The following is a 72,089-nucleotide window of genomic DNA, read 5'->3' on the forward strand; positions in this document are numbered from 1 at the left end:
TGCCCACCTCTCCAGGTGCCCAGTTATCTCCACCCCTAAGTGCCCACTCGTCCAGGTGCCCACATATCCCTAGTGCCCAGATGGTTTTGGTGCCCAGTTGTCCTGGTGCCCGCCTCTCAAGGTGCCCACTCATCCAGGTGCCCAGTCACTCCAAAAATATGGTGCCCAGATGTCCCTAGTGCCCACCTGTCTTGTATTTGTTTACATCCTATCCACGAGTTTCCTAGTGCGTTGTGGGCATCACTTCCTGTTGATTTGATCCAATGAAATCCAATGATATCCAGTGAAATCGACAGGAAGTGATGCCCACAACGCCCTAGGAAACTTGTGGATGCAACCTAAATTAATTTGGCTATCTTTACTTCTAATCTAAATCATGGCCGAGTGCCGCGCTATGAGCTTGTAGATCTGATATTTATTGAAAAATCGCACCCTGTGTGAAGGAAGCGGTGCCTTTGATGAGTGGCCTTCATGGCGCTATAATAGGGCGGGGCGGGGCTTCAGCAATTAATGCTCGTCCCTATTGGTGGTGTAAGTCCACATACCAAAGTTGGACTTGGTGGCATGCTGCAAACTGGAGTTATAGCTGTTTAAAGCCAGTGGCCTCCTGGTGGCGCTATAATAGGGTGGGGCGGGGCTTCAGCAGTCAATGCTCGTCCCTATTGGTGGTGTAAGTCCACATACCAAATTTGGACTTGCTGGTATGCTGCGATCTGGAGTTATAGCTGTTTAAAGCCCGTGCTCAAACGGACATAACGGACAAACGGACAAACGGACAAACGGACATACGGACGGACATAGTCAAGTGTAGAGTAATCTCTCAAGAACAGATTCAGAAAAGCAGAGGTCGCTGTTTTTCATTTTCTGTGGGGTCTGGCTACGCGAGACTAAGTGTAGAGCGGCTGGCACCGCTAAAAATCGGGAAAAAGGTTCTCCTTGGTCTCTCTGGCTTCTCTGGTTACCACAACATGCCGAGCTGGTTGCCTAGCAACCCCGGGCCTATAAAGGTGCTCCATGCACTTTTTACCTGACACAACAAAGGTCCCAGAGCCAGGCACATCACAGCTTAGCGAGAGACTACTTTGAAGCAATCAAACATGGTGAGGCCTTTTTCATTTCATGGTCAAATGTTAATACAAATGCTAAATGATAATGTTAGAATGCATGTTGATATTTGTGATGCAACAAGAGGATAGGCCTAAATGTTTCTATATTCTGTGAAAATGAAGTTGTCAATTTCTTAATGGGCAGCTTGTAGATCTGCTATTTTTGAAAATTTGTGAAAAAATATGTTTTATATGTTTTTCAAAAAACTGTTACCCTAATCCTAACCTTAACATTTTAAGAATCGGACTCAGGCCTTTATAGACGCCTTAACAGACGACGTCACACTGATACGAAACAGTATGCGCACGCAGGTCGGCAGCAAAAGAACCCCACCACTCATAAGATGCAATGTAAAAGTGGTCACAGTCTCACGTGTAAAAATGCATCCCATCACACTTTCAGATGCTGTTTTTCTCCCAGTGTGGAGGAAGAATGCTTAGGATTTTTACTGTGATCTCTCGCTCTTGAAATATATAATCCTTGGTTTCTGTTGTGTGTAAACAATAATAACAATTCAAAGCAGTTGTCCTCAAAACTCCACCTCCAGTGGCTGTCATAGGAACGGAAGGAGCGCTCTATGACTATGATCATGGCATCAGAACCTGCTTGGCTCGCGCAGCTGCAGCCCGTCAAGACTAATTTATGCTCCGTCCCGCGAAGGTGTCGCGCGCAGAGAACGGCCGAGAATAGCAGATCTCCAAGCTCACAGCGGTCGCATCCGTGACGCGGTTGTGAGCTTGTATGTCAGCTGCTATACCGTTGCGCGATGAAGTATATATATGTGTCGCCAGGGCGCACCCCACTAGCCTACACACAGAGGAGGTTGAATGAACTGAAACAAGCTCACCCCAAAACAGCAGGTTTGGGGATCTGTTGGGAATTGATTACATGAAGCAGTCACCTGTGCGTCCAGTCTCAATGTTTGTAAACAAATAATTGGTCTCATATGCACTTCAACTTTGTGTACCTGTAGTATGTCCACTTCAAAATGAGCCGGCCACCATTGGAGAAAGTGTCATCTTATGTTAGAAAACGATTGTTTGGGTAAAAAGCACAATTCATGTTAGACTGCTAACATGAATTTGTCCTTTTTTGTTACCTATTAGAAACCTCTAATTATAAACAATGCTATTTTGATGATGAAGTAACATGTTCAGTAATACATTATAAAGTAGGTCTAGCAACTATTTCTTAAAACTGACACCTTACCTTGGAAGCTACTGTAGGCCTACAACTCAACTCATGATGGACTACCATAATTATTTGCTATAGCCTAAGAACTTTGCTCACTAAGAGGAAACGCATACAAGTATAAAACTATACTTGTGAAATATTTATTCATGAATATACTGTATACTGTATACTGTATACTGTGTGTGTGTGTGTGTGTGTGTGTGTGTGTGTGTGTGTGTGTGTGTGTGTGTGTGTGTGTGTGTGTGTGTGTGTGTGTGTATAATATATATATATATATATAGGCCTATATATTAATGCATTTTTGTATGTAAACACTTTTCCCGTAGCGTGAATGTATCTCTGTCCATGTGGGCCAAGCCGGAGTTCAGATTGGCAATGCATGCTGGGAACTGTTTTGTCTGGAGCACGGCATCCAGCCCGACGGTCAGATGCCCAGTGACAAGACCATCGGAGGCGGAGACGACTCCTTCAACACCTTCTTCAGCGAGACCGGAGCAGGGAAGCACGTTCCCAGGGCTGTGTTTGTAGACCTGGAGCCAACAGTCATAGGTAAATCAGTTGTTTTCAAAGTGAAAGTGATCTGGTAACAAAAAAGCATTCATTCATTATCCTGTCCATTGAACAGAACAATCAATGTTTTGGATTAACCCATTTAGACCGGGGAAGCATCTGTGTCATTTTACATTTCTTTGGGCTGTTCAAAAATAGCAGATCTACAAGCTCATAGCACGGCACAGAGTGCCACGCTATGAGCTTGTAGATCTGCTGTTTTCTTTTGAAACCGTGAAAGTTTGTTTAAAGCGATTGCTTCTGGGGATTCTACAAAATGTCTTCTAAATCCTAACAGTTTTTCTTTAAAAAAAAACGTATGTGGTTCTTAAACTTGTTCATGTCAAGGACCCCCAAAATTATTTGTATTTGGCCGCGGACCCCCATCTCAAATATGTTGTTCCAGGGACCCCCAGAAGCGAAGATTTGAGTTAAAAATGAAAATATATTCAAAGATTTGCACACATTTTCACGATTAAAAATAAAATAATAGCAGATCTACAAGCTCATAGCGCGGCACTCTGTGCTCTGTGAGCTATGAGCTTGTAGATCTGCTATTTTTGAATAGCCCAAAGAAATCTAAAAATGACACACAGATGCGTTCCAGGTCTTAATGGGTCAAAACTGAAGCCTCAGAGTTTGCACTCAAAATATACTTCTGTAAGAATGAAAACAGAATGTTTATTGTAACATCAGAATGGTCATATTATAAACCAGGAAAGATCATGTTTTCTTGGTGATTGGGTGGAGGGACATACAGTATATGGACAACTGGAGCCAGTAACTATCACATAATCACTCAGTAGGTATGAGTGATTATCAAGTATCCAGTTTCATAAAAAAACACCCACTCATTCTCAATTTTGACCATGGTGTTCGATATTTTCGACCCAAAAGTTAGCCATCTCTTCGAGACATCCTTGGAATCTACCTACTTTAAAGACGGGGTGCCGTGATTTTCAGTGACCCCCCCCCCCCTAAAACATAATCTTCAGGTATTATGGTTATACTAGGAGGAAGATTTTTTTCAAAAAAGTGTACAGAAAGTGTTAAAATTATGTTTTTATGTGGACACGCCTCCAGTTCATTAAGAATACCTGGTTCTCACCTTAGCACCTCCTCCACCACCTTAGCACCACCCACCTGTGCTAGTCCCTCCTCCTCCTCATGCCCACACCTGTTGTGTTATGATAATGAGGGGGAGGGTATAATTTTACTGTGTCATTAAAGTGCTGTTTTTCTATTGGCACGTTTGACCCTCAAGGTTTCAGCCTCCAAGAAGAAACTCAAAATAGTCAGAGAAGACATAAAACACCACAGAAACACCACCAGGGGGCTTAATGAAGTTCTATCAACCTCATAGACACATGAAAAACAGAAAAAGTGCAAAACCATGGCACCACCTTGTAGCAACCACTAATGTAATAACGGCTCATAATGTAATAAGGGCTCATACAATGAATATAGTGGAGGCTCTCTGCACAGTTAAGTGATCTCCATATGTATCCATTTGCTGCATCCTTAGCAGATAGTTGGTCCATTCTTCATCAACAAAATTGTTGAGGTGTGTTCCATCTACTGCATAGGGGTGACGTAGCAGGTCAGAGACAATTTCAAGCCTTAAATTGGCTGAAGACCGGTAGATGCCAATCCTGGCTAGTTGATCGACCATTGCAGAAAATTGGCAGCTGCCATCTGGGTCTGGGTCCAGACGAGTCCTGTAACCCATTGATTCAAAGTACTGCAGCCGCTCGTCATGAGTTATGTGCTGACCATTATATAGTTATGTGCTGACCATCTGACCATTATACTAACCATGATATTACTGACCATGATACTATAACAGTACTGACCATCACACTGACAATGAGACTGACATAATACTGACATAATACTAACCATACTACTCACATGATACTAACTATGATACTGACCGTGACACTGACATGATACTGACTATGATACTGACCATGACACTGACATGATACTGACCATATGATACTGACCATGATACTGACATGATATTCGCAGGGGTAACCGGTCAGGTGGGCACAAAAACCAACTGGGCACACCGGACAACTGGGCACACAGCCGTCTGGGCACACAGGTCAACTGGGCACACAGTCAATTGGGCACACAAGACAGCTGGGCACACAGTCAACTGGGCACACTGTCAACTGGGCACACAAGACAACTGGGCACACAGTCAACTGGGCACACAAGACAGCTGGGCACTCTGCTTTGATGTGCCCCCCCCCCCCTTTCTATGAAATCCAGAGATTAGTGAACCCCTGCTGTGAATTGTCTGCTCCTGAGTTCCTGAGCAGACGCTCCTGAGTTCCCCCCCTCAGACAGCCGCATAATCACCCCCCTAGGGTTAGGATGAGAGTTAGGTATAGGCCTAGGGTGTGACAGTTTCCACTGATTCAACCTACAGTAGTGGTCCCTGCCCACTGCTTACACCTAATGGCCCTCCTCCACTGAGTTCACCCGCATAATCACCCTCCACCCAGGTTAGGGTTAGGGTTAGGGTTTAGGGTTAGGGTTAGAATGTAAGTCTCCAACGATTCAACCTACACACACACACACACACACACACACACACACACACACACACACACACACACACACACACACACACACACACACACACACACACACACACACACACACACACACACACACGGGAGAGGCAATACACAGCTCACAACAAATTGATGAGGATGCTGTCAGAACTGCAAGGACACACTGCAATACACTATCTCAGTAACAGACATTACACAATGTCTCCCACCGTCTCTCTCTCACAGTGGGGGGGCGGGGGGTACCTAAATATCAAAGGAACACAAAATTCCTTGGTAGTCATACGGTGTGCCCAGATGTCCATGTGCCCAGTCATCTCGTGTGCCCAGATGTCCGTGTGCCCAGTCATCTCGTGTGCCCATATGTCCATGTGCCCATTCATCTCGTGTGCCCAGATGTCCGTATGCCCACTTATCCGGTGTGCCCAGTTGTCTAGAAACTCGTGTGCCCAGATGTCCAGTGTGCCCACCTGACCGGTATTCCTGGCAGGATACCGCCAATGATACTGACCATGATACTGATATGATACTGACCATGATACTGACATACTGACCATGATACTGATATGATACTGACCATGATACTGACCATGATACTGATATACTGACCATGATACTGATATGACACTGACTATGGTACTGGCATGATACTGACCATGATACTGATTATGATACTTACCCAAAATATGAAACATTATTACGTTATGAGGTTTTATTACATTATGAGCCTCCTATGTGGAGGTTGTTAATGTAACAAATTATTACATTATTACATTATTGAAAAATCCGTTATTACGTTATGCGCTCGTTTTTTTTTATTACATTATGAGCTGATTATTACATTATGAGCTGTTATTACATTTTTTTTATTACATTATGAGCCCTTATTACATTATGAGCCGTTATTACATTAGTGGTTGCTACAGACCTCTTTAAGTTTAATAAAAATACGCCTCAAGTCATTTTGTTGACAGACAGACAAACACATAAACAACTCAGCTGGTGGAGGTAACAGGCATGTTAAATATAATGGATGTTTTCCCATTACAGATGAGGTCCGTACAGGTACCTACCGCCAGCTGTTCCACCCTGAGCAGCTGATCACCGGCAAGGAGGACGCGGCCAACAACTACGCCCGTGGTCACTACACCATCGGCAAGGAGATCATTGACCTGGTTCTGGACAGGACTCGTAAGCTGGTAAGCTTTTATACAATAGTATGAAATAGATTTTTGATATTGTAATTAACTTTGAACAAAATATGAAATGTTATTCCCTGTTTCATTTATTCAGGCGGACCAGTGCACTGGGCTCCAAGGTTTCCTCATCTTCCACTCCTTCGGTGGAGGAACCGGCTCCGGTTTCACCTCCCTGCTGATGGAGCGTCTCTCCGTCGACTACGGGAAGAAATCCAAGCTGGAGTTCGCCATCTACCCCGCCCCTCAGGTGTCCACGGCCGTGGTGGAGCCCTACAACTCCATCCTGACCACGCACACCACCCTGGAACACTCTGACTGTGCCTTCATGGTGGACAACGAGGCCATCTACGACATCTGCCGCAGGAACCTGGACATTGAGCGTCCCACCTACACCAACCTCAACCGGCTGATTGGCCAGACTGTGTCCTCTATCACCGCCTCTCTGCGCTTTGATGGCGCCTTGAACGTGGACCTCACGGAGTTCCAGACCAACCTGGTGCCGTACCCTCGTATCCACTTCCCTCTGGCCACCTACGCCCCGGTCATCTCCGCCGAGAAGGCCTACCACGAGCAGCTCTCCGTGGCCGAGATAACAAACGCCTGCTTCGAGCCAGCCAACCAGATGGTGAAGTGCGACCCCCGCCACGGCAAGTACATGGCCTGCTGTCTGCTGTACCGAGGCGACGTCGTGCCCAAGGACGTCAATTCGGCCATCGCCACCATCAAGACCAAGCGCACGATCCAGTTCGTGGACTGGTGTCCCACGGGCTTCAAGGTGGGCATCAACTACCAGCCTCCCACCGTGGTTCCCGGAGGAGACCTGGCCAAGGTGCAGAGGGCCGTGTGCATGCTGAGCAACACCACGGCCATCGCCGAGGCCTGGGCCCGCCTGGACCACAAGTTTGACCTCATGTACGCCAAGAGGGCCTTCGTCCACTGGTACGTTGGCGAGGGCATGGAGGAGGGAGAGTTCTCTGAGGCCAGAGAGGACATGGCCGCCCTGGAGAAGGATTACGAAGAGGTGGGCACCGACACCCTCGCGGACGAGGGAGAGGAGGGGGAAGAATATTAGGCTTTAGAAGCAAACGTCACAAAATCAATGACTGTAAGGTTATTTTTTTTCTCTGCCAGTTATGTAACAGTAATTCATATGAAAATGTATGAAATAAACCTTTAATATTTCACATCAACTTTGTGACAGAGTAATGTCCCATTAAATCAAACATGATTTGACATGGAGAATCAAACAGCCAGACTCATTGTGCCGTGACTTTCTGAAATTGGTTGAATTCAAGAAAAAAATGTCGTGTCAAATCTCAAGTCTTATTATTGTTTCCAAGTTTAAATGACAATCAACATTATACTCTCTATAGAATGCTAACTTAAAGCTAAAAGTGTTTTAAAATAATCCAGTCACTCAGTGATTGCCTGCATTATATCGCCTGAGCAGTATACTATTCAGACCTTTCATAATCTGCTTAGTGTATTTTGGTGCACAAATATGTCCTTTCTGTGTGAATAAATTAAGCCAACTAACAACAAAACGAAGATAGTTCATCTAACACTCACTGCTTAGATTAGTTTTCTCTTATCAGGGTCAGTCGCTTAATGCAATTTAAATGTCTTGTGCACAAGCAGTGGTGGAAAGTATTCAAATTATTTACTTAAGTAAAAGTACCAATACTGCTCTTTTTTCCATCTACAACACCAAACCTCTTTGCCAAAAATAGCCGATCTCACAGCGGAGGCGTTGTAGATCTGCTATTGTTGGCTTAAGTTCTCCTCAGAATAGGTCATGCTAGGGTTCAAGTGGTTAATGTCAAAAAATGATCCTATCACACAAAGATTTGGCGACCCCCCCTGTAGTAACTCTGAGGATCCCCTAGGGCAGTGGTTCTCAAACCTTTTCATGCCAAGGACCCCCAAAATGATATGTATTTGGCCACGGACCCCCATCTAAAAATATTTTGTTCCAGGGACCCCCCAGAAGAAAAGATTTGAGTTACAAATGTTAAAAATATATATTTTCAAAGATTTGCACAAATTCTCAAGATTTTTGAATAGCCAAAGTATAAAAGGTCATAATTATTCTGATGCTATATTTACACATTTTTCTGGGTACCCCCTGGAACACCCTTAAGTACCCCCCGGGGGTCCCCGAACCCAACTTTGAGAACCAATGCCCTAGGGGTCCCGGACCCCCTGTTGAAGATCCCTGTTTATATAGGCTTTGTTCAGACTGCAGGCAAATCTTATAGGACAGACTGTGCACATTGGATTTGTGTATCCTGACATGATCTGCATTGGTTGCTCTATAGTGGTAACACTGTATAATGACACAGTGCTTAACTTAAACTCCGTCGTAGGACGGTGTCGCTCGCTGAAAATAGCAGATCTACAAGCTCACAGTGCGTCGTGATGTGACACGTTGTGAGCTTGCAGATCGGCTATTTATAGATCGTCTATTAACCAAATATATTTCAGACTTCAGTGTCCGAGTGGAGTGGACTGTCTGAGACTCTTTGGAAATCAGAATTGAATCCCATTTCAAACCATCTAGGAATGTGGTTCAAATCTGATTAGCAAAAATATGTTTTTGTGTGTTTTTTTGCTGTTCAGACTTGATAAAAACCAGTCTGATTCCAGTCGGGACAGGCCAAGAATCGGCTTTGGGCTGCAAGTCTGAACATCACAGCCTAACATTGATAATCTACATTGAATACACTCTAAAGCTGAGCTCTGATCCAGTGTTGAACAAGACAGCTGTCTATACAGCTAAAAACTATACCGGTCCAGAAATCCATTAAAATGACATATAGTCCAGTCCCAGAGAGCATAATGGGAACCTTGTGTCACATCTTGTTAGGAACATTTTTGTATTTTTTATTATTGCTAAAAAAGATACACCATATCTCTACTTTGGTGCATACAGAGTGTTATCTACTGTAGAACAGTGGTTTTCAACCGTTTTCATATCAAGGTCCATTATTTATTCACCATTTGAGCCACGGAACCACCGTTTGATGAGACCCAAGACTTAGAATATTTTGTTATCGTTGGACATGATTTTGTCGACAATTCCATGCTGTATTGATGTACTTGGTACCATAGGAGACAACAGGCAAAATCAAAATCAATCAAAATAACAATTCTTTAATTAAGTAATGCAGATGTTTAACAATCATTTAACTCTTGAGAGCGTAAAATGAAACCAAATGGACCCTTACGAGTCCATTTGGTTTCATTTCACACTCTCAAGAGTTAAAGATCTATAAGGGTCCCAACTCTCTATCATTTAGCTGGGGACCACCTGGAACCCCCTCAAGGACCACTGGTGGTCCCCGGACCACTGGTTTGAGAACCGCCGATCTATATCAAAGTTATAGTTACAGTGTGGGAGTCAAGAAGTCTCTGCTTCGTCCCGTTTGATGATAGAGTTGAACAAAACAAAGCAAAGTTAACATGACTCACATTTAGTTCAAATGACAAACTCCAAATGGCCACTGAGATAAAGATAAAGAAATGTTCCCTCTGGCAGGTTTAAGCCCAGCCAACAGCCATTGATGAGGAAGATGACCACGCTGTCCAAACCAGGTGACATATTTGTATTAGGGATGGGACGACATGAAAATGACAAACAATTACGATTAACGATTATCGCGATCATCCAAATATGCTTAAAACTCAAAATGGCACTTTTGTTTACCACTTGAACCCCCAGCTTCCCTATTCTTGGGGGGATCGATGTGTGTAGTGTGAACTAAGAGCGTACTAAATGCACTCCTTACAAGTCTTATCAAGTATAGAGGGTTTAAGTGGTACTGAATTTTCAGCTCAACAAAAGCTAATTCATCCTACAGTAGTGTATGACGGAGGACAATTTCACGATAAATTTAAATCTCCGCGAAAAGATTATTGTGAGCTTGTAGGCCGGCTATGTTCGGCACGGCCGTGATCGTACGGCCGAGTACAAATCAGGCTACAGCTGTGTGTCATTTTTATATTTCTTTGGCTATTCAAAAATAGCAGATATACAAGCTCAAAGCGCGGCACCGAGTCCCGCGCTATGAGCTTGTAGATCTGCTATTTTTTGAAAAATCGTGAACATTTTTGCAAATCTTTAAAGCAAACATTTGTAACTCAAATCTTTGCTTCAGGGGATTCTATATGTTTTCTAAATTCTAACAGTTTTCTGAAAAACCTATGTTGCTATAACAGTGGTTCTTAAAATATTTTCATGTGAAGGACTCCCAAAATTATATGTATTTGGCCGTAGACCCCCATCTCAAAATGTTTTGTTCCAGGGATCCCCCCAGAAGCAAAGATTTGAGTTGAAAATGTTCGCTTTAAAAAATGTATAATGATTTGCAAAATTGTTCAAGATTTTTCAGAAATAGCAGATCTACAAGCTCGTATATGTGCTATTTTTGAATAGCCAATGACATCTTAAAATGACACAGATGCGTTCCCGGTCTTAATGTATTCAAAAGTAACAACTCACAATAACAAGTCAAATGTGTGTCATGCAAGGAACTGTGAAAGAGGTGTCAACTGTCAAAAATCCTGTGACATTACATAACATGTTTTAAAGTAGCACAGTACATTCATGAGTTCCTTATTCCCCTTTTATTGCTAATAACATATTTGGTTTCTGATGAGAAAACGTATAATTAAGTTGTGACTCGCGTAACATAACAGAAACATGCTGATGATTTGGGTCATACATTTTTTTTTACATCCCATCACCTCTTAACTAAAATGCTTTGATATTGTATAGCTGTATGTGTGTGCGTGTGCGTGTGCATGTGCGTGTATGTCTGTGTGTCCAGTGGTGTAAAGTAACTAAGTACATTTACTCAAGTACTGTACTTAAGTACAATTTTGAGGTATTTTTTACTTTACTGGAGTATTTTCAGTACTTTTACTTCTACTCCACTACATCTCAAAGATGAATATTGTACTTTTAATCCACTACAATTATTTGAAAACTTTAGTTACTATTATACATTTCAGCCATTTGAAAATAGCCGATCTACAAGCTCACAGCTTGTAGATCGGCTATTTTCAAAAGATTGAAATGGGACATTCTGCATGATGAGCACTTTTACTTTTGGTATTTTAAGTACATTTTGATACCAATACTTTTGTACTTTTACGCGAGTACATTTTGAATTCTGGTCTTTTACTTGTAACAGAGTATTTCAACATTGCAGTATTGATACTTTTACTTAAGTAAAAAAAAAAAGTAGTACTTTTTCCACCACTGTGTGTGTGTGTGAGTGTGAGTGTGTGTGTGTGTGTGTGTGTGTGTGTGTGTGTGTGTGTGTGTGTGTGTGTGTGTGTGTGTGTGTGTGTGCGTGTGCGTGTGCGTGTGCGTGTGTGTGTGCGTGCACGTGTGTGTACAGAACTGGCACTGTGTTTTCTAACCCCACTCCACGAGAACAATGTAAACCTCAAACATAAATCAATCAATAATAACGTAATAACGTGTATTTCAACGTACAAGTCTAATCCCACTCCGTACCGGTTAACATTTCAATTCAGAGAGCCACATGTATGTGCCGATTTGACCGTTGTCTTTCCAAGACAAGATGTTCCAAGAATTTTTGGGGACAGAGAAATGAAGGGGGGGGGGGGGGGGGGGGGGTTTGGGGGCTCGTCTCAAATCCTCTGAGTAAAGTTTTCGGGGAACACGCCCTTGATCGACAGATCTTTATGTTCCAACCAGTGAGACTCCTTCACTCCCATGAGCCAGCCATCATCCTGCGAATACACAGTAAAACAAATATAATATATGTATGTGGCGTAAGTAACCCAGTACATTTACTCAAGTACGGTACTTACAGTAAGTACAATTTTGCTGTACTTTTCCAATTGTCTATACTTTTATTTCTACTCCACTACATCTCAGAGGCAAATATTGTACTTTTACTCCACTACAATTATTTGAAAACTTTAGTTACTAGGTACTTTGCAGATATAAATCATTACATTATAAAAACACACATTAACCACTTTAACCCTATTTTATACCGTGGCTATTTGAAAATAGCCGATCTCAGTGGCGGAGCGTCCGGGGAGGCAAGGGAGGCGGCCGCCTCCCGGCCCGCGACCCTGGAGGGCCCGGCCGCCGGGCCCTCCAGGGTCGCGGCCCCGACCCGGTCGCCGCGACCGGGCCGGGGCCGCGACCTCTCCGCGGCGCCTCTCCGCCTCTCATTTAATTAAAGCATTATTATCATCATTAAAATAATATTGAAATGTTATGTTGCGTGTTGTTGGTTTATTTTCACTCACAGTGATGCAAATATACAAAATTATCTTATCTTATATCTCCAAATGTATTTTGGTTAAAATCGTCATCAACATCTGCCAAAAAAGACGCATTGACACCTGAATGTACGCATTGAATGTACATTTTTGGAAATTGTATTTTTTTATAATTCATTTTTTGATAATAAATCGGTAAAATCAGGCAAAAATAAGAAATAAGAATTAAACAACATAACCCTAACCTAACCCTATCCTAACCCTAAAACCGAAATAAAGTGACAAAAAGCCCCCCAAAAGGTGACCCGACCCGACCCAAACCCGCAAAATTTTCCGCGCGCTTTGCGCGCGGGATGTGCACCCACGCACGCGCGTGGGTGCACACAATTTCCAAAAATGGCACGGGGGGGGCCTGATCACTGTGCTCTGCCTCCCGGCCCGGCTTTCAGTTGTTCCGCCACTGGCCGATCTACAAGCTCTCAGATACTTTTTAAAACATTTGAGCATTTCTTCCATCACTGGTCAGTTGGCTTCTGTGAATGTGATGCACCACACACACACTGACCTGTTCGTCAGGAGTGTCGAAGGCCATAACCAGCACGACATCGCCAGCCTTCAACTCCAGCTCATCGCCGTCTGTCGCCGCGTAGTCGTGCACCGCCTTTGCCTGGACAAACGATACACAGAACGTATAGCTTTTAGATTAGGGTTTGTTTTTAGATATTAACCCATTGAGACCTGAAGCCGATTCTACATGTCTCCTAAATCTCAACAGTATTCTGAAAAACTTATGTTTCTATATCAGTGGTTCTCAATCCTTTTCATGTCAAGGACCCCCAAAATTATGTGTTTTTGGCCACGGACCCCCATCAACATATTTTGTTCCAGGGACCCCCAGAAGCAAAGATTTGAGTTAAAAATGTTCGCTTTAAAAATATATATGTATTCAGAACATTTGCACACATTTTCACGATTTTTCCGAAATAGCAGATCTACAAGCTCGTAGCGCGGCACTCGGTGCCGCGCTATGAGCTTGTAGATCTGCTATTTTTGAATAGCCCAAAGTGTAAAATAATGCTTTTTAGCTCACATCTAAAAATGACACAGTTCCAGGTCTTAATGGGTTAAGGACTTGGAAATGTCTTTATTATTCAAAACATTGGACCATATTTAACCCATTTAGACCGGGAACGCATCTGTGCAATCTTAAGATTTCTTTGGCTATTCAAAAATGCCAGATCTGCAGGCTCACAGAGTGCAAAGCTATGAGCTTGTAGATCTGCAAAAAAAATAATAATCGTGGAAGATTTGTGCAAATCTTTGAATATACATATATGTGTTTTAAAGGGATTTTTTTTAAATTCCGATCTGTGCCTCTGGGGGTCCCTGGAACAACATATTTTCAGGTGGGGGACCGCGGCCAAATACATCATGGGGTCGTTGACATGGAAAAGTTGGAGCACCACTGATATAGCAACATACGGTTAGAATTTTTAGATATGCATCTGGCCGCGGACCCCAATCTCAAAATATTTTGTTCAAGGGACCCCCCCCCCCCCCCCCCCAGAAGCAAAGATTTGAGTTACAAATAGCAGATAAGAATCCGACCTTAAAGACGAATCCTGGTGGTAATTCTCCGTCGGAACCGTTGGTCACCACCTCCTACACCAGGAGAGAACGAGAAGACATCTGGTTAAAATGTGGAAGGAAATCCCAGAAATGGTAATATTATTATATAATATAATATATATATATAATTAAAAAAAGAAAGTGCGTTTCCCACATTTGCTTAAAGGACAACTTTGTTTTTTTACAACCAAGGTTTATGGTTTAGATTATAATTACAGTAAATAAAAGTGAGTGTTATCATTTTTAAATGTACTGCTTTCTTTAGTTTTAGCAATTTCCGTGATCTTTTTTACAGTGGGCGGGGGCATTCTGTCAGGTGGCTAAATATGTATTTTTTTACACAATAACCCTGCGTTTCCTTTTTATTATTTACAGTAGCTCTTCTAGCCCCCAATAACTCACATCTGGCCATCAAAGACCACAGGACGTTTTTTATTGTGTAAAAAAGGCATACCCTAGGTGGGGTTGGCGAAAGGGCCTACTCTGTGTGGAGTTTGCATGTTCTCCCCGTGTCTCCTAGGGTAGTTAATACCCTCACAAAAACATGTAGTAATCCTGGTCACTATACTGCCTCCCCCTGGTCAGCCGGGGCGCCTGATGGAGGAGAAGGGAACTGGTTGGAATAACGTGTTCCTTCCACGCGCTATGTCCAACCAGGGAAACTCCCCCTGTCGGGTGATAAGAAGCGGCCTGCTTGCTCCTCATGCATTGAAGGAGGCATGAGCTTCAGCTTGGGCTCTCCCTAGGCTGGCAGAGGGTAGGTAGTGCCCAGGATTACATAGGCAATTGGCACTGGGTGAAAAAATGTGGGTTACAAAATCGTGGGCTAAAAATTATAGTAAAAAAAAAAAAAAAAAGGCATATTTAGCCACCGGACAGAATGCCCCCGCTCACTGTAAAAAATATCGCGAAAATTGCTAAAACTATAGAAAGCAGTAAATGAAAAAATCAGAATCAGAATCAGGTTTATTGTCACATCACAGGTTTACAAGTTTAAAAAAAAGAACACTCATCTTTTATTTACTTTAATTACAAGCTAAAATATAAACCTTGGTTGTAAAAAGACAAAGTTGTCCTTTAAAATTAATATTTCAAAGGATTTTCAAGATTAACGATTAAAAAAATGCAAACATTTTGTAAAACAATTCTTTGATTCATAATGTATTTTTGTAAGTTTGTGTGACAGGGAGACACCAAATGTACGTATGTTTTGGGTCTCGAGCTGAAAAGGTTTGGGAAACCCTGTCAGTGGTGTAAATTAACTAAGTACGTGTACTCAAGAACTGTACAATTTTGAGGTCTTTTTTACTTTCTTCAGTGTTTACAATTTTCAATACTTTTAATTCTACTCCACTACAGTAAATCTCAGAGGCAAATATTATACTTTTTTACTCTACTACAATTATTTGACAACTTTACTGTAATGTTTTCTGCTCCACTGGTTCTCAACGCGGGGTCCGGCGACCATAGGCGGCGGGTACAGGGTTGCCAGACCTGCTTATTATAATTTCCCCGCAAGATTTTATTTGAAAATAGCCGATCTACAAGCTTGAGCTTGTAGATCGGCTATTTTCAAATAGCTGATGTATATGTTAAAGTGCTCATGTGGACCATAGTCGCTTCTTTTGGGCTGGTTTTCCTAGACCTGGTTGCTCGTTTCTCTCGCAGAATCTGGCAACACTGGGCGTGGTAATGAAGGCTAGGGTAGGCTAAGCCTTCCCAAATGTTATGCTGGGAAATTCTGGGAATTGTGCAAATTATATATATAATATATTTGCGCAGCATTATCATACTATAATTCTAGTAACCTCTGTAGTGGTGGTGAGTACGTGAGTGAAGATACCCGGTTCTCCTCACTGGCTGGACCAATTGCTCTGATTTTGCACACAGCCATTGACCATTACGATCTGAACGCAACTGTGAAGCCCGTTTTTCAATTTCATCAAATCTTAGCTTCTTATTAGCGTTTTTGTGTCAAACACTGTCGCCATGGTTACGGGGCTGCCCAGCTATGGGACGAACTGCCTCCCGGGTTGCCAGATCATGTGCGCATATCCCCCCACGGATGCGCTGCGCCGACCGGGTATGGTCTAGTTTTGTTAATTCTTTTGATAATAAATCAGTAAAATCAGGCAAAAATAAGAATTAAATAACCTAACCCTAACCCTAACCCTATAACCGAAATAAAGTAACCAAAGTTTGGTCCTTAAATTAAAAAAAGGTTGAGAACCAGTGTTCTACTTCTACTCTATTCAGACCCCAGCCTTCCCGCCCTGCCTCATCATCCCAGTTGGCCTGTGCGTAGGATTCAGGCGGAGCGCCACCCTCGTTCCAGGCTTCCCTGGGCTCGCCAGGGGGCGTCTCTTCTTCATCGTCCCAGCCAGACCCTGCCTGGGGGGCTGCTGCTGCTGACGACGACGTGCCCTCGTCGTCCCAGCCGCCTTGAGCTTCCTGAGGGGGGTACTGGTACTCATCGTCATCCTGCCCCGCGGAGGAGGGCTGCTCCGGCTGGGAGGTCTGGGTTTTTGGGGTATTTTTTTGGTGGACGAGGCATAATAATAGGGAAGGATGGGGTTTGGATGGAATGGAAGGCGCAGGTGGGTGTGGGATAAGGTTGACATGATGGGGGGGGCAATTGCGGCGCCCCGCCCAGCCCCCAAAGGAGAATTTAGGTTTAAAGGGTATAATGGGAGACGCAGATCAGGGTTTGCGTAGGGTGTCACAAAACCAAGAGAGGGAGGGTGACAAAAGACGTTTATTACTATAGGAAAAGAGCTTTCTTTCATACATACGGTTTTATCACCAGAGGCATTTTTTTAATTTGCCCCTCGGAAATGCAGGTTCCACACAGAGATTCCAGGCTAATATCAACGCAGTGATATTAGTCTGGCCATGCTAGGCTAGTGGATGAATTCCACATGATACAAGATGTTTATTGTTTACAGCAGGACATGCTTACCTCCCATGAATCCCAAGACGGCGCCTTTTCCGTGCAGCGGTAACAAATAGAAACAGAGATGAGGGTGCGGTTCAAAAAGAAAAGTCTCAGTGAGAGAGACCTGTGCCACGCCTGATATTTGAACCCGTGTCTCCCGCATGGAAAGGTTCACTGAAGCCAAACGTCTTATCCACTAGCCTAGGGGGTCTTCAATGTTTTTCAGGCCAAGGACCCCTTAGCTGAGAGCAGGGACCCGATCGTCACAAGCCACACAAGATTCCCAAGATTTTCATACTAAAATGCCCTTTTCAGGGAGACAAATCAGGAGAAAATCTACTTTAAGCCATTAAGACCTTTACATTTCTTTGGCTATTCAAAAATAGCAGATATACAAGCTCATAGCGTGGCACCGAGTTCCGCGCTATGAGCTTGTAGATCTGCTATTTTTGAAAAATTGTGAAAATCATTTTTTAATATATTTTTTTAATATCTTTTTTAGGATTTAGGCCTCAGGTCTTAATGGGTTAATATCAACATTTCTCTGTCCCAGCAACACACTCTCGCGGGATCTAGCAGGTAAACATAGGCCGTTTGCGAGATTTGTCGCCAGACGCCGGCGCCTACTTAGGAGACCATTTGTAGGATTTGTGTACCAAACGGTTTGCGGCCAGGTTTCCGTGAAAGCGCCACGGTTCTAGAACGGAACCAGTTCTGAGGAGAACCAACGTTCTTTTGGTGGTAAATGGGCCTCTAGAGAGGGGCTGTGTGCGACCCTGACAGGAGAGAGGTGACCTGCTGACCTGCGGCGCCGCCGCCGCCGCCGCGGCGACAGGGTGCGTGTACGCGTCGGGCGGCGAAGAAGCCTCGTCGCCAGAAAGGTCGTCTTCATCCTGGTTGGGGGGGGCGGAGGTCGGACGTGGAGGCGGCCGGTTTGGAGGCGGACCGGGCCTCAGACTGGGCTGACGGGGCCTCTGAGGGGGTACACATGCACGCGCACGCACATACACACACACACATACACAGACGCATGCATGCAGACAGACACCCATGCACACACATCCACATGCGTGCATGCACAAGAAGTGAGGTTCCCACGCACGGACGCACACTCACACACACACGCACACACGCACGCACACTCACACTCACACACACACGCACACGGACACACGCACACACACCATGCAGTTAGTAACCACAACTTGATAGTTGTAAGTGTTGACGTTTTGTATTGTTATTACTGTTATTATTATTATTATTATTAGTAGTAGAAGTAATAGTAGTAGTAGTAGTGGGGACTACATAGTATCAAAATGAGTACTATAGAGTACAGAAGTCCTGACGTCACTCGTTCATCCCCTGGTTCGTGAAGTAATTTCTCTATGGAGAATAACATTGGGTCATCTTAGAATCGTCCCATATAAGAATTGTGGTCCAAAAATAAACAAACCGTCTCGCCGATATTGTCAGGGAGGAGGTTCTGTATCGTTTATGATAGTCAGTCACTCATATTTGATACAGTCTGTTTCTGGCGAAAATGTAACTAATTCGTCAGAAGTAACATTAGCGTTTTCTCACCGTCAGTTGATGGTTCATATCCATAAGAGTAAAAATGCCGGGGTCATTTGTTTATTTTTAGAACACAGTTCTTATTTGACGCGATGTTAAACACGTCTATGGGAATTCAGAACGGGGGGGAAAAACGCGACCCAGGTAGGATGTGTAAATTACGTCAGACTTCGGTGCTCTATAGTATAAATCAATAGCAGCATTACAGTAGTATTATCCAAACAGTAGTACTCAAGCACACAATACTGATCGCCTACAGGTTAGTTAAGCAAACTTGAGGAGATGGACAAGAGGGATTGCCAGTTTGAATCCCCTGCTCAGAAACCCCAGCTGTGCAGGGGAGAGAATCACACCCACTCTCCCCTTCCCTTAATATCTACTGTCAAGATGCCCTTGTGCAAGAACCCCCATTTTACTCCAATGAAGCGACTGGCTGGTCAGCACAGCAGCAGAACACTGTGACTGTACTGCTGGATAGCAGCTAAACTCTATATTTGATCTTTTGTATCAGGTGTTTCCAAACGTTTTCAGCTGAGACCCAAAAGATCATTTTGTTGTCTTCACGGAACCCAAACTTACAAAAGTATTATTTAAATTAATAACTTGTTTTTGTTTTTGTTTTTTTCGTTTTCGTTTTTTAAGGGAAAAATGTGTATACATTATTTTGAATAACATTTTTTTTTATGAAAGCAAAGCTAGATATTCTTATTTGTGAAAATCTTTTAAAATAATAATGAAAACAAATATATATAGGAAACGTAAAAAAAAAGGAAAACAAAAGGGATACACTCTCACAACCCATAAAAATATGGTTGCATGACGAAATGGTTGCACGACCCATTCTTGGGGCAACACTGTTTATGACTTTGTTATAACAACAACGTCCCACAGACAGTGACAGTTACAAGAGGCTTTCATTTGATCATACTGTACCTTTGGTGGTGAGTCAGCAGACTCTCTGTGATTGGCTCCCTCACTGACAGAGAGACAGAAGGGGGAGGGGACAATTACTGACCGACATTGCATGACAAGTTAAGTACATCATTAATACCACAAGATGGCACCAGAGAGCTACAAACACAGTGCACAGGCGACTTCAGTCTCACACAGCAGCAACAACAACAACAGTGTTTAGCTGTGTTTGGGCACAGCGTGGCACCCAAACTGCACAGGACAAAGTACTCACAAAGTACTCACATGTTTCACTTAAGTAAAAGTATCATTACTGCAATGTAGAAATACCCTGTTAACAAGTTAAAATCCGGAATTCAAAATTGACTTGAGTAAAAGGACTGTATTGGCATCACAATATACTAAAAGTACCAAAAGTACTCATTATGCATAAGGTTCCATTTCACAAATTTTCAAATGTATACACATATTTTGAAAATAGCAGATCTACAAGCTCACAATGCGTCGCGGTGAAAATAACAATGAAATAACTTGACACAGACAAAGACAAAAAATAATAAATTAGTTTAGTTTCTATGAGTCTAGTTTGTTGCGGTTAGTTTTGCAAACACGTACAGTTTCAGCCTCATTTGTATTAGTTAGTTAACTACCAATGCTATCTTTTCACATCTAGTTTTTGTTATCGTTTTAGTTATAACCGTGGCACTTTGTTAATCATTTAATGCAGGGTTGTTGCCACACTATGTCAGTTCTTTGAAGGAACCTCATAGCCTATAGCCTACTTCATATCAAGCGATATCAAATCATCACCCAATGATGATGCAGAGCAAATTAACTCCTGTGAAATGTTTTGATGTGCCAATCAGTTTTTCTGAACGGATTCAGGATACAGACAACCACATGTACAGAGCATGTTAGTAACTATGGAAGCCAAGTGGTCCAAAAATGTGATACTTACAAATTACAATGACATAAATAAAAACGTCAAAGGGGAAGGATATAAACCACACACACAATGAAATAGATACATTATTGTGTCTATGGTTACCCAATTGACCTATGGTTGCCTAATTGCTCGACGCAATTTTTATTTATTCATTCATTTCAATGTGGTATTTATTATTACAAATTTGGACAAATGCACTTCCATAATGTCCTCTCTGGGTGACATTGTGTTAATTAGGAAATTCTGCAGGACAACACTGATTATCAACATGTGGCTCATGTCAAGCATGCTGGGCCACTTCAAAACACAACCCCTGGCCCCTGCAGTGAGACTTGCGAGGACCAATCGGAAGCGAGGAGTCAAGACACACGGCAACTAACCAGGACGCATGGTTAATAATAAGACGCATGAGTCTCATTGGCTGTTCGGGGGCGGGGCGGTTCAATTACCTCTTCCCAGAATCTTCTGTTATTTCTGCTGCCTTACCAGCCTTTCTGCAGAGGGGTTGGTATGAGCACATTACTGACTGCACTGTGTCATTCTAGGGTTTAAACCCATTAAGACCTGGAACGCATCTGTGTCACTTTTTCATTTGAGCAAAAAAAAAGCATTATTTTACACTTTGGCTATTCAAAAATAGCAGATATACAAGCTCATAGCGTGGCACTCGGTGCCGCGCTATTCGAGCTAGTCGACTACATCAACTGCAGATTTAGTCGACTAAAATCTTATATTTAGTTGACTAAAACTAGACAAAAACTAAAACATTTCTGGTGACTAAAATATGACTAAAACTAAATGGAATTTTATTGAAAAGACTGTGACTAAAACTAAATCAAAATTTGGTGTCAAAATCAAACACTAATGCCCGACAGCAGTTACATGTGACTTTACAAGAGGACGGCTGTTACGTACTTTGCATCTCTCTGTTCCTCCAGTTTGGTCATGATGTCATTCAGGTTCTGGCTCAGCTGGAGACACACAGGGAGGAGCAGAGATTACACATGGCCGCACACGCACACGCACACACACAAACACGCGCACAGTCGCACACGCACAAAGCAGAAAACATTCTGTCTCACCTTCCCCATTTCTTTGTGGAACATCTCCTGATATCCTGCCATGCTCTGGAATGTGTTAACATACAAGCCAACACGACTGGACACAAACACACACACACACACACACACACACACACACACACACACACACACACACACACACACACACACACACACACACACACACACACACACACACACACACACACACACACACACAAAATGAGAATAATAATAATAATAATAATAAATAATAATGTTGCATGGTGATATGAAATATTACGTAAAATACTCCCAAGAATAGAATATGATTCCGAGGACAATGAAACGATTGGTATGATTAAAATGTACGTGTTTGGAAACATGTTGGAAAGGCAAAGCCGCGCGGCAGAATTATTTTTGTTGGGGGGTCAAACGCCGCAAAACCCCCGAAATGCATAGAAAGCGATGCATTATAACTATGACACAATACAAACACAATGGTCTTACACCTGCATTAGGCTACTATTCATGATTTATTTGGGGTTAGGTATGGCAACGTATGGCACCTGCCATACCTTACCATACCCAATTGACGCCCCTGCTCGGGATGGTTATTCTTATTCTTTGTGCAAAATCATTATCATTTAGTATCAAACCTCAAATCAACAACAAAATGTTTTGGTACATTTAAGCGTGCGTGTGTTTCATGGTGTTGTCAGGGCATGTCTACCTGAGCAAGCATCCAATTTAAGCAGTCTAATTGGCATTCATCATCCGGCAGACGTGGGGTGCTAAATTACGGGGAGTTGGTTTTTCATAATCCTCTGCTCCTCTCAAGAACAAAAAGCCAGAAGAGTCTAAGAAGCGTTTTGTGAATGAATGTCTCTTGTAGTAGTACCTGTCATACAGGGTGGGGAGCTCGTCTTGCAACTCCACGTTCAGCTCCTCAAACACCTTCTGAGCTCTTCCCAGCTCCTCCTCCGCCTACACACACACGCACACACACGCACACGCACACGCACACACGCACACGCACACGCACACGCACACGCACACGCGCACACGCACACGCACACGCACACGCACACGCACACACCCAGAAGAAGTGTGAAAACAACAACCATCATTATAAGTATTTATCAACGATTAGATGCAGAACCAGAACAGAGTGAATCCTATCATATCAAACGTTACTACATGTCTCTTGTTTCAAACATAAACAAGGAAATTGAAATAAGTAAAGCACACAGCTAAGTTATGCTGATAAAAGTTATGTGGTTAAAAGTACTATAAGAATTATTTTAAAGGGATATTTCACCCCAAAAGAAAAGTTTTTTTCTATTGATTAGTCACCCCATGGAGACTTGAATTCATAGATATATAAGCATTCCTAAGCCAATAATTTGATGACCAGCGGACCGGTAGGCAGCGGTTCCGGTAGGAGACACAAAGGAGACTCTTTGTGTCTCCTACCGGAACCGATGCCGGTCATCAAATCATTGGCTTAGGAATGCAACAAAAACCTAAAAAATTGCCTGAAATGAATTCAAGTCTCCATGGGGTGACTAATCGATAGAAAAAGTCATTTTGGGGGTGAACTATCCCTTTAATGCACTTTTTTTCTACCAGACATTACGTGGTGTCACTGTCAACGGGGGGAGACAGTTATTAAGTCAGAAACAGAAACGGGGGGAGATTGATTAGCAGGAGCATGCATGTAACATTAATGTTGGTGTAAGTGATATGTTTCTGTTAAAATAAGTGTTAAATAGCTTTATATTCCGATAGTAATCGTTCATCGTCTCCCCATCTCTTCAGCTCTATAGTAGAAAATATATTTTTCAGATCGGGATACCAATTTTATCCAATCAGGAGAGAGACCACCTCATACAGGAGACAGGATAAACTAGTGAAATTGGAAGTGATGTAACAAGAAATATGAGCAGACACAATTGGAACTGAACACTATAGAATTTAAGCTGATGAATGGGTTCTCTCTCCTGATTGGATGAAAATGTATTTAGTCTATATCCAAACTTTTTTGTGTTAACCAAAAGATATAACTTACACCACCTTCAAGTCATTTCTTTTTTAGTAAGTATTAATTTCACCTGGTTTCTTGACAAGTTAGTCTGAGCCACGGCGTGGGCTGAGATTAAACCCTGGGCCCAGCTCGGAGCGGCCATTTCCAACAGGGCAGTCGGCTAGACATGCAGCATGCAGGAAGGACAATGAGAAGAAAGCAAGGAGAACAGAGCAGAGCAGAGAGAGAGAGAGAAGGAGAGAAAAGTAAAAGTAGAAAGAGAGAGAACGAGGGAAAATAAGCATGGGAGCGGAAAGAGAAAAGATAAGAGAAGTGAGAACGCCACCTACAGTACACCAACCAGCCAGTAGGTGTCAGTGCAGCAGAGTGGCTCACAGCCTCAGCCTGATGACCTAGAAGCCTAATATCTATACCTCCCCCCGGGCTACAGGGAATTTCCTCTAGTCTAGCGGTTAAGCCGTTGCCTGCGGGAGACCCGGGTTCGATCCCGGGCGTTACATTAGCACCACCCAAGGAGACCAACACCAACCTGCCAGTGTCAGCGCCCCGCGCACCAGCTTTTGCCACTACGGGTCGTAGTAGTATCTCGGCGACTCCCCCTTCTGCGGAACTTCCTCTCACATGGGCCGACCGCTTTAAATTACTCCCAAAACCCCCGAAATACCAGGTGGCACCGTGGCGTCAACGTGTCAAAGTGTTAGCCTATTAATCCATGTGCCTTGGGATCGAATCCTTCACATCGCGCAGTTTATTTTTCATACAATAATTGTAAAAAAAATCGCCCCCAGCAAGGCGGACCACTCGGCCTGTTTGGTGAAAACAGACTTCAGCCCCTATTATTAAGTTAGGAAGTAGTTGGCCAAAAAACTGTTACAACGTCGGAGGCGCGCCGTTAGTGGCGGACTAGAGCAACGAGAGGCACCTTCGAGCGAGACGTTAGGCGAGCGAGTCGCCGTGCCAAACGTTGCGAAGACCGCCAGAACCGACTCAGCGCCGTTCGAGTTATGTACGTACCAATAGGGACAGAATCGTAAATTACCCCAAAGTATTTCCGCATTCTCAAAGTATGTATACGGACCACCTGGCAGGAGTTTTTTTGTGGATATTTTCAACCTCTCCCTCTGCCCTCAGGCTGTGGTCCCCGCCGCAGGCTTCAAAATGGCCGCCACTGCGCCCGTGTCCCCAAAGCACTCCCAAGGTAACATGACTGAATGACTGGAGACCTGCCGCCCTCGCCACTATTGTCAGCAAAAGCTTTGAGAGGCTGGTGAGAGATTCCATCTCTTCCCATGCCTCGTTGGACTCGTCTTAACAGATCCACCGACAATGCCAGGGCCGTTCACATCGCCCTTTCTCGCCTGTATGAGCGAGGGGGGGAGAACAAAAACTGTACGTACTGTATATGCTTTTCGTGGACTACAGCTCAGCATTCAACAAAAATAGTCCCTGCCAAGTTTAACACAAGAGAGATACCTAGGCCTGCATGCCAGCATGTGCAACCGGATACCTGGAACCTCCAGACAAAACCGCCACCAAGTGGTGAGAATAGGCAACGTCACTTCAGAGCCCCTGACCCTCAACACAGGAGCCGATGAGACTGGGTCAGATCAGTGACACTTTGGTGTCAGGAGTACAATCTCACTCTCAGTGTCAACAATCACCCATGGATCCCAACCTCAGTGTTTGGGAAACAGTGCTTTAAACCAGTGGTTCTCAACCAGTGGTCCGGGGGCCACCAGTGGTCCTTAATGGGGTACCAGGGGGTCCCCAGCAAAGTTAGTTAACATAGCGTCACAATCATTTTAACCACTTAGCTTTGGCTATTCAAAAAATAGCAGATATACAAGCTCATAGTGCGGCACCGAGTGCCGCGCTATGAGCTTGTAGATCTGCTATTTTTGAAAAATCTTGAAAATGTGTGCATATCTTTGAATATATATATATTTTAAAGCGAACATTTTTAGCTCAAATCTTTGCTTCTGGTGGTCCCTGGCACAACAGTTTCAGATGGGGGTCAAATGTATTTCAATTTAGGGGTCCTTGGCATGAAAAAGGTTGAAACCCACTGCTTTAAACTATATGCACCTTGTGTATATATCAGTTACTGTGTCTGCTGCTATTTGAACTGCCTCATTCCAGTTCTTATAACCATGCACCTTATGTACGGATACATTTACTCTACTCCTATTAGGAATATTTGACACCTCTCATCTATGTTCCTTATTTTTCTTTCAATCTCGATTCTCTTCCCTCTTTCCTGAAAACCGCTAATGGGAACGTGTACGGCAAAAGAGTTTCACGCACTTTTTTACACCTGTAAAACTGTGATGTGACAATAGGGTTGAAGAGATAGGAGAGAGAGAGAGGCATAGAAGAACAAAGGTAAAAAGTGGAACAGAGAGACGACAATGCAAGACCAACAGGCATGTTAATAATAAGCTACTAGATTAGTAATCGAGAAGAACGCCAGACAAGCGCCAGCTTTCAATTATAAAAGGTAAATTATGTCATGTATTATGCAAGGGAACACAAAGTCCATCACCACACACACATTCATGTAAACAGTCACTCGAATTCCTGTTCACACACTTATGTTCTTTTTTTTTAATACATTTTTTATCCCACGATTTTGTAGCCCTTTTTTCACCCGGTGCCAATTTTCTAAGTGATCCTGGGCGCTACACTCCCCCCACCAGCCTAGGGAGCCCAGGGCCGAGCTCACGCCTCCTTCAATGCATGAGAGCCAACTGGCCTTCTTGTCACCTGACAGGGGGGAGTTTCCCCGGTAGGACGTAGCGCGTGGAAGGGACACGTTATTCCAACCAGTTCCTTTCCCCTCCATCAGGCGCCCCGGCTGTCATGGGGGAGGCGGTATAGCGACCAGGATTACTGCATGTTTTTGTGAGGTTATTAGCTACCCTAGGAGACACAGGGAGAACATACTCCACACAGAGTAGGCCCTTTCGCCAACCCCACCTAGGGTATGGGCGCTGATGACGCGGAGGAGAAGACACGCCCCCCAGCGCCGACAGCGTCCCCGGCGGGAATGGAACCCAGGACCTTCTAGCTGTGAGGCGACAGCGCTACCGACTGCGCCACCGTGCCCCTACACTTATGTTCTTTATACATAAAGAAAATGCATAGCAGTCAATATACAAACACCAGTGTTCTCACACACTGTCACTGTACCTTGGCGATCTTGGCTTCGTCCTTCTTCTTCCCTTTCTGTACTGAAGCAAAGTGATGTCTGGCGCTGTCAAAGTCTGTCATCTTCCTCTCACGCTTTGCTATACGGGCCTGCGGGGGCACAGAGACATGTTTTAAACAGTGGATTTAAAGTACATGTACTCAAGTACTGTACTGTAATTTATTTATTTATTTTTTTACTTTACTAGAGTATTTCCAATTGTGTATACTTTTACTTCTACTCCACTACATCTCAGAGGCAAATATTGTACTTTTACTCCACTACAATTATCTGAAAACTTTAGTTACTAGTTACTTTGTAGATATAAATTATTACATTACATTAACCACTTTAGCCCTAATTTATACCTAGGCTATTTGAAAATAGCCTAGAAAAAAATGCTTTAGATTTCTTTCCAAAAACTGTTAGGATTTAGATTTTTTTAAAGAATCGCGTCAGGTCTTAATGGGTTAAACCAGAGGCATTTAAAAAAAAAAAGATAAACCCGCCATATATTTAAATAATGGGCCCTGATTGGTGCCCCACAACTTCAGGGGCAGCGAAATCCAATCCAAACAACCGATCGGGGCCAGACAAATCTGCTGTGAATTATATAGTGATAGCATGGCAGAGATAGACACACAATACATGACACATTGGTCATGAGCTGCATTCCAGATCAAAACTAGAACACACACACACACACACACACACACACACACACACACACACACACACACACACACACACACACACACACACACACACACACACACACCTTAATTTCAGGGAACTGGGTGAGGTAAGTGTCCATCGAGATCACAGGGTTGTCTGTGATCTTGTCGTGATAGTCTGTCCATAGCACATCTGTCTCCTGCAAGACAAACACACACATACACACACACAGAGTTTCAAAAGGCATGTACACCTAAGTCTAACTAGCAAAGATCTGAGTGGGTTTGTAAATCTACTGGGTGTTAGTAGCCGAACAGCTCATTAGAACAATTAACCACCGAAGAAGGCGTAGGGAAAGAGCCGCTGAAGAAGAAATCTGTCGGGCAGCCAAAACGCATTGTAATTAGCCACCGGAAGAAGAATATGGGTAGGGCAGCTACAGCTACAACTCGTAATTAACCACAGAAGAAGAAGGGGTAGGGCAGCTGCAACTTGTAATTAACCACAGAAGAAGAAGGGCAGGGGTAGGGCAGCTGTCTTTTACCTCCAAGTTATAATCCATCTCTTTCTCTATCATCTCCTGTGGATGCATGGAGGGCGTTGGAAGGAAGGTGAGAAACATGCAGTGATGAAAACAGAAAAGATAAGCCACTGAAGATGTGAGTGAGTTATAGAACTGGAATGAGATGGAGAGGAGAGGAGAGGAGAAGAGAATTGTTGTGATTTGCTGTCGTTCTCCAAGAGGGATCAGAAAGTGGGGTTGACTTAGGAGATCCTTAGACATAAAATACCCTCATGAATTATTGTACATTCATTTGAGCCCCGTGACTCTCTCTCTCTCTCGCTCTCTCTGTGTCTCGGTGTCTCTCTCTCCGTCTCTATCGAACACTCAAACAGGAAGACCCACTCATAAGCGTCATGGCTCAAGCCCATGATTTATACTTCGTCGTACAATTGTGTTGTGTTCTCCTGCTTGAAAACGTGTTATTTTTGCTGAACACACACACACACACACACACACACACACACACACACACACACACACACACACACACACACACACACACACACACACACACACACACACACACACACACAGCGAGAGAGAGAGACAGAGCGAGAGAGAGTAACATTGCCTTTCATCTCACCTCTGCCATGGAATCCATCTCCTCCTTGCCAAACCATTCAGGTTCGTACATATCTGCCAGACAATCCTGTAGTCTTCGCGATGCCTCGTGCATGGCTGACAGAGACAGAGACAGAGACAGAGAGAGAGAGAAAGAGAAAGAGAGAGAGAGAGAGAGTTCAGTTTATAATTCGATCAAAGTGAGAGTGCATTCTTTGCCGCTAATCATGCATACCAAAATGGAAAAATGATTCCACATTAATACAATAAACTACTGCCTCAGTACGCGGACACTATTACTTAAAGGTCTCTGTGGCACTAGGCCTGTCACAATTATTACATAATCGTCTAATCGCAATTATTTGAGATAATCGCAATTCATTTTTGCATAATCGTCATAGTCGTCTACATGTTGAAATTTTGTCACATATTTTCAAATATTAAAATAGCAGAAATAGATGATCTACAAGCTTAATTACAACGCGTAACGTTGTAAGCTTAAAGAGCAGCTATTTCTGCTATTTTAACATGCATAAAATGATTAAATATGTCAATAATTTCTTTGCATATTTCTTTGCATAGTTATTGGTCATATCTGCCCTGTGCAATTTTTGATTACGAAGCCTAAAAGGCTTCATAATGTTCCAGCGTTCAATGGCCAAACACACAATTAAATCGTTTATCACAATTATTTGAGTGACAATTAATCGTCAACTTAAAGACGCACTGAAGTGACATTTTCGGTCATTTTATTTTGAAGGTTCAGCCCGAAACGTCGGCTCAACGACTCTAAACCAATCAGAAGGTCCCATCCCTTCAGGCTATGGGACGTTGGATTTCAATCACTTCAGCCGTGCTGGCACACGGCTAGTGTTTGTTTACAAGTGAGAGAGAGACGGCCAGTGAAGCACGTTTGCAACTACCTGGCTTATTTCTAACCTATAATGTTTTCAGATACATATTTTAGTGTGCATATGAAGTTTAAAATGAGTAATACACTCCTCTTCAATGAGATTCAAAACGGAGTATCTCTGTAATTAAAATCAGCTGTGTTTGAAGAACGTGCAGCTATGGGAATCTAACAGGTGCATGTAATCAAGATTCATTTATATTCGTGAAGGCTGTATTATGTCATCACGCAGCACGTTTTCGTTTACAGGAAGTAATTAAGATTGGCTTTTTAGGGACTTTAGATGTAAAAATACACGAAAATGTTTTTTTTTCTTTTTTTTTGGCATCTATTGTTAGGTATGCCCATATGATGACCACGGATATGCTCTAAAAGTGTGAAAAACATATTTTTCATTTCACTACACCTTTAACCCATTAAGACCTGAGGTTCCGATTCAACAAAATGTCTTCTAAATACTAACAGTTTTTGAAAAAAAAACATGTTGCTATGTCAGTGGTGCTCAAACCTTTTCACGTCAAAGAGCCCAAAATGTATATGTATTTGGCCACGGACCCCCATCTCAAAATATGTTGTTCCAGGGCCCCACCAGAAGAAAAGATTTGAGTTACAAATGTTCGCTTTAAAAATATATATATTCAAAGATTAGCAAATTTGTTCTCGTTTTTTCTAAAATAGCAGATCTACAAGCTCATAGCGCGGCACTCGGTGCCGTGCTATGAGCTTGTATATCTGCTATTTTTGAATAGCCAAAGTGTAAAATAATGCTTTTTTAGCTCAAATCAAAAAATGACACAGATGCGTTCCAGGTCTTAATGGGTTGAATTTGTAATCGTGACAGCCCTACGTGGCACACAGACACATGGCAAAATAGCCCATAAGACTGTTAGGCAACATACTTATCACAAAACACTCTCACAGACCAGATAGATTCTTACTTTTAACTGCTACGAGGTAAGCCTTCAAGTCCTTCTGCAATTTAGTGCCCTCCATCTGGACACGCAAACACACATGTGTGAGCAAGAGTCATGTTGTTAATTCCTGTCAGGGGTTCTCAAACATTTTCATGTCAAAGACCCTCAAATGAATAGGTATGTGTGCTAGGGACCCCCCATAAGACATTTGTGTTGTTAAAACAGTTTTTCAAAACGTATTCAAAAATAGCTGATCTACGAGCTCACAATGCGCCCGCCTCAAGACGAGTTGTGAACTTCTAGATCCTATTCACCTGTTTCCTAGGCTGTGTGTTTTCCACTTCCTGTCGATTTCATTGGATATCATTGGTCATCTGACCAGTTTCATTGGATTTCATTGGATCAAATCGACAGGAAGTGGAAAACACACAAACTAGGAAACAGGTGAATATTGAACTATGAATAGTTGAAAGTATGAAATAGGGTTAAAGTGGTTGAAGGGATAGTTCACCCAAAAGATGACTTATTTTCTATCAATTTGCACACCCCATGAAGCCTTGAATTCATGGAGTTTTTTTTGTTGTTTTTGTTGCATTCCTGAGCCAATAATTTGATGACGGGCAGAAAGATGCTAATGTCTTCGGTAGGAGACTCAAAGTTGACACTTTGAGTCTCCTACCGGAGCTACTGCCGGTCATCAAATGATTGCTTAGGAATGCGACAAAAAAAAAAAAAAATCTCCATGAATTCATGTCTCCATGGGGTGTGTAATCGATAGAAAAAGTGTCTTATTGTGGGTGAACTATCCCTTTAAACCTGGGGGTCCCGGACCCCTACTTGCCCCCATCATTTCCCAAACATGTAAACTCAATGTGCTTCACAGGAAATGCATGCAGCCATGCATATTACATTATGATCAAAAAATAGCATACTGTACATTTCCGTAAAGAGGAAGAAGGGGAACCAAAAAAAAGGCAACAACAACAAAAAACATGTCTAGTATTAAGCAGTGGTGGTAAAAGTACTCAGATATTTTACTTAAGTAAAAGTAGCAATGCACATTTAAAAAGGCCTGTGTTCAAAATATTACTTGAGTAAAAGTAAAAGTATTGGTATCAAAATATACTTAAAGTACCAACAGTAAAGCTGATCTAGCCAGTAAAGTCAGTATAGCTGATCTACAAGCTCACAACGCGTCGCAATGCGACGCGTTGTGAGCTTGTAGATCGGCTATTTTCAAATAGCCTCTGTATAAACTAGGGCTGAAGTGGTTAATGTATGTTTCATAATATAATAATGTATCTGCAAAGTAACTAGTAACTAAAGTTGTCAAATAATTGTAGTGGAGTAAAAGTACAATATTTGCCTCTGAGATGTAAGCGGAGTAACTAGGGGTGTGCCGATACACTAATTTCACGAAACGATACGATACGATATTTGGCTCACAACTTCGATACGATTTCGATACGATACGATACGCACTTTTTTTATTATGAAAATATATGGAGGAGAAAAAAAGAAAATGCAAACAAATAATTCTGTTTTTGCATTATTCAGACATGCAAACTTGTAGCTTTTCAGCTACAATAGCCGTTTTGAATCCAAATAGTATGACACCTGACCCGAAAAAAAAACGTGTTGTCACTCTTTTCACTTCGGGGCCGTTTGCATGTCTGATTATTATGATTGTAAAAAAAAAAAAAAAAAAAAAAAAAAAAAAAAAATTTCAAAAACGATATTTTTTTCCCCCAAAACGATACATATCGTCGCGAAAACGTATCGCGATATATCGCGGGACGATATATCGGCACACCCCTAGGAGTAACACTTGGAAATCCACTGAACTAAAAAATACCTCAAAATTGTACTTAAGTACAGTACTTGAGTAAATGTACTTAGTTACTTTACACCACTGGTACTGAGTTCATAGAAAGTGAGAGTTAAGACGTTCTGACCATCTGTTTGTTGAAGTTAGCCACCAGCTCTTCAAAGGCCGTGTCTCTGGTCTCGTCTGCTTTGCCCAGCTTCTGCATAACCTGAGAAAGACACAACACACACTTCAAATACACCACAAAACTGCTGGAATTTCATTCAAACTTCTATATGTATTATAGATTTTTTTTACTTTCTTTCTTAACCGCTTAAAAGGGATAGTTCACCGGAAAAAAAATGTTGTTCCTATCCATTAGTCACCCCATGGAGACTTGAATTCATCGATATCTTTTAGTTTTTGACGCATTCCTACGCCAATAATTTGTTTGATGACCAGCGAACCTGTAAGCAGCGGTTCCGGTAGGACACACAAAGGAGACTCCTTGTGTCTCTTACGGAACGGCTGCCGGTCATCAAACTATTGGCTTAGGAATGCGACAAAAACTAAAACAATATCCATGAATTCAAGTCTCCATGGGGTGACTAATCGATAGGAAAAAAAGTCATTTTGAGGGTGAACTGTCCCTTCAATCCATAAGGTTACTTTCGTAACCCCAGTTCTCTGATATTTTATAGTTTGCACTGTGTCACGTGACAAAAATAGCCGATCTACAAGCTCACTAGATCTTGTAGTGACCATCCATCTCTTTGTTACTGTAAGCTGTATATATATCTGAAAATAGACCTGTGTATTTTTAGAAGGCCACAGTGGAGCCATGTGTCTCCCCTCTCTGCTTTATGGCTGCTCACCTGTCCAGCACATGCAAGCAGGGTTGCCAGATCTGCTTATTATAATTTCCCCGCAAGATATTATTTGAAAATAGCCGATCTACAAGCTCACAACGCGTCACATCGCGACGCGTTGTGAGCTTGTAGATCTGCTATTTTCAATTAGCTGATGTATATGTTAAAGTGCTCATGTGGAACCATAGTCGCTTCTTTTGGGCTCGTTTTCTTAGACCTGGTTGCTTGTTTCTCTCACAGAATCTGGCAACGCTGCATGCGAGCCCTTTGTGAGTGTTCCAGCCATGGGAACATCACCACTAGCAACAATTTGAATGTTTATTTGAACATTTGCGCCTCTTCACTGTCCAGTGCATTGTTATCCTGCTAGTATACAATGCAGGCAGTGGTGGAAAAAAGTACTAAAATGTTTTACTTAAGTAAAAGTATCAATACTGCAATGTAGAAATATTCTGTTACAAGTAAAAGTCCGGAATAAAACATTTACTTGAGTAAAAGTACAAACGTATTGGTATCAAAATGTACTTAAAGTACCAAAAGTAGAAAGTACTCATTAGGCAGAATGTATCATTTCATAAGTTTTCAAATATATGAATTGTTAAAAAATATTTTGAAAATAGCTGATCTACAAGCTCACAATGCGTCGCGAGCTTGTAGATCGGCTATTTTCAAAGGGCCGAAATGTATATAGGATGGAAGTAGTTAATATATGTTTTGTAATAATAATCAAAATAATATAATAAAAAAAACAAGCAACTAAAGTTTTCAAATAATTGTAATGGAGTAAAAGTATAATATTTGCCTCTGAGACGTAGTGGAGTAGAAGTAAAAGTAATGAAAACTCCAGTAAAGTAAAAATACATGGGAACCACCACTAGCAACAATTTGAATGTTTATTTGAACATTTGTGCCTCTTCACTGTCCTGTCCTGTCCTGTACAGTATACAGTATATATAGTACAGTACGCTGTTATCCTGTTGGTATACAATGCAGGATGCTGTACTGTCACTGTCTGGACTACAGACAATAGGACATTGTTAGTCCGGCGGTCATTGTCTGACGTTACAGTTGAAACTGCACCATGTGACTGAAAGAAATACACAAGACAAAACACTATAGAGTCCATGTATAATAATAATCTACACCAGGGGTGTAGATTAAACCAGCTGTTTATGAACCAGGGACCACCACCCTGGCTGAGAATCAACCCGGGTACCACTGTTGTGTAGGGAGGGGGGATATGGGCCTCGAGTGCCGCGCAATGAGCTTGTAGATCTGCTATTTTTGAAAAATCGTGAAAGGGCTTAATTGAATTTGTTAATTCGAGGTGAATTAAATCAAGCCCTTAAAAGCCATTATTTAAATGAGATATGCTAGTGGTCCAGAGCTCAAAAAAGATTGAGAACCACTGATCTATTCCTTTCCCATGGTTTCCCTTATTCTGTTCTCTTAACCTTCCATATTAAACTCATGTAAACTGATGCATTGCAGCTGTATGAGCAAGCAGACACTTGCAATTGATTACGGGGACATTTCCTAATAACCTAATAACCATTTTCCCTTGAGATTCTAACTCTCATTTCTGTGGAAGTTCTTGACACCCGACTTCCCAGTAACTGACAACACTGAGGCGTCATCATGCGTCACCAGGTCATTTAAAGGAGCTACACCATGAATTTAAAAAATAATAATAATATTTGATATCATATTGTTTATGTCCCTCAAACGTTTTTCAAAAGGTTTGAGCCTAAATCAAGCCTCAGATATACTCATTCCAACTAACTTCTCTCTGGCTTATAAAGCACTTTCACCTGCAATACCACATTGTCCTGTTTGGCACGGGGCGCTATTGAGCCAGTTTGTATGCATGTCATGTCCTGGTTCTGTGTGGAAAAAGTAAAAAAAAAAAAATAAGAAAAAATGTAAAAAAAAAAAAAAAAAATGAATTTTTTTTTTTTTTTTTTTTTTTTAAATTTTTTTTTTGGTTAGAACTGAAAAACGGGAGGAATTGTTCCCAGACGTGACGTAGGGTGGGGGAACAAATCTGACGGACTGTTTTCAGACCAATTTACATGAAAACCACAGATAGCCTATGAAAGCCTGCATGCTCGAAGTTGGGTATTTGTTGGAACAGAAGAGAGGTGGGGGAGACCAAAAACACACAAAAATGAAGAAAAAGTTAAAATTCATGGTGTAGACCCTTTAATGCACGGTTTCTCAACTAGTGGTCGATTAAATACAAATCTTCACTTTCCTACATGAAATGCATGGTCAGGGACCACATGCAATACCTTCACGGACCACCAGTGGTCCACGGACCACCAGTTGAAAAAACCCATGATCATGTCGAGGAATTATATGTATTTGGCTGTGGACCCCCGCCCCCATCTAAAAAATATGTTGTTCCAGGGACCCCCGGAAGCAAAGATTTGAGTTAAAATGTTTCGCTTCAAAAAATATATCTTTTTTTTTCTCTTCACCACACTGAGGTGTTGTATGCCATTGTATATTGTATGTTGGTAGTCATGCATTACTAATATACTCTGCTGTCTGATCTATCATCCATGTTGATGAATCAAATCTGATTATGTTATGTCAATGTGCTTTGTTGTCCTGTGTGAATTCCTTGTACGGCTGAAGTTTTAATACTGAGTCTGACTGAGTGCTAGTGTGTGCGTGTGCGTGTGTGTGTGCGTGCATGCTAGTGTGCTAGTGCAGTGGTTCTCAACCTGTGTGGACCCAGGGGGGTCGCCACATGATTTTTTTGGGGGGTCCCAAGATGACAGTGAAGTGAACAATGTAAGGAATTTAAATATATTAAATCTGGTCAAACAATTGCCAAATTGTCAAATAATATAAGAAAGATAATATAAAAATGTAAATAAAAATAGCAGATCTACAAGCTCACAACGCCTCGCATACTGAGGCGTTGTGAGCTTGTAGATTGGCTATTTTCACAATATATATCTGTGGAACAGAGTCAAAATGCCTCAACTCCTACATTTCCAAGTACTTGTCAGGGTGGGGGGTCCTCAGTTAAAAAATATTATTTTGGGGGGGGTCACGGCCTGAAAAGGTTGAGAACCACGGTGCTAGTGTGTGTGTGTGTGTGTGTGTGCGTGTGTGCGTGCGTGCGTGCGTGCGTGCGTGCGTGCGTGCGTGCGTGCGTGCGTGCGTGCGTGCGTGCGTGCACGCGTGTCCACTGTACAGCATTGTTGTGGTTCTCCCTCCTTCACTGACTTCTGCATTCTGTTAAGCTGCCAAACTCCCTGACTCGACAAAAAGACAAACCAGTTTCTAGAGGTCAGGAAAAGGCCTCTAAACTACGACCAAACAGGAAGTGGCAACAGGGTTTACGGGGAAAGAGGAAGACGGTCATAAAAAAAAAAGGAAGAATAGTGCTACATCGGAAAAGAAAGACATTAGAGGCATTACATTACATGATGGCACCAATGCCATGAATGAAGTACAACTCAAAGCTGGAATCAGCATGTATAGTCAAACATTCCACATGATATTCCATTTCCTTTTTTGCCCAAGACCCAGACGTAAATAGACAAAAGGTATCCTGCCACAGCACATGATGTCCTCTCCCTCTGTCCATGAAAGCATTCAAAAATGATGTCTCTACATCAGTGGTTCTCAAACCTTTTCATGTCAAGGACCCCCAAAATGATATGTATTTGGCTGCGGACCCCCCATCTCAAAACATTTAGTTCCAGGAACCCCCAGAAGCAAAAGTGTTGAGTTTATATATATATATATATATTCGGGGACTGTTATGCCTCATTTATACTTGATTTTATTATTGGTGAGCTTGTGGGTCGACTATTTTCAATGCATGACACCGGTGTGCATCTACTGCAAGAACAAATCAGGCTTCATGGTTATTGTACAGGTTATTGGTGTTTACTGCTGCAGAATGGAAGTGGGGTCATGGAACACAGACTGATTAAAAACAAGCACATTCTTCTGTCTAAGAGCTGAACAGACAAAATGTCTGTGAACTGGATATTGAACCATAATTCTACTTTTGCCCTAACTTACAAGACTGGTACCTGCACGCGGTGGCCCTGCTACGGATTCTGACGACCCTGACGATCCCGATCTGAAGATCCCGAAGAATCCAAGAAAACCAGTCATACTAGTACTACACAGAATTTACACCAGCAGCTCTCCGTTCCCAACAGTTCAGTACCCACTAGGCGTCACGCGTCTGTCAAGACGAGCCTTATGGCTAAAACCGAAGTGTGTTTACTGCAGCTGAACGTCGAGGGCCTGACACGGCCAAAGCGTGATCTCATCCAGCACATTGCCAACCAACATCAGGCGAACATACTGCTGCTACAAGAGACCCACTGTGTCACCGAAGATAAGCTACTCATCGATGGTTTCACCACGAGCCCTCCACACCCTGGATGGATCCTTGACTGCTGGAACAAGCAATGGTCCAAGTCAAGATCCACGTTGAGGAAGTTCATCAACTCTCCTTCAACCAACCCACCTGGGTGTGACCTACCACGGAATGCCTGGGTCAACCTCAACAGACTTCGGTCTGGAGTAGCAAAGACCCAAATCTACCTGCATATGATTGGAGTGTCTGTCACTGATCTCTGTGAATGCGGAAAACCACAGACTGTTGAACATATTATCGATGAATGCCCAATCTTTAAATCACCACATGGAGTCAGCGGCCTCATTGAACTGGATGATGATACCACTTCTTGGCTGATGTCCCAATTGCCTGTGTAGCCCTACACGAACGAACGAACGAACGAACAAACTTACAATTAACCACATGAACCCTGTGCATGCATCCATGTCATAATAGGGATAGTGAATAGGCAAACATTCACTGAAAATAGCAGATAGATCATCTGCTATTTGTTTTGCGGGTGAAAAAAGGGACGGGGACCAGGTAAAGACCCCTGGTGGACCCCATGTCAACCAGTAGCGTATGGTGGGTTCTAACGTGGACCGGGCCAGATTCTTAAACCCCCCCCCCCCCCCCGCGGGCCGGCGGGGGGGGGGGGGGGGGGGGGGGGCTCGCGCAACGATGGTTTGACGGGGAAACCGGTTTTTAATGGCCACCCATTAACAATCCGGCCGAATGCAAATAAGCCCGATTTGAAAACAAAGGCGAATTTCTGTGGTTGGCTACAACAGAATGGGTGATGGGGTGCTAATGTTGTTATGTTGATTTTTAGTTTTTTTCCCATGGGGGAGCAGAGTTTTCCAGACCGGGCCATGGCCCCATTGGCCTCTATGACGATACGCCCTTGATGTCAACTGAAGCATATAATAAGGTTTTAAGTGGTTATAAGCTTCTTGTAATAAATGTAATACAAGTAATGAACTTCTTGGGGTAGATAGATGACGAGAGAGAAGAGGAGAAATGTACGAGAGAGAGAGAGAGAGGAGGATGTGTTGGTTTTGTCAGCCTTCAGGATGTTGTTGTGGTGGTGGTGGGACAAGGTCGCTGTGCTATAATCTGATCAGATGACTAACTTGGAACACATATGTCCGGGGCTCCGGCTCCACAGCGGGCCACCTGCCACCGCCTTAATCCCCCCACCCCCATGGTCAACGCAGGGACCAGGGGGACTTCCCTTACTGCCGTGAACCCCCCCCCACACACACACACACACAAACACACACTGGCATGGCATCCATGCACTCTCTGTCCCCCTTTTCTCAGGCTGGCCGCAGACCCTACAAAGGGACGAAGGGTCCAGTTCCATACAGTGTCTCAACGTTAAGGCCACAAAGAATACTCTACAAGTGGAACATTTTCATAGACAAGGAAAACGTAAACCACTTGAACCGCAGCATCCATATTCTGTGGGTGTGTGTGTGTGTGTGTGTGTGTGTGTGTGTGTGTGTGTGTGTGTGTGTGTGTGTGTGTGTGTGTGTGTGTGTGTGTGTGTGTGGCTGTGGGGAGTGGACATAAGCCAAAAATAGCAGATCTACAATCCTCGTAGATCGGCTATTTTTGGCAAAGAGATTTAGTGTAGACAACAGTTGCAACGGTTAAAGGAGCAGTCTGTAATGCTCATGTCCTATCTGGCATTCAAACCCAGGTCCTCTATGCCAGTGGTTCTCAAACTTTTTCATGTCAAGGACCCCCAAAATGATATGTATTTGGCCGCGGACCCCCATCTAAAAATATTTTGTTCCAGGGACCCCCAGAAGCAAAGATTTGAGTTACAAATGTTCGCTTAAAAAAATATATATTCAAAGATTTGCACACATTTTCAAGATTTTTCAAAAATAGCAGATCTACAAGCTCATAGCGCGGCCAAAGTATAAAAGGTCATAATTATTCATATGCTATATTTACACATTTTTCTGGGTACCCCCTGGAACACCCTCAAGTACCCCTGGGGGTCCCCGGACCCCACTTTGAGAACCAATGCTCTATGCGAGTGTTAAATGGTTACAGTTGAGCAAGGAGCACGTTTGGGAAGACCAGTTATTTCCATTTCAGTTTCACGCCTAATACCTCTTGTCAACCAGTAGTGGTCATACCAGGGACGTGCTGGCCACTGGGAAATGTGAGACAACTCCCGAACGGCCGGTCCATTCCAGGCCGAACCTGGCTGGCCGTTAAAAAAAACATGTGGTTTTTTCATGCCGCGCCGGCCACTGGTAATTACGGTAATCGGCTTCGTTCCAGTTTTTGAGGCTGGGCGGCCCACAAAGTCAGGGACGTGCACAGATAGACTCTAGGTGGTGCTAGAGCACCTGCCCTTTGCCCTCTTGACCAGAAGTGCCCTTTTGAAAAAAAGGGGGAAAAAAGTTTTTTTTTTCCAGTTTAGAGCAGGGGTCTTCAACAGGGGATCTGGGACCCCTAGGGGGTCCTCAGAGTTACTACAGGGGGTCCGCCAAATTTTTATGTGATATGATTTTTATTTTTACCATAACCACTCAAAACCTAGCATCCCTTTTCTGAGGAGAACTTTAGCCAAAAATAGCAGATCTACAAGCCGCGAGGCGTTGTGGGCTTGTAGATCGGCTATTTTTGGCAAAAAGGTATAGGTGTAAAGGGAAAAAAGAGCGGACCAACTAAACAAAAAAAGTATAATTTACTTGAGCACCTGCCCCTCAAAATGTCTGTGCACGCCACTGCACAAAGTAAATATAACACACACACACACACACACACACACACACACACACACACACACACACACACACACACACACACACACACACACACACACACACACACACACACACACACACACACACACACACACACACACACACACACATATATATATAACTAATGTAATTGGCCCACTGGCTTGTCTCATCTGAAATGGCCAATCCTTGAATAGCACCCGGCCCACAAGGCAGAGAGACATTACATTGGCCCACTGGCTTATCTATCATCATCTGAATACCGGCCTAATGGCCCAATCGCCGGCTGATCTACAAGCCCATAACGCGTCCCTGACTCAACGTGTTATGGGCTTGTAGATCTTCTATGTTCAGCACACAACGCGACGAGGAATATATGAGCAAAGAGAGCGAGAAAAAGCCTACGGCACACTTGTAGAGAGGACAGTTTACCATGAAGGAAGGAGGTGATGTTGATGTGCTAAGCAAGCACAACAGAAAGACTGTATGCCTTTCTTATCCAACATCATTAAGCATGGATAACTTTTTAATAACAAACTAGCGTATAGCGACACATGATCGCATCACGTTGTGAATGCCAATCAAAGTAAAAAAAGCTTTCTATCACAAAAGAGTTCAAAATGGTTGCTTAGCTATCTGAAAAATGTTAAACGACAAACTGCACGTTGTTGGTGTGTTGCAACTATGTCTAGTTCAGTGGTTCTCAAACTCTTCATGTCAAGGACCCCCAAATTGACACTTATTAGTCCGCGGACCCCCATTTGAAAAGATATGTCAGGGTCCCCCCATAAGAGAAGAGTTCTATGTCTCTAGCAGTGATTCTCAACCATTTTAATTTCAAGGACCCCCACTTTTACATGAATTTGGCTACGGACCCCCATTTAATGGTATTTCTATCTCTGGGACCCCAATTTATATTGTAAAATCAATGTTAATGTAACTCTGAGAGTGTACAAATGGAACAGGGAGTCCAACTACAACCACCGCAACTGTGTTTGTTACATTGTATCAACGTACTGTACCACAGCGGTTCTCAAACTTTTTCATGTCAAGGACCCCCAAAATTATATGTATTTGGCCGCGGACCCCCATCTAAAAATATTTTGTTCCAGGGACCCCCCAGAAGCAAAGATTTGAGTTACAAATGTTCGCTTAAAAAAAAATATATATATATTCAAAGATTTGCACACATTTTCACGATTTTTTCAAAAATAGCAGATCTACAAGCTTATAGCGCGGCACTCGGTGCCGCGCTATGAGCTTGTAGATCTGCTATTTTTGAATAGCCCAAAGTATAAAAGGTCATAATTATTCTGATGCTATATTTACACATTTTGAAAAAAAATACAAAACAAGAAAATGTGCTCCTCGGAGCACAGGTCTCCGCCAGTACTGTTCCTGATTAATCCTGTCTTACCTCACTTCAAAAGATATAAATGATCTTTTGAAGTGACACACCTATTTATAGGTCTCTATTTCATCATGCGTCTCGCTAGCCAATCAAAGCACACCCTTTCAACATATTGTCACGTGTCACGTGAAGCTTGACCAATGTTAGCTTGGTGGACACACGGAAGGACGAGAACGAAAACATAGTCTCCTGGCCGAGACAAAAATCTATACGAATGAAACAATATACAGCATCTATACAAAAGTAGAGAGTGAAGGGTGTGTGTGAGACAGACTGGAGGTTAGGGTGACGGGACACAGCAGGGTGCCGTGTGAGGGAGATAGCCCAGTTGGACAGAGACCCACGCGGGTTTAGGGGAAGGGGCCAAGAGTGCGGCTGGGATAAGGTTATAGCTAAAGTTAGGAGTATCTCTATTAAGTTTGTGGTCTATACTTAGCCCTTACTAAGCAACATGGTCTCTCTCTCTCTGTGTGTGTGTGCGTGTGCGTGTGCGTGTGCGTGTGCGTGTGCGCGTGCGTGTGTGTGTGTGTGTGTGTGTGTGTGCGTGCGCGTCTCATGGGTGGAACTTCAACCACATGAACTCTAGTGCAAGGGTCTTCAACAGGGGGTCCGGGACCCCTAGGGGGTCCTCAGAGTTACTACAGGGGGTCCACCAAATCTTTGTGTGATATAATTTTTTTTTTTTCCTTAACTTGAACCTTAGGATCCCTATTCTGAAGAGAACTTTAGCCAAAAATAGCAGATCTACAAGCTCACAACGCCTCGCAGTGATCTCGCAGATCTACAGGCTATAAATAGCCTGTAGATCTGCTATTTATATCTGGGCTTGTAGATCTGCTATTTTTGGCAAACAGGTATAGGTGTAGAGGGTCAAAAGAGCAGACCATGTCAACAAAAAAAGTTTAATCTGAAATTAAATTTTATACAATATTGAGGGGGTCCCTGCTTCATCTGTCTCTGGGCTGAAAACGTTGAAGACCCCTGCTCTAGTGTCCCTATTCTGGGCGTGTCATAGGTAAACATTCTACAAAAGTAGGCGAACATTTGGTGAAAACAGACGATCTACAAGGCAAGCACACATGTTGTTGATGTGGTTACTTGAGAGTTGGGGAAACCCCCAGTTGGTGGTCCCTGAATGACAGACACTGTCACGTCACACTCCAGAGACGCCAGCCAATTAGAAAAAAGGATAATTTCCTCCAGCCACCCGATAGGCTCAGATCAACACTGCCTCCCCATACTGTCGACCAATAAAAACAGCAGTAAATTAAAAAAAAAAAAAAAGTCTGACTGCGCCACTGGCAGACTCCACCAATGGTTGGGGGGGGGGTCAAGTGGCCCTGCCCCGGTAGTGTCCAGGAACTTGACAGGACAGAGGGGGTAAGAAGGGGCAAAGGGGGCAGAATCAGAAATCCTATCTGCCCAGCCCACCCATGAGGCCCTGCCCCACCTTTCTGTCTTAAAGGTACAGGCCAGTATCTGTACTGCTTGTAATACAGTGGATGATGGTTCTTTAATATATCAAAGGGATAGTTCACCCCCCAAAAAACTTTTTTTCTATCGATTACACACCCCATGAAGACTTGAATTCATGGGTATTTGTTTGTGTTTGTCGCATTCCTAAGCCAATAATTTGATAACCAGTGGACCGGTAGGCAGCGGTTCCGGTAGGAGATACAAAGGAGGCTCTTTGTGTCTCCTACCGGAACCGCTGCTGGTCATCAAATGATTGGCTTAGGAATGCGACGGAAAAAAAAGAATATCCATGAATTCAAGTCTCCATGGGGTGACTAATCGATAGAAAAAAAGTCACTATCCCTTTAAAGGATCAATACATATCAGTGTCTATTCATAGCTGCTACGGTCACATATCACACATAAACATCATTGTTCCATTTCCCCATTGACGGATTTGTTTTTAGATTTTGCGTTAACATTTCCTCCAAAGTCAACAAAATGTTAGTGAAATTTGTTGAATAATTTAGTCAACATTGGCAAAACATCAATGAGTGATTAAAAAGTTATGGAAATATGTTTGTTTTCTCCAGGGACCATTTTCAGCTGGACTGCAAAATGCATAAAACGTAATAAAGTAAATGCATCAAAGACCATAAAGTATCACTGGAGTTTCGGGCCGCAATACATTTTATCAGTGGTGGAAAAAGTACTCAAATGTTTTACTTAAGTAAAAGTATCAGTACTGCAATATAGAAGTACTCTGTTATAGTAAAGGTCCGGAATTCAAAATGTACTTGAATAAAAGTACAAAGGTATTGATATAATTCTGGAAGGTAACCGGTCAGGTGGGCACAAAAACCAACTGGGCACACCGAACAACTGGGCACACAGCCGTCTGGGCACACAGGTCAACTGGGCACACAGTCAACTGGGCACACTGTCAACTGGGCACACAAGACACACAGTCAAGTGGGCACACAAGACAGCTGGGCACTCTGCTTTGATGTGCCCCCCCTTTCTATGAAATCCAGAGATTAGTGAACCCCTGCTGTGAATTGTCTGCTCCTGAGTTCCTGAGCAGACGCTCCTGAGTTCCCCCCCCTCAGACAGCGTCAGCAGTACTCACCCAGGCCTAGTGTGCGCTTTACACACGCACACGCACACACACACACACACACACACACACACACACACACACACACACACACACACACACACACACACACACACACACACACCCCCACACACACACCCCCCCCCCCCCACACACACACACACACACACACACACACACACACACACACACACACACACACACACACACACACACACACACACACACACACACACACACACACACACACACACAGATTTGGTTTTATAACATTTAAAAATAGCAGATCTATAAGTTTGTGTCATTACACTGTTACTGCCTGTCCTAATAATATAAGAACAGACCTTATTTTATCATACTTTATTGTCTTCTTTAGTTGTTGGTTTTGTTAATTGTGTTAGTGTCCTTTCTGAACAACACATATGAATATAAAAAAGAATATAGGGCCAAAACTGTCACTTTAACCCTTCAGGAAAGCAAAACTTTGATTTTAATTTAATTTCTATACCATGTATGGTATTTCAATAGCAGCCTACTATGTTTTTTATATTACTTTATTCTCTGAGTTAACTTTTTCTTTTTTGGAGATTCCTTAAGTACCACTGGTGGTACTTGAACCCTAGTTTGAGAACAACAGTGGGGGGGCGGGGGGTACTTAAATATCAAAGAAACACAAAAATCCTTGGTAGTCATACGGTGTGCCCAGATGTCCATGTGCCCAGATGTCCGTGTGTCCAGTCATCTCGTGTGCCCATATGTCCATGTGCCCATTCATCTCGTGTGCCCAGATGTCCGTATGCCCACTTATCCGGTGTGCCCAGTTGTCTAGAAACTCGTGTGCCCAGATGTCCAGTGTGCCCACCTGACCGGTATTCTTTCCTCTTTTTTATATGAAGGAGGGGGTGGGAAGGGGAGGTGGGGAAGGAGAGGTAAAGGAAAGGTTGTTTATATATATATTTTTTTGTATTTTTTTTGTTTTTTTCCTGTCTTCGTTCTTGTTTTTGTTTTTTTAAGATTGTAGCATTGTCTCAGTAACCGGGAAGAGTGGGTGGGGGGGAGGGCGAGTGGGTGGATGGGAGGGAAATGAGGGGTACCTATGTACAATATATTTGCTTGCATTTTGAGTTTACGAATGTTGTCCTCATATGGGAGGAAAAATAACCAATAAACATATATATATATATAAAAAATAATAATAATAATAATAATAATAATTCACTATGGTAAATGGTCCAATCTCACATGAGATAAAGCTGAAAAAAGGCCCTGAACCACAGGTCCTGGCCTGGTCTCCCTGCCTGGACAACTGGCCAGTGGTGTAAAGTAACTAAGTACATGTACTCAAGTACTGTACTTAGGTACAATTTTGAGGTATTTGTACTTTACTCGAGTATTTCCAATTTCCAATACTTTTACTCCACTACATCTCAGAGGCAAATATTATACTTTTAATGCACTACAATTATTTGACAACTTTAGTTACTAGTTACTTAGTAGATTTTGATTATTCTTACAAAACATACATTAACCACTTCAGCCCTACTGTATATACATTTTCGGCCAATGAAATTTGAAAATAGCAGATCTACAAGCTCACAATGCATCGCATCGCGACACATTGTGAGCTTGTAGATCGGCTATTATCAAATGTTATACATTTGAAAATAATATTCTGCCTTATGGGTACTTTCTACTTTTTGTACTTTAAGAAATTTTGTGTTCCGGACTTTTACTTGTAACAGAGTATTTCTACATTGCAATATTGATACTATTTACTTAAGTAAAAAATGTGAGTACTTTTTCCACCACTGCAACTGGCCAACCATCCTCTCAAGAAACAAGCCCAATTACCCAAAGCCCTTTGGTGTACAGCTCCCAAGAAAAATAAACTAAACTATGTCAACATTTATGATCCCTGACCAGTGGCCAGCCAGTGACTGGTACCTGGTACAACTGCTCTCAATAGCTTAGCAATTGTGGTACTGTGCCTTTAAATCAAGTCTCACTTTTGGGAAGCTTAGGTTCGGGGCAGATTAGGGCAAAGGGCATGTGTGTGTGTGTGTGTGTGTGTGTGTGTGTGTGTGTGTGTGTGTGTGTGTGTGTGTGTGTGTGTGTGTGTGTGTGTGTGTGTGTGTGTGTGTGTGTGTGTGTGTGTGTGTGTGTGTGTGTGTGTGTGTGTGTGTGTGTGTGTGTACACATAGTAAAAGTTGCTACTCTCTGGCTGTAAGGATGGGCACAGCTTATCAACTGTAGCTGGACAGGAAGTTTGCAGGATTTCCTGTTAGTTTGTACTAAGATAGATAGATAGATAGATAGATAGATAGATAGATAGATAGATAGATAGATAGATAGATAGATAGATAGATAGATAGATAGATAGATAGATAGATAGATAGATAGATAGATAGATAGATAGATAGATAGATATGTGTGTCTCTATGTGTGTGTGTGTGTGTGTGTGTGTGTGTGTGTGTGTGTGTGTGTGTGTGTGTGTGTGTGTGTGTGTGTGTGTGTGTGTGTGTGTGTGTGTGTGTGTGTGTGTGTGTGTGTGTGTGTGTGTGTGGTAGTACCACTACTACTACTTTGATGGCCTCAGAGCTATATATTACACTGTGTATGTGTGTGTGTGTGTGTGTGTGTGTGTGTGTGTGTGTGTGTGTGTGTGTGTGTGTGTGTGTGTGTGTGTGTGTGTGTGTGTGTGTGTGTGTGTGTGTGTGTGTGTGTGTGTGTGTGTTTCATTAAAGAGTTTCAGTGCCGATAGGGTGAAGACATGACGTGACCCAGGTCATACGCTCCCAGGAGCAAACAGGATGCCTCAAAGTAAAGTATGACTCTGTCTGCAGATGCTAGTTGGCCTTTCAGTTATAACACAAGCTAGCAGGTCTTTCAGTTAAAGGGCAAGACCACTTTGGTAGAGGTCTGGGTTGTGTAGTTACCTTGCCATGATGTAACTCCAAGGTGGACAAGAAATACGGTAATTCAAAATATGCTCCTCATTGACTTACATTGTACGGTATAAACAGCGCTCAAAGTCACTCTTTGAACACGTAAACGAACACAAACAAAGCTGATTCAGACAACATAGAACATCACCAAACCCAGTACTGTTTTTTTTTTCTTTTTATATCAACTTCCAGCTGATTTTACTATTTGAAGATCCGGATCCACGGATCCAGTCCAGGTTGTCTTCTAAATAATAATAGCAAAATCTACAGGAAGTTGACATTTTTATAAAAGGTTTTTGTGATGTTCTATATATGGTCTGAATCAACTTTGTTTGCGTTCGTTGTGACCTCAACCAAAGTGGTCTTGCCCTTTAAGTATAACACGCTAGCAGCAGGTATTTCAGTTATAACACAAGCCAGCAGCAGATCTTTCAGTTATAACACAAGCTAGCAGATCTTTCAGTTATAACACAGGGCAGGTCTTTCAGATAAAACGGCAGCTATAGCTGGCCTTTTGCTCACAAGGACTTTCCCCTAAATGTACTGCATATACTAATGTCACAGTCTCCTGACTATCTGGGAAATGTAACACGTAGTTAAAAGTAACTAAGTACATTTACTCAAGTACTGTGCTTACTCAAGTGCTGTACTTGTAACAGAGTATATCTACATTGCCGTACTGATACTTTTACTTATAAGTAAAACTTTTGAGTACTTTTGAAAATGATAATGTAACCTGGCATCCTAATAGATCAAAGTTAATTGACAACTGTCGATGCAACATTACATCACACTGACACAACATATGATGCGTGACAGGCCATGTGCGTATTCGTATGACCTGAACACGTGTGTGTGTGTGTGTGTGTGTGTGTGTGTGTGTGTGTGTGTGTGTGTGTGTGTGTGTGTGTGTGTGTGTGTGTGTGTGTGTGTGTGTGTGTGTGTGTGTGTGTGTGTGTGTGTGAAACAGAGACCATCCGTTTCACAGAGGCCATAGCAGATAACTGGTGTTCAATTTCAGTCCCCAAAATACACAGTCACTCTCAACTTGGCTGCCAATTCACACACACACACACACACACACACACACACACACACACACACACACACACACACACACACACACACACACACACACACACACACACACACACACACACACACACACACACTTTTGATCATTCGACATACAGTACATGCTCAAATTGTGTGTATTGTGCGCGCACGCACACACACACTTTGATCATTCTACTACAGATTGTTGTGTATGTGTACTATATATGCTCTCTCTCAGGGGTCTTCAACGTTTTCAGGCCAAGGACCCCCTAGCTGAGAGAGAGATGAAGCAGGGACCCCCTCTATATCGTATAAAATTGTGTTCCAGATTCAGCATTTTCTCTTTACGTGGTCTGCTCTTTTTTCCCTCTACACCTATATGCCTCTTTGCCAAAAATAGCCGATCTACAAGTTCACAACGCCTCGCGCTGCGAGGCGTTGTGAGCTTGTAGATCTGCTATTTTTTTGGCTAAAGTTCTCCTCAGAAAAGTGACGCTAGGGTTCAAGTGGTTACGGTAAAATAAAAAATCCTATCACACAAAGATTTGTCGGGCCCCATGTAGTAACTCTGAGGACCCCCTAGGGGTCCCGGACCCCCTGTTGAAGACCCCTACTCTCTCTCGTGAGGTGGCCCAGCAAAAATCTGCTCCAAATGGACCCCTTACAGGTCCATTTGGACTAAATGGACCCGTAATGGACCCTAAATTAAAAAGGTTTGCAACGACAACAGGCACAAATAGCAGTCAGTTTCCATTCTTGTCGTGTGGTGTACCGTCAGTGTGATGAGAAAGAGAGGCTGGGGTCTATAGTTAGCTGCCCTCCCCCCCACCCCCCACACCCCATGTGGTCACTTCAACAGGAAGGCATGCAAGGCAGGGAGGGGGGGGGGGTGAGGACAGGTGTGAGGGGGTGTGTGGGGGGGCTGAGACCTTAGAGATCAGAGCAGAATGCAAATGGTACGCCACTACATCTCAAAGGCGAATATTGTACTTTTACTCCACTACAATTATTTGAAAACTTTAGTTACGTTTTGATTATTATTACAAAACATACATGAACCACTTCAACCCTATACATTTCAGCCATTTGAAAATAGCCGATCTACAAGCTCACAATGCGTCGCATCGCAGTGCATTGTGAGCTTGTAGATCGGCTGTTTTCAAAAGATTTGTATACATTTTATACATTTGAAAACTTGTGAAATGGGACATTCTGCATAATGAGTACTTTCTACTTTTCCCACCAATGGTCAGGATTTCTTTTTAGATGAACATTTGATTCAATGTGGTGGGGGAGTGCAGGGGGTCAGAGTCAGGGTTGCCAGATCTGCTTATTATAATTTCCCCGCAAGATTTTATTTGAAAATAGCCGATCTACAAGCTCACAACGCTGCTATTTTCAAATAGCTGATGTATATGTTAAAGTGCTCACGTGGCCCATAGTCCCTTCTTTTGGGCTGGTTTTCCTAGACCTGGTTGCTTGTTTCTCTCACATAATCTGTCAACACTGGTCAGAGTGGAGTCAGACAGGGGCCTCCAAAGGGCACACCTCCTGTTCACACCGCAAACAACCTCAGCAGGGGGAATGTCTCGGTGGTGACGCAGCTGTTCTGTACTGTAAAAATGGTCTTGCATTTATATAGCGCGTTTCTATAGCACTGCCTATAACATTCACCCAGACTTCACACCAACAGAGGAGGCAACATGCAAGGAAGGCACCATCCTGCTCATTTGGGGGCAGTTGGGTTAAATGTAGGGGTGTGGGGGAAAAAAATCAATCCACATACAAATCGCGATTCTAATGTTGGATGATTCAGAATCGATTCTCATTTCCCAAAAATCGATTTTCAAGCTGTTTTTTGTAATTTATTTTATTTACAAAAAAAAAAAAAAAAAGATCTTGGATTTGTTTACATTATTATCAGCTGATAAAACCATTATGATTATAAAAGTTATGTAAATGTACTCAGCTCTCATGCCAGCAGACTGGAGTAGATCCTGAAATCCTATGTTTTGAATCGAGAATCGTTCCGAATCGAGAATCGTTTTGAATCGGAAATAAAATGAAAATAAATCGGAATCGTGACCCCAAGAATCGGGATCGAATCGTGAGATAGCAGACGTTTCACAGCCCTAGTTAAATGCCTCGCTCAAGGACATTTTGACGTGATGTCAGGAGGTGCCCATGGGGCTCAAACCAGGGAGGAACCCTCTGCCTCCCAGATTTGCCGCAGATATACCAATACGACGATTCCGATACCCATAACTTGCGCATTGGTCGATACCGACCGATCCGATACCAGTGTGTAATGAAAATAAAATCTAGGACAGTGGGGTGGGTCCGCAGGGACCCTAAGAGATCCTTGAGGGGGATCCAAACTCTGAGAGTGTACAAATGGACCCGTACGGGTCCGTTTGGTTCCATTTGTACACTCTCAGAGTTATGGGTGTCCTTGAAAATAAAACACAATTAAACCACTAATCTAGGAATAAATAATAATTCCATTAAAGGGATAGTTCATATCAATTAGTCACCCCATGGAGACTTGAATACATGGATTTTTTTATTTTTTTTTGTCGCATTCCTAAGCCAATAATTTGATGACCAGCGGACCGGTAGTTTTTCCGGTAGGAGACACAAAGGAGACGCTTTGTGTCTCCTACCGGAACCGCTGCTGGTCGTCAAATTATTGGCTTAGGAATACGGCAAAAACGAAAAAACATACCCATGAATTCAAGTATCCATGGGGTGAGTAATCGACAGGAAAAGTCATTTTGGGGGTTTAACAAGTTAAAGTGCAGCTACAAAATAATAATGTACATAGTACAGTAAGATTAGCATGTAAAACAGTCCTGCAACATCAACTGAAGCATTCAAAATATCAGGAAAAAAAATCAACATTTAAAAAAAAAATCATACCAGCATTTTGGGTAGTATCGGTAGATTTTCCGATACCCAGCAGGCTTTGAACTTTGTCAGAGATTCAACGTTTTAAACAACAAAACAAAACCAGTTATACAATGCTTGACATCAACAATGGGCAAATTCTTCTGCAACCTTATGCACAAGAATTAGTCAGACCAGATTAGCATTGCCATTAAAGATGGAAGTAAACACAGTATCGTTATGCTAGACTGTTTGTACGTCAATATTCAGGACATGAGGGCTATAACTTAAGTCAACAGCACCATTTCTTTCCTCAGCAATGGATCACAATGGCAACATATCTGAAGCAACATATTACTTGATGCTATAAGAGTGCCATTTCAAAACATCCCCCTTTCTTCATAGGAAATGTATGCTCCATCTATCGTATGACAGTGTCGTCCCACTGAAAATAGCAGGTCTACTCTTGTCGGCGTCTGACACCGCCGTTCGTAGAAGAATAAATCGGGCTTAACATCCAGCGCATTGGAATCGTACTTATAGGAATTCCACATCATCTGATACCAGTGACAAATGAACACGTACAGTTAGTTATGCACAGCTGAGCTGGTGATGCAGAGATAATGATAGCAGGGGATGGGGGGGTTGTATAATCAGTAAGAATGTGGCACTGTGGCATAGTCTAGGTCTAGGGCAGGGGTCTTCAACGTTTTTTCAGGCCAAGGACCCCCTAGCTGAGAGAGAGACAAAGCAGGGACCCCCCACTACATGTTGTATGAAATTGCGTTGCAGGTTACACTTTTTCATAGATTTCATATCAATCACTGATGTCATCGGTGTATGTTGTATTCATGTTAATGTGTACATGTGTTTCTCCTCGGAATATGATAGGGTTCAAGTGGTTAATGTAAAAAAAAAAAATCCTATCACACAAAGATTTGACGGACCCCCTGTAGTAACTCTGAGGACCGACTAAGGGTCACGGACCCCCTGTTGAACACCCTTGGTCTAGGATTAGGAAACTGGCTTGTACCAGAGAGCTTGCAGGTTTGATGCATTTTGTGTCCCAGCAGAACCGGATATATGGGAGAGAAAGGTATAAAAACCTGTTGAGGCCCCTGTGGGTTGACCGGGGCCCTCGAATATTTATATATTTCACAGTTTATGGATTTTTTATGGTATCAAATATTCCGGTCGGTTCGAGTCTGACATGTTGCCATCGGACGCCACAATTCCAGGCAGTCCAACTGACAGTCCATCGATAGCCAAGTGTCCTTTCACAAAGATACCCGGGATAGCAGAGTCAGCTCTCTATGACTAATGTGGTGAAGGTACGAGCTAACCAGAGACAGCTGTTAGAGGGGCCTACCACTTTCCTAACACACACACACACACACACACACACACACACACACACACACACACACACACACACACACACACACACACACACACACACACACACACACACACTTAATGTGACAGTGCCTTTCTTTCACTTCCTTCTTTGCGCTCATCCTCCAAAACAGTGGTGTAAAGTAACTAAGTACATTTACTCAAGTACAGTACTTATTTCCAATGTTCAATACTTTTACTTCTACTCCACTACATCTCAGAGGCAAATATTGTACTTTTACTCCTTTTTACTCTACAACGATTGAAAACCTTAGTTAGGCTACTAGAGTTACTATGCAGATTGATTAGCCTATATTATAAAACATACATTAACCACTTTAGCCCTATTTTATAAATAGGCTATTTGAAAAACTTTTGGTACTTTAAATATATTTTGATGCCAATACTTTTGTACTTTTACTCAGGTAACATCGCAGTCCTTTTACTTGTAACAGAGTATTTTTATATTGTGGTATTGCTACTTTTACTTATGTGAAATATCCGAGTAGGCCTACTTCTATCCACCACTGCTCCAATAAAACACACATTCCTCTCTCTGCTAAACTGCAGAGACACTTGTTGTTGTCGCCTCATTAAAGAGTAAAACACCTGACGGCTTAAGCAACGAGAGTGATTAGGCCAGACAATAATAGACTATAGTTCGTAGCCACACAGACACAAGGCAGCCTCTTCTCTTGATCGTGTGGATTACTGCATTCTAGATGCTAGATCTCTCACCCATGCTGTTGTAAGTGTAACCGCATGGGTGCTGGTTTCAGCCGATGACACCCCGGGGCAACGCAAATAGCACCCCGCGGCCCGGAGCCTGTTTGACATTTAGAAAGAGAGGTGAACTATAGTCAAGCTCTGGGGAGCGGGTGCTGTTCCCGTGTACTGAACATTCCACTACTGTGCGAGGTCTCCAACTTTAGTAAAATAAATAAAGGAAACTATTTCGCTATTCATCCAAAAAAATGTTATTTTGTGTTTTTGAAAGACTATTCTCCACGGTGGGAATCGTCTCAGGACCCCACCTTCTCTGTATAATACACTTTTTTTGGGGCAGAAAATAAAATGTGTCTGCCAGACTACTCCACTGCGCCCTCTACAGACCTGGTCAATATGAAATTACCATTGACCAGACCTGTAGAGGGCGCAGTGGAGCACATAACATAATTTCTGTCTCGCGGACATCTTTTATTTTCTGCCAAAAAGTGTATTATACAGAGAAGGTGGGGTCCTGAGACGTTTCCCACCACGGAGAATAGTCTTTCAAGAACACAAAATAACCTTTGTTTTGATAAGCAGCGAAATCGTTTCCTTTATGTTTTACTAAAGTTGGAGACCTCGCACAGTAGTCTATGAGAACAGCACCAGCACCTAACAGAGCGTTGGAGAGAGAGAACCAGAATTTAGAGGTGAACCGAAGGGACGAGTGAGCTGTGTGTGTGTGTGTGTGTGTGTGTGTGTGTGTGTGTGTGTGTGTGTGTGTGTGTGTGTGTGTGTGTGTGTGTGTGTGTGTGTGTGTGTGAGCCTTATAATCAGTGGTGGAAGAAGTACTCAGATATTTTACTTGAGTAAAAGTATCAATACTTAAAAAAAAGTACAAAAGTAAAAGTAGGCTACTCATTATGCAGAATGTCCCTTTTCAAGTTTTCAAATGTATGAAACATCTTTTGAAAACAGCAGACCTAAAAGCTCACAATGCGTAACTAGCGACTAAAGTTTTCAAATAATTGTAGATGTAGTGGAGTAGAAGTATTAGAAATCGGAAATGCTCAAGTAAAGTACAAATACCTCACAATTGTACTTAAGTACGGTACTTGAGTAAATGTACTTCGTTACTTTCCACCACCGCTTATAATAAACACGGGAGTGCTAGTGCATGAAAAGCCCGTTAATAAATAGAGCGTCTGTGCACTGACCGGCGAAACCCTTTTATTGTCATGAGCTAATACCATGACAGTAAAAGGGGTTCTTATAATTGAATGGCATGTTAGTCAACAGGTTGAATGAAACATCTATGTTGTTTAATGAAGAGGAGGAGGAGGACATTTACCTTTTCTTGCGCCCTGCTGAACTTTTTCTGGACGTTGATCGCCAGTTTCCCGGCGGTGACTCCTTTCCCTATCTCGGCCATGTTTAGCGCGGAGTTGCGGGGGTCCCCCAAAACTTCACAATGTAACGATCAGAGACCCTGAGTGTCGACGCTGGAAAGGGAGAATCGAGGCTCCCCTCGGGTTCCTAACGCTAACGCTAAACCCCCCTGTCTGCCTGTGGGACTAGAGGAGCTACGGTGGTAATTCTAATCCCAGCGACGTGCTCCTTAAAGGTGTAATGCGGTAATTTAACACGCCCGGGGGTTCATCAATTACCAAAATGCCACCCGTGCACGAAACAATCCTAGAACTTTTAAGGCTGTGCTGGAGAAGAAATAAAACTAGGGCGCGACGGACTTTAACTAGAATCAAATAGTGTCTTCTGTGTTGTGTTGCTCTACTCTCTGGTGTTAATTGATGGTGCTGTTTAGTCCCGTATGGATGTATTGGGTTTCCTTTATGTGACTCGTCCGTCCCTCTTAAAGGCACAGCAAATAGAAACCGTTATAATTAGATCAATGACAACTGTTCGAGCGACGGAACCTGTTGTTGCTTTCTTTAAACGGTCGCTTTTTTTTTTTGCGCACAAACAGCTGTTTATACAATTCCACACCGCTTCTGTTAAAATCATCATCCCATTGTTTTTACTATGCGACTCACACACACGGCCATATGGGCCACACAATTCACACATAACCAGTGGTGTAAAGTAACTAAGTAGCCTACATTTACTCAAGTAGGCTACTTAATTTCTGACATTTTCCCCACTACATCTCAAGAGACAAATATTGTACTTTTTTTTTACCCCACTACAATTATTTGTTGTAACTTTAGTTACTTAGCCTACTTTGTATATTTTGATTATTATTGCAAAACATACATTAACCACTTCAGCCCTATGTGCATTTCAGCCATTTGAAAATACCTGGTCTACAAGCTCACAATGCGCATTGTGAGCTTGTAGATCTGCTATTTTCACATTTTTATACATTTGAAAACTTGCGAAATGGGACATTCTGCATAATGAGTACTTTATACTTTTGGTACTTTAAAGGGATATTTCACTTAAAAAAAAACTTTGGGTCATTTTATCATCTACTCAGGCTTTTGTGAGCACCACAGACCGTTTTAAGTTGCTTGATTCAGTATTTAGATATTTGACATTCATTTTATCAGACACACCCCCTTCCTATACAAACCCATTATAACTTCAAATTCTATTTTAACCATGTTAGATTAATCGGAAACACACTGTCCTTGGTTCTGGTGACTGATATTGTCCTTCTAATACGTGAGGAGACCGTGTTTTATACATACATACATACATACATACATACATACATACATGGTGTAAAGTAACATTAAAAGTACATTTACTCAAGTACTCTATGTGGTGGAGTATTTCTACTCCACCACATAGAGGCAAATATTGTACTTTTACTCCACTACAATTATTTGAAAACTTTAGTTACGTGTTACCTTGCAGATATAAATTATTACATTATATAAAACATACAATAACCACTTCAGTTATTGTATAACAATAACCAATGCCCTATTTTATACATAGACTATTTGAAAATAGCTGATCTACAAGCTCACAACGTGTTGTGAGCTTGTAGATCTGCTATTTTCAAACATTTTAGTACTTTAAGTACATTTTGATACCAATACTTTTGTACTTTTACTAGATTTTGAATTCCTGACTTATTGATACTTTTACTTAAGTAAAGCATTTGAGTACTTTTTCCACCACTGCATAATGGCCCACAACCACATAATTCACATATAACGGGCAGTATATAAAAGAGGCGTTGATGTCAACAACCAGTAGATGTCAGCAAAAGCGCATTTTTACGCATGAACGATACCTTGTGCATTATATGCAGGGGCCTAACATAATTTAAACACGCACGCACACACATATGCAGTCATGCACGCACAACCCTAGATTTGCACACACACTCAGGACATTATTAAAGGTTAAAGTTTAGTCCAGTACGTTTCCTTAAAATTTTAATTTCCAAAAATAGATCTCTTAATATCTCATCACCCACAACATCATCACAATACATTTCTATCAACAAAAGACTCTTAAATAGATTATATCACTTCTTCTAAATCTTTATATGCAGCTTTGGAATATTAAACAATAATGTTAGATAGAGTTCTTCTATTTTAGAAAAAAAAAGAGAAAATCTCCATGATATACTTCTTTCTGATCCCCCCCCCCATACACAGTGCAAACAATGGGGGGGGGAAAGAAAATACATTACACATGTTTGCAAAAAAATATATAAACATTGGCCCAAGCATTTTAAAATAAATTTAGGACCCTTGAAATAGACCATTGAAACTATTTCTCAGAACATATTTTTTTTCCCATATAGGAAACATGTGAAAGGTATTTTCCAGCGATATGGTTCAACTCATGCCATCTGTGAATGAGCTGGCCCACGCAATCTCAGTACAGTCAAAACTGTCACTGAAAGTTTTTCAAACATTCCCCCTTTCGTGCACTTTGTTGTGTCTGCAGATGTTTACATTGCATTCTGGGAACTTTTTAACAGGGTGGATCCCAGCTAGGATTTGTCCGTCCGTCACGATTCACGTTTGAACCTGTTGAACTGCAAAGTCCTGAGTGCACTATACAAATCTGTGTCAATTTAACTTAAAAGGCTCTTACTGTGAGTTAATTTAAGTGTGTACAGGTCCATTTCTTACACTTTCAGCGTACAATTAACACTCAGGATTTTGCTTCCGTAGGAGTGTCCACTTTGTCTTAAATGTCTCTAAAACGTCATTCCTTTTCTCCTTTCTACACCGTAAAAACAGCCATGAGGTGTGTGTGTGTGTGTGTGTGTGTGTGTGTGTGTGTGTGTGTGTGTGTGTGTGTGTGTGTGTGTGTGTGTGTGTGTGTGTGTGTGTGTGTGTGTGTGTGTGTGTGTGTGGATCAGCACTTGGCAAACACTCTCATGGCTGGGTGGATTTGGCCACCCACTGGGAGACACCCGTGCCGTATAAACGTAGCGTTTTACGTCACTCCCTCCCGGCGGCCCTCACCTGGCCACCTGAGCTTGCATCCCCCATGGGTGGAAGTGTTCTGAGTCCAGGAGCAGCCTCCCCAGCCAGTGTAAGACCCGGGAGTACCAGTGGAGTCCGGTTCCCCGGACCCCCCTCGCCGCCCCGGTGGTCCCGGTCCACCGGTGCAGAAACCGGAGCGGCGCGAACGCCCCGTGGGCGAGCGCGTGCCGGTTGACGGCCGCGTAGCAGGACGCCGCCACCCCGTCCACCACCACCGTCCCCCGCGCGGTGAGCGGGGCGTACGTCCCCCGGCCCTCGCGCACGCTCACCCGGGAGACGCGAGAGAGCTGGCCCGCGTGCCCCGCCATCGCCGTTGTCACCAGCACGCACTGTCCCGGCCGCGCGGCGCTGGCGTACACGGCTCTCATGGCCGAGCCGTCCGTCCCGGGGCCGCTCCCCGAGCAGTTCGATCCCTCGGCGACGAAGAGAAGATGCGCGGCCGTGAGGGACAGGGAGGCGTGGGACTCGGTGCTGATGGTGTAGAACAGCTTCCGGGTGGCGGGGTCGCGGTCCAGGAAGGCGAGGACTTCGCTGAAGGCCGGCGGCTCCCTGCTCCCGTTGCTCCCCCCCGGCCACGATAGCACCCGCTCGCCCGCGTGCAAGTCACGCATCGGTTTCCGAAGGCCACTGTCCAAGGTCACCAGGGCCCCTCCTGGGAAACAGCCCCCTGATTTGGCTGCTACGGAGTGTTCTGAATGAGAGACAGAGAGAGGAGAAACTTCCATCAGGCGGTCCTAACCTGGAATGATTATCTGCAGGTGGCATTTACACACAAAAAACAACAACATACAGTATAGACATGAATCCACCACACTGAGGAATATGAATGAGACAAATCAAGACCAGTGGTGTAAAGTGACTAAGTACATTTACTCAAGTACTGTACTTTTTTTTGTACAATTTTGATGTACTTTTACTTTACTGGAGTAATTCCAATTGTCTATACTTTTACTTCTACTCCACTACATCTCAGAAGCAAATATTGTACTTTTACTCCACTACAATTATTTGAAAACTTGAGTTACTAGTTACTTTGCAGATATACATTATTACATTATAAAACATACATGAACCACTTTTATACCTATTTTATACTTGAAAATAGCCTATCTACAAGCTCCGCGACACGTTGTGAGCTTGTGGAGTACATTTTGATACCAATACTTTTGTACTTTTACCCAAATACATTTTGAATTCCGGACTTTTACTTGTAAAAGAGTACTTCTACATTGCAATATTGATACTTTTACTTAAGTAAAACATTTGAGTACTTTTTCCACCACTGATCAAGACACAGTGTGAGATGGCAAACGACAGGCAGACAGACAGACAGACAGACAGACAGACAGACAGACAGACAGATATATATATATAGAGAGAGAGACAGAGAGAGAGAGAGAGAGAGAGAGAGAGAGAGAGAGAGAGAGAGAGAGAGAGAGAGAATAAAATAAAACATTAAAAAAAAAAATGTCAATATTCCTAAAGGTCTTTGCGTACACAGTAAATATTTCCAACTCCCCTTAACTAAATATTTACTGCTCTTTTCCTCCACTCCACATAAAAGAACAATGTGGATCTGAAAGATAAAGGCTCCGGTTGTGTGTGTGTGTGTGTGTGTGTGTGTGTGTGTGTGTGTGTGTGTGTGTGCAATGCATTTAGGTTAAGTCCACATAAATGCACACATAATATATGAATGGGTGCCTGCCTGCCTATACATCCAGGTGTGTGTGTGTGTGTGTGTGTGTGTGTGTGTGTGTGTGTGTGTGTGTGTGTGTGTGTGTGTGTGTGTGTGTGTGTGTGTGTGTGTGTGTGTGTGTGTGTGTGTGTGCGTTTTGAAGGCATGCTGCCTTCTAAAGTCCACATAAACACCGCTCTCCAATACGTTCATCCATACAGGCACTTGAATGTGACATGTTGGGACCGTCTCAGGTCTATCAGAGGATAAATATTTGGGGAGGGCAGGAGAGCCAAGGCCAGGTGATAAGATAAGTCTAACTGAAGGAGAGGCGGAAAGGAAAACGGGAAAGCGGCCAGTATGTTTAACCACTTAAGCCATATTACCGGTATGTGCTTTGTCATATACGACGAATAGCAAACAATACCCAAACAAGGGATGCCAGGTTTAAACAGTGGTGGAAAAAGTACTCAAATGTTTTACTTAGGTAAGAGTATCAATACTGTAATGTAGTAGTAGTACTCTGTTACAAGAAAAATTCTGCAAAAAAAAAGTACTTGAGTAAAAGTACAAAAGTATATGTATCAAAATGTACTTAAAGTACCAAAAGTAAAAGTACTGAAATGTTTGAAAATGTACAAAAAATGTACAAGCTCACAACGCGTCGCATTGCGACGCGTTGTGAGCTTGTAGATCGGCTATTTTCAAATAGCATATGGTATAAAATAGGGCTAAAGTGGTTAATGTATGTTTTATCATGTAATAATTTATATCTGCAAAGTAACTAGTAACTAGTAGTTTTCAAATAATTGTAGTGGAGTAAAAGTACAATATTTGCCTCTGAGATGTAGTGGAGTAGAAGTAAAAGTATAGACAATTGGAAATACTCCAGAAAAGTAAAAGTACCTCAAAATTGTACAAAAAGAACAGTACTTGAGTAAATGTACTTAGTTACTTTACACCACTGGACAGCACAGATTCAACACCTCACGGGAACTCAGCCGTGATTTCTGAAAACTATTAGCCGTCAACATATAGGTGTTATAGGGGGAGACAGGTGATCCCAGCTAAAGTCTGTGTTCCCCTTTGGGCATAACTCTGATGCCCATAAGGAATCAATAAATTACAGGATTTATCCACAGGTCAACTCTATATAGTTAAATCTGGGGTGTTGTTTATCGGTTTTTCACTGTGTGCTGCAGCTGCTTCCACTTGAACGGACGTTGCAACAGATGAGTGTCCTGTGTGCTCGTGTATGAAAGTAGGTAACTGATATATTGCACTTTTACCTTAGCGCCTAGGTATACTCTTAGTTGCTTGTTTTAGAAGAGAATGCACTTAACCTATAAAGACCTGAAGCCGATGTCTCCTAAATCTCAACAGTATTCTGAAAAACGTATGTTTCTATATCAGTGGTGCTCAAACCTTTTCATGTCAAGGACCCCCAAAATTCTATGTGTTTGGTCGCGGACCCCCATCTTGTTCCAGGGACCCCCCAGAAGCAAAGATTTGAGTTAAAAATGTTCGCTTCAAAACGATATATATTCAAAGATTTTCATGATTTAAAAAAAAATGCAGATCTACAAGCTCGTAGCGCGGCACTCGGTGCTCACTCACTTTTTAGCTCAAATCTAAAAATGACACAGATGCTTCTTCAGGTCTTAATGGGTTAAGACTTCTGGTGATTAGTAGTTTCCTTGCCTACCTATGTTGAATGCACTTATTGTAAGTCTCTTTGGATAAAAGCGTCTGCTAAATGACTGCAATGTAATGTAATGTAATGTAATGTAGTGTAAAGTAATGTATGTATATATGTACGTACGTTGTCTGCAGCACAACGCAAAATCAACTCGTCGTTGGGTTGTCACTGTACGATGAACCTCATCCTTGGAAATACGGAGTTTTAGATGGTTACAAGCTTCATGTCTGTATATACCTTTACTAGCCAGCTCTTGATGCAAGCAATTGAATGCTCGTACTTCTTGTCACCACTCCGAGGCATTGTGGCTGTGGCTCCTGAGGGCCCAACACGTGCCAACCAGGGTCCTCAAATACTTCAGGTCAGGTGCTCCATGGTGTATTTGTCTTCTCTTGTGTGTCCCTGAACCAGACCCTCACTCAGTCAGGAACCCCACCCCACCCCACTCAATTCATTCATCCATTCATCTGGGTGGGTTGGAGTGAGTTATCACGGTCGCCCCCTAGTGGTTGTTCCCCCTTTGGGTCACATGCTGTCCAACGGTCCCCTCAGTAAGTGCTTAGTATTAGACATGAAACCAAACGATGTGGACGGTTGTCAGTGGGGAGATGGAAGCCGGGGTCGAGGACGTCACGTTTATGACCACCTATACGCAGTGGCGTTCCCTGTTGACTTCATCAATCGATGGATTGAAGAAGAAAAACCGTCCATGACTGTTTCTGTGTTGTCTTTTGCAGGTGTGGGGGGGTTGTTGCATGAAGAAAAAAAAAGATGATAAATTATTACGACTTGAAGGGTTGCCCTTCCGATCAAGTCAAGGACTGGGCACTCGCCACCCGATCTGGGTAGGAAAGAGAGAGAGAGAGAGAGAGAGAGAGAGAGAGAGAGAGAGAGAGAGAGAGAGAGAGAAAGAGAGAGAGGCAGGGAGGGAGGTAGGAAGAAAAAAGACAGGAGGGGGAAATGGATTGAAAGAAGAAGTGAACGAAGAGGGGAAAGACAAGAGAAATAGGTTAGGGGGAAAAAGGAGAGTCTCAGTTACCACTCATTGAACAACCAAGAAGGTGCTTTTTTCTGATTTGTTTGGGATGGGGGGTGCGGTGGGGTGGCACACTGATGCACATAACGCATTTTTATTTTAAAAAAAGGACACTGTCATCTCTGTGCATCGGTACATTTCTGTTACATTTAGGCCTACGTTTCAATATAATAACATATAGAAATAATAACACACTTTATTAGATAATTAGATGTGTGCCATCCTAAACAAACGAGAGTGACAAAGTGTGGTTTTATCTTTAAAAGAAAGTTCAAGACATTACTACCCATTTCAGCTAAACACCACACCAGCTGATTTCATTCATTAGCTCTCTTGATGAACGCATGCCAGTTACTGTTAATAATTAATATCTGGTTAGAATTAAAACAGCATGCTGTTGGTTTTCTCTATATGGCACATTGTTTAGACTGTCTGAACTAAGGCCAATTAAATCCATGTAAGGAATGCTAACAGAAGTAAACGGTACTTCTGAACACCCATGTACAGCATTATGTATAGTGACGTGTTCAATAGGCTCTATGCACAGCAGCCATATTGGACAGAAATTGGGCCCCTTCCTCGCTTCCTTCACAGGTGTTACCAATGACACTAATGAAGGCTCTGTTCCATTTAGTGTAGCACAGTGGTTCTCAAACTTTTTTAATTTCAAGGACCCCCATAACTCAGAGTTACACCCTCTCAAGGAACCATGAGGGTCCCTGGACCACACTTTGAGACCCACTAGTATTTCTAGTGAGCCAACATGCACAATATCAGCACCCTGACTCTGTTTGACCAGAATGGAACAGAGCCTTCATTAGTATCATTGGTAACACCTGTGAAGGAAGTCAGAAGAGGCCCAATTTTTCTCCAAAATGGCTGCTGTGCATAGAGCCTATTATGTGTCAAGAAGGCCAAGCGCACGCAGGCTTCATTTCCAGTGAAACCAACTGCTGTTGTGTTTTGTGCGGGGCGCCTGCTCGGCCCTCCATGACACACGTCGGGACCCAAGAGTTGGACCATCATGTTTATTAGTAACACACAGGACTATATACTTATATTGTATAACTCTGGGGAACAGGAGCTGAGTGGCAAATGAGATTAGGCGAGAGTAGGAGAGGAATGAAAGCCAGTGTAAAAGCATCCACACACAATGTCTGTGTTAAGCAAACATGAGTTAGGGAACAGAACAGGGGTCAGAGAGAGAATGAAATGTTAGAAAGAAAGTTGGCACCCAAAAAAAAAAAAGAACTGCTGTTGAAAAACGGCGTAGAATTGCAGATGAAAGCGTGCCTTCGGGTCTATATAGACAAGTAGTCTTCTGGGTTTTTTTTCGTTCCATAACTGCTCCACATCTCTCAGTTAGCCCACAATCTCTAAAATAAAATCGATCCGTCATACAATCGCGTACAAGCCCTGCGTACAGATTGGCGTCCAATCGGCTTCCAGAGCAGAGTGCCTTCAGGTTTTCGTTGCACCCGAGCACTAGATCACTTGATTCCACTAAATGGTCGAAGGTGTCCTAATGACTGTATTCAGTAGGGTTGTTCCGATACCCGACATCAGTATCGGAACCCAGTGTGCCATAGTCGGCTATTAGACCTCTGTCTAAAACCGGGTTATAACTAGTCTAAAAGTGTTTTTGTTTTTTTTACATCTAGACGATCGTCTAGACTCTAGACGATGATTAGCTGTTTTTTAAGCGTCTTTATATGGACGTCTATATTATAGACAGTGTTGCCAGATTCTATGAGAGAAACAAGCAACTGGGTCTAGGAAAACCAGCCCAAAAGAAGCGACTATGGACCACATGAGCACTTTAACATATACATCAGCTATTTTCAAATTAAATCTTGTGAGGAAATTATAATAAGATCTGGCAACCCTGATTATACTGTAGACATCATTTCAACGGCTGTAATATAGACGGTCTATATATATAGACACTTAAAAAACTGCTAATCAACGTCTAGGCTAAGAATAGACGTTGAAAAAACATTCACTTTTAGACCAGTTACAACCATAGACTGTATAAATGAGATGGACAAACCCCCTCCGCTGCTTTCTACAGACCGAAAATGAATCCTTTGCTGCAAGACTGTAGGTCCGCCATCTTTCAATACGCGTCAGAATGAGTTCAGACCATTATTGGTTGGGTAACTTGTCAATCAAGAGCGGGGGGCGGGGAATGAATGCTATTGGTTGTGTAGCGTGTCAATCAAATCATCCCGCCCCTCCTAGAGAATAGCCTACTTTATCGTCAATTTTATAATAAATAGAACCATAATTTAGCAAAACGCATATCCTGATGATTGAAAGGAGACTTTAAACTAGCGACTGGAAGCATATAGAATTTATGACAATTTTTATTACAGTAAGAAAATCTAGTCTAAAGTTTGTCAAAAAACCCATTCACTTGCGCTAAAATAAATTCTTTCTGAACTCACAGGTCGGCGCAGGGTAAAACAGCGCCACTCTGGCCATTTTGTCGGCCTCATCGTAAATATCTCAGCCTTGCCCCTTGGTTACAACCTGCTTTTAGCCTAGCCGTTAGACATATTTTAGACGTCTAATAGCCCGACTTTAACAATTATTTTGATTTAGATTAAAATTTTGATGTGGTCAATTGCAAGGACTCCCATAACTCTGAGAGTTCCATTTGTAAACTCTCGGAGTCGCAGACCTGTCACCTGTAAGGGTCCATTTGGTTCCATTTGGACACTCTCGGAGTCGCAGACCTGTCACCTGTAAGGGTCCATTTGGTTCCATTTGGACACTCTCGGAGTCACAGACCCGTAAGGGTACATTTGGTTCCATTTGGACACTCTCAGAGTCACAGAGCCGTAAGGGTCCATTTGGTTCCATTTGGACTCTCTCAGAGTTACAGACCTGTAAGGGTCCATTTGGTTCCATTTGGACACTCTCAGAGTTACAGACATGTACAGTAAGGGTATCGGAAAGGAAACAATGGTATCGGTACATCTCTAGTATTCAGCTGGTATAAGTGTAACCGACATACCATACACGTACTGCTGCACGCCAGTGGTGGAAAAAGTACTGCATTTTTCTACTTGAGTAAAAGTATCAATACCGCAATGTAGAAATACTCTGTTACAAGTAAAAGGCCTGTGTTCAAAATGTTACTTGAGTAAAAGTACAAAAGCATTGGCATCAAAATATAGATAAAGTACCAAAAGTAAATTACTAAAATGTTTGAAAATAGCAGATCTACAAGCTCACAACGCGTCGCATCGCGGCGCGTTGTGAGCTTGTAGATCAGCTATTTTCAAACAGCCTATGTATAAAATAGGGCTAAAGTGGTTAATGTATGTTTTATAATGTAATCATTTATATCTGCAAAGTGGCTAGTAACTACAGTTTTCAAACAATTGTAGTGGAGTAAAAGTACAATATTTTCCTCAGAGATGTAGTGGAATAGAAGTAAAATAATTGAAAATTGGCGATACTCCACTAAAGTAAAAAATACCTTAAAAAAAAAACCTTACATACTGTATAGCCCCCAAATGCTAAGTGCTGAACCACCTTGTAAGGCCTGTGGGTTAATGTCAGCATATGAGTGTGAATAGACCATATTCACACGGCGGCCATGTTTCTATGAAGTAATGAAAGTAGCCACCCCGGGTGGCGGCACTTTCAATGTTAAATTCCAATATGGCCGCCATGTGAATATGGTCTATAGGCTCTATGCACAGCGGCTGTATTGTGAGGACATTCACAGGTGTTGCCAATGATACTAATGAAGGCTCTGTTCCATTCTGGTCAAACAGAGTCAGGGTGCTGATATTGTGCATGTTGGCCCACTGGAAACACCAGCGGGTCTAAAGTTGGGGTCCAGGGACCCTCATGGGCTTCCAAATGTCCCCTTACGGGTGTGTAACTCGAGAGTGTACAAATAGAACCAAATGGACCCTTATTTGGTTCCCTTTTATGGGGGTCGTGGAAACCACTGTGCTACACTAAATGGAACAGAGCCTTCATTAGTATTATTGGTAACACCTGTGAAGGAAGTGATAATATGGCTGCTGTGCATAAAGCCTATTGTCCTTCAAGCTATATCATCCAGGGTGACACATAATATATAAACACTGATTCAATTAAATAAAGCGTTGTGTAAAGCCACGTACAATAGGCCTATATACATCCTCAATTCACTTTTTTTTTGGGAGACCATATCCAAGCCAAAACAGTGGGCTTATCATTGAATATCAAATGAATCAAATGTCATTAATGAAGCTATTGTAGGCCTATAGATAACACATGTCAAATAATCTATTTCACACACAAAAAGACGGGTCAATCGTTGATCAGGTGTGTTATGTGTGAGTGGCAGTTAGTGGCGGTTAATGGAAAAATAACCTGCATTCATTCACCTTAGTTATTAAAATGTTACCAGACGAATGAACGTAAATAGTCGAGTCAGTGTTGGCTAAGTCATTTACGGCCACTAGAAACGAGTTTTCAAATCAATACGCGTTTAAAATGCATTAAAGGCATAGTTCACCCAAATTTTGTTTTGATTAGTCACCCATTGAGACTTGAATTCATGGATATCTTTTTGTTTATGTCGCATTCCTAAACCAATAATTTGATGACCAGCGGACCGGTAGGCAGCGGTTCCGGTAGGAGACACAAAGGAGACTTTTTGTGTCTCCTACCGAAACCGCTGACGGTCATCAAATTATTGGTTTAGGAATGGGACAAAGACAACAACTAAAATACCCATGAATTCAAGTCTCCATGGGGTGACTAATCGATAGAAAAAAAGTCATTTTGGGGGTGAACTATCCCTTTAACGCAAAACAACGATAACATACAGTGTTCTGACAAAAATAGGTCGAGGTGGAAGGGTTGAGTGGGTGTGGCTGTGGAGGTCAGTGCGGAGCTAGTGGGAGGAGTTGAGTGTATCCGGCCAATAGGGAGCATTACTGGGCGGGTTGAATAAGTGTGACAGTGACACACCACACCACCAGTGGTGGGGAAAAAAGTTCATTTCAGTGAACGAACAATTTCGTTCACGTTCACGGCATTGATTCGTTCAAATGATTCGTTCACATTCTCGTTCAGTAGCGCTATTTTCTAGTGTTCAAAATTTACTTGAGTGAAAGTACAAAAGTATTGGTACCAAAAGTAAAAGTACTAACATATTTGAAAATAGACGATCTACAAGCTCACAACGCGTCGCGATGCGACGCGTTGTGAGCTTGTAGATCTGCTATTTTCAAATAGCCTAGGTATAAAATAGGGCTAAAGTGGTTAACGTATGTTTTATAATGTGTGTAAAACACCATCGCGGGAGCGTTTCTTTTTTTTACGTCGCGCGTGAACGTAGCGGTTTCAGGAAGTTAACGAGCTCGTTCACGTTCACGGCAAATGAACTAGTTATTTTGAACAAATCGAGCATGAACGACACATCACTACACACCACACACACACACACACACACACACACACACACACACACACACACACACACACACACACACACGTGTGGTGTCATTGGAAAGCCTAGCAGGACAGGTCCTCTTTAGTTACGCCAATGAGTACAAAGATAAGAACACAATGTCCACTACAGAGGACATAATAGGCCGGGTCTCAGGAGGACAGTCTGATTGTTAAAATACAGTGTAAATAGTTGTGTGTGGTGGGACTGGTGATTCAATTCTTTTCAACATAACACTGGGAAAGGATCACATGCCGATCATTCTGAGCACAGTTGCCCAACAACAGACAAATCTGCAGTTTTGCAAAGTTTGCAACAATTTGCATCCATTGTGACCGTTGACATTTTTTTTTGTCCCGGCTGCTTACGCCAGTGGTTCTCAAACGTTTTCGTGCCAAGGACCCCCAAATTGATATGTATGTGGCCGCGGACCCCCGCATGAAAATATGTTGTGCCAGGGACCCCCAGAAGCAAAGATTTGTGTTAAAAATGTTTGCCTTTTACAAAGAAATATTTAAAGATTTGCACACTTTTTCAAGAGTTTTCAAAAATAGCAGATCTACAAGCTCATAGTGCGGCACTCTGTGTATCCCTCCACTTTGAGTACCAATGGCTTATGCACCTCACAGCCTGTTTTTACGGCATAGAACAGGGGTCTTCAACGTTTTCAGCCCAAGGACCCCCTAGCTGAGAGAGAGATGAAGCAGGGACCCCCTCTATATTGTATAAAATTGTGTAATAGATTCAACCTTTTTTGTTTATGTTTACTGTTCTTTTTTCCCTCTACACCTATACCTCTTTGCCAAAAATAGCCGATCTACAAGCTCTCTGCGAGGCGATGTGAGCTTGTGGATCGGCTATTTTTGGCTAAAGTTCTCCTCAGAAAAGGGATGCTAGAGTTCAAGTGGTTAAGGCAAAAAGAACAAAATAATATCACACAAAGATTTGGCGGACCCCTTGTAGTAACTCTGAGGACCCCCTAGGGGTCCCGGACCCCCTGTTGAAGCAATACGGGGTAACACTGTTTCAAACAACAATAATTGATCAAACCCCTTGGTCTCTCACCTGACTTGACGCTGCAGTGGACGTGGGCCTTGGACTCGTAGTAGACCCAGTCGAACCCGGCCTCCACGGCCAGGCGAGCCAGCATGGCGTACTTGTTCCTGTCCCTGTCCGAGGTGGTGATGTCCACCGCGCGTCCCTCGTAGTGCAGCGACTCCTCCGAGTGGTGGCCGTCCTCGTCCCAGCCCTCGGTGACCCGCAGGCGGACGCCCGGCCACAGGTTCATGACGGAGATGGCCAGCGAGTTGAGCTTGTCCTTACAGCGCTGAGGGACAAAGGCCAAAGTTTAGGAAGCAGTGGTGTAAAAAGTACTCAAATGTTTTACTTAAGTAAAAGTAGCAATACAAAATATAAAAATACTCTGTTACAAGTAAAAGGCCTGTGTTCAAAATGTTACTTGGGTAAAAGTACAAAAGTATTGGCCTCAAAATATACTTAAAGTACCAAAAGTTAAATAACTAAAATGTTTGAAAATAGCATATCTACAAGCTCACAACGCGTCGCGTATAAAATAGGGCTAAAGTGGTTAATGTATGTTTTATAATGTGTGTAAAACACCATCGCGGGAGCGGATTTTTTTTATGTCGTGCGCGAACGTAACAGTTTCAGAAAGTGAACGAGCTCGTTCATGTTCGCGACAAATGAACTAGTTATTTTGAACGAATCGATCATGAACGACACATCACTATTTCATTCAAAGTTTGCCACCAGTAGCGCACACCTACTGCCAAGAGGTTGACGCCCGGAAACGTCCCAAACCAATTAAAATCATTTTAATAAAAGCTGAGAGAAGGGTCTCTGCAGCAACAAACACCATCACACACACACACACACACACACACACACACACACACACACACACACACACACACACACACAGCAGTGGTTCTCAACCTCCAGGGGGTCCCGAAATTATAATGAGGGGGTCCCCACCCCAGATGATTTACTTAATGTGCAACATTGTTTTCTCACTCAACAGTAAACAAATCAACATGCAGTATAAGTGTATACAGGGTATCTGCACATTTCTAAAGTTACAATTTAAGGACTTTAAGACCGTTTTAATACCAAATTGGCCGAATTGTCAAATGTTACGTAAGAAAGAGGCAAACATTGTGAAAATAGCCGATCAACACACTGTGAGGCATTGTGAGCTTGTAGATCGGCCATTTTCACAATGAGTATCTGTGGAACCGAGTCAAAGCAAATGTAATGCCTACAATTCTGGGGGTCCCCAGTTCAAATATTATTATTTTGGGGGGTCGCAGCCTGAAAAGGTTGAGAACCACTGACTCAGGTTCTCAAGGTCATAAGTGATGATTGAGAGGGATTCTTTTTTCGTATATTATACGTACGTTTTTTTCCTTCTTTTTCTTGTTGTAGGCTACCTCTAAGTCACTCACACAAACACACCTGTGCGTACACACAATCACGTTTTCCGCTTTTTAAATTCACTTATTGCAGTTGAGCACTACATGATCTCAGCGTAGGGACTGTTTTTGGAGGCTTCTGAGACGTTGGTGTGACACACAGAGAAGCACACACGCGCACGCACGCACACGCGCGCACACACGCACGCACGCACGCACGCACCAGTGCATGCGTGCGCAGCCAGAACGCTAGTATAGGCTGGTCCTGAGCAGGAGCGGGTGCGTGCATGTGTCCCCGACCTGTGATTTTTTATCAAAAAAAAATATATATATTGTTTTTTTTCAAAATCGATTGGGTGCCACGGCCCACCCAGGCCCACCCATGGCTGCGCCCCTGGCACGCACGCATACAGACACATGTAGTTCAATAAGTCTTCTTATTGTGCATAGATTACAGACTCTCTCACAAACATTTTAGCTTGTTCCATTCTTTGAGACACACATATGGGTATCTCGGGGCGTGGCCGAATCCGCCATTACTTTTTCGGGTGAAACAACACAGCTTTCACCATTGGAATTGCACTACGGAACGTACACGTTCTTAACGGGTTTGATGGGTTTATTTCGTTATAGCGCAACATATGGTGAAGTAGTGCAGGTCATTGCAACAACCACCAATCTTAGCTAAACCGCCACATATTCTAAACATTCCGCGATTCTGCCAATTATCATATTCTTTGAGACACATCCGTGTTTTTTGCCGGGCCAAACAAAGACATCACGCGACGTTGATTCCCTTTCCCTATTCGCTCATACTAGGACAGGGGTCTTCAACAGGGGGTCCTCAGAGTTACGACAGGGGGTCCGCCAAATCTTTGTGTGATATGATTGTTTTTTTTTACATTAACCACTTAACCCTAGCATCCCTTTTCTGAGGAGAACTTTAGCCAGAAATAGCCGAGCTCACTGTAGATCGGCTATTTTTGGCAAAGAGTTATAGGTGTGTAGAGGGAAAAAAGAGCAGCAAAAGTTTATCTGAATTGTATACAATATAGAGGGGGTCCCTGCTTCATCTCTCTCTCAGCTAGGGCCTTGGCCTGAAAACGTTGAAGACCCCTGTACAAGGACATGACGTAATGTATGTGTAGGCAGAAGAATACACTTTGCGTGAAGACAGAAGAATCCAAAGAGCCTAGTGGTTAATTTACACTTTGCTGTAGTTAAACGCCACATAGCAATTGAAACAAATGGAACCAAGTGGGCCCCGTCCGTCAAGGTCCATTTGGTTCCATTTACACTCTAAAATGAACACTCAGCATTTGTACCGCCTGCACTCTCCATCCAACCAAACGCTCCCCCTCTTCCAGCCCTGCCCAACCTCGACCCCATACCTCCATCCCCTCCCTCCTCCTCTCCATCCTCTTCTTCCCCCTCCTCTCTGTGGCTAGGGCCTTTATACCCACAATGCACCGCTGCTATCCCCCTGGTGTTTGCTCCCCCGTGGTGAAAGAGGGAGCCAGTGGGGGCTTCTACATGCTAAGGACTGTGAAGGATGGAAGGGGCAGAGAGAGAAGGTGAAGAAGTTATGGGGTGGTTGGTGGGGTGGGGGTGGGGTGGTGTGGTGGGGGGGGGGGTGTGTCTGGTATATACGAACAGAGGACCTAATAGAGGACCTCCGAACCGAGGGTCTGTTGAGGGTGAGCAAACACCAGGTGAGAAAAGGCACCA

At 42.8% G+C, this 72,089-nt stretch overlaps 3 protein-coding genes across 3 annotated transcripts in view; 1 reads left to right on the plus strand and 2 right to left on the minus strand.

Annotated features, from left to right (window-relative positions):
- Nucleotides 1-985: 985 nt before the first annotated feature.
- On the plus strand, nt 986-8,513 carry LOC311040779 (tubulin alpha-1A chain-like). The gene is made up of 4 exons (XM_084051137.1): nt 986-1,100; nt 2,628-2,850; nt 6,483-6,631; nt 6,726-8,513. Exons 1-4 carry the CDS (start codon nt 1,098-1,100, stop codon nt 7,701-7,703), a joined length of 1,353 nt encoding a protein of 450 aa, XP_083907263.1. The 5' UTR covers nt 986-1,097; the 3' UTR covers nt 7,704-8,513.
- A 3,388-nt stretch (nt 8,514-11,901) lies between these two features.
- On the minus strand, nt 11,902-55,402 carry bin1b (bridging integrator 1b). The gene is made up of 14 exons (XM_084051646.1): nt 54,935-55,402; nt 32,747-32,827; nt 30,816-30,870; nt 28,990-29,084; nt 27,945-28,040; nt 27,169-27,276; nt 22,834-22,919; nt 21,975-22,050; nt 21,808-21,863; nt 21,342-21,386; nt 19,968-20,010; nt 14,507-14,560; nt 13,464-13,565; nt 11,902-12,394 (listed from the first exon to the last, which is right to left on the minus strand). The coding sequence occupies exons 1-14, from the start codon at nt 55,013-55,015 to the stop codon at nt 12,293-12,295; spliced, it is 1,080 nt and encodes a 359-aa protein (XP_083907772.1). The 5' UTR covers nt 55,016-55,402; the 3' UTR covers nt 11,902-12,292.
- A 2,626-nt stretch (nt 55,403-58,028) lies between these two features.
- Nucleotides 58,029-72,089, minus strand: part of LOC311040474 (indian hedgehog B protein-like) — a 19,618-nt gene continuing 5,557 nt past the window's right edge. The window contains exons 2-3 of the mRNA XM_084050785.1: nt 68,995-69,256; nt 58,029-58,749 (exon numbers count right to left, since the gene is read on the minus strand). Coding sequence (XP_083906911.1) covers nt 58,034-58,749; nt 68,995-69,256 — 978 coding nt within the window. The 3' untranslated portion in view covers nt 58,029-58,033. The remainder of the gene's footprint in view (nt 58,750-68,994; nt 69,257-72,089) is intronic.

Source organism: Gymnoscopelus microlampas (assembly GCF_963454915.1).
Source record: "Gymnoscopelus microlampas genome assembly, chromosome: 24".
NCBI lineage: Eukaryota > Metazoa > Chordata > Actinopteri > Myctophiformes > Myctophidae > Gymnoscopelus > Gymnoscopelus microlampas.

Coding starts and splice junctions, on each gene's coding strand:
- LOC311040779 (XM_084051137.1), top strand. Junction 2,851..6,482: donor CCTGGAGCCAACAGTCATAG/GTAAATCAGTTG, acceptor TTCCCATTACAG/ATGAGGTCCGTACAGGTACC. Junction 6,632..6,725: donor TGGACAGGACTCGTAAGCTG/GTAAGCTTTTAT, acceptor TCATTTATTCAG/GCGGACCAGTGCACTGGGCT.
- bin1b (XM_084051646.1), bottom strand. CDS start 55,015: ATGGCCGAGATAGGGAAAGGAGTCACCGCCGGGAAACTGGCGATCAAC. Junction 27,277..27,944: donor CCCAGTTCCCTGAAATTAAG/GTGTGTGTGTGT, acceptor GTGCCCCCGCAG/GCCCGTATAGCAAAGCGTGA. Junction 22,051..22,833: donor CTCCCCACCCTGTATGACAG/GTACTACTACAA, acceptor GTTTGTGTCCAG/TCGTGTTGGCTTGTATGTTA.